The 72089-nt window shown below is 39.9% G+C and overlaps 1 protein-coding gene and 3 gene segments (V, D, J or C); 1 reads left to right on the top strand and 3 right to left on the bottom strand.

Annotated features, from left to right (window-relative positions):
- Window positions 1-21579: 21579 nt before the first annotated feature.
- Window positions 21580-24200, bottom strand: LOC308078964 (Ig kappa chain C region, A allele-like). The segment is given in 3 exons: window positions 24123-24200; window positions 23289-23361; window positions 21580-22130 (listed from the first exon to the last, which is right to left on the bottom strand).
- Window positions 24201-25249: 1049 nt separating this feature from the next.
- Window positions 25250-29374, bottom strand: LOC308078615 (Ig lambda-3 chain C region-like). The segment is given in 3 exons: window positions 29319-29374; window positions 26822-26905; window positions 25250-25696 (listed from the first exon to the last, which is right to left on the bottom strand).
- Window positions 29375-30347: 973 nt separating this feature from the next.
- Window positions 30348-33385, bottom strand: LOC308078963 (Ig lambda-3 chain C region-like). The segment is given in 3 exons: window positions 33341-33385; window positions 31645-31723; window positions 30348-30877 (listed from the first exon to the last, which is right to left on the bottom strand).
- A 10232-nt stretch (window positions 33386-43617) lies between these two features.
- LOC308078601 (uncharacterized protein) lies at window positions 43618-54056 on the top strand. 3 transcript variants are annotated; one of them, XM_080419839.1, is made up of 6 exons: window positions 43618-43758; window positions 47420-47547; window positions 48325-48377; window positions 48880-48977; window positions 49938-50136; window positions 51945-54056. In XM_080419839.1, the coding sequence occupies exons 2-6, from the start codon at window positions 47421-47423 to the stop codon at window positions 53331-53333; spliced, it is 1866 nt and encodes a 621-aa protein (XP_080275965.1). In that variant the 5' UTR covers window positions 43618-43758; window position 47420; the 3' UTR covers window positions 53334-54056. The 3 variants fall into 3 exon arrangements, with proteins under 3 accessions (XP_080275965.1, XP_080275964.1, XP_080275966.1); XM_080419838.1 differs by having other exon boundaries at window positions 47420-47565; XM_080419840.1 differs by lacking the exons at window positions 43618-43758; window positions 47420-47547; window positions 48325-48377 and adding an exon at window positions 48404-48611 and having other exon boundaries at window positions 48650-48977.
- The last annotated feature ends 18033 nt before the right edge of the window (window positions 54057-72089 follow it).

Here is a 72089-nt window from a genome sequence, read left to right as displayed (position 1 = left end):
CGTGGCTAACGGAGTTAGCATCTGAGTCTTCCATCACTCCTCCTGGCTTCACCGCGTATAGGAAAGACAGAGACCCTGTACTAAGCGGTAAGCAACGTGGGGGGGGGAGTTTGTGCCCTGATCAACAACAACTGGTGCAAAGATGTTAAAATCCTAGATAGTCACTGCTCACCAGACCTTGAACTTTTAATCATAGCCTGCCATCCTTTCTACCTACCACGCGACTTCAGCATTGTGATTGTAGCAGTTGTTTACATTCATCCTGGAGCTAATAAGGACACAGCTATGAGGGAATTACACCAGGCTATCAGTGCACAAGAAAATCGTCACCCGGACTGCGCAGCCATCTGCCTAGGCGACTTCAACCGGACAGACTTAAAAAAGGTCTTTCGAAAATTCCACCAGCATGTCACCTGCAGTACCCGTGGTGAAAATATTCTTGACCACTGCTACACGCCCTTCAAGGATGGATACAAAGCTCTCCGCCGCCCACCGCTAGGAAGCTCTGACCACTACGCCATCCAGCTGCCACCTGCCTACAAACAAAAGGGAGCCGGTCGTTGAGAAGGAAATCCGAATCTGGTCTGAGGACACAGACGCTATGCTACAATCCTGCTTCTACCAGACTGACTGGGGGATGTTTAAGAACGCCGCTGGGAATAACATCAACGAACTCCCAGACTCAGTCACTGGCTTTATCAGTAAGTGCACAGATGACATAGTCCCAAAAAAGACAGTTCGGATCTATCCCAATCAGAAACCATGGATGGACAGCGGAGTACGTGCACATCTGCATGAATGGGACGCTGGTTTCAAATCTGGCGACGTGGAAACGCGCAACACGCGCGGCCCTAAACAGCGCCATCAGGAAGGCGAAAAAGGCCTACACAAAAAAGATGCAAGACCAACTCATTAATGGCGACATCAGGAGCACATGGCAGGCGGTACACACCTTGACAGACTGCAAAACAAGAACCAGAAGCGAGGTGAACCCGCCTGCCTCCCTCCCCAACGAACTGAACACTTTCTACGGCCGGTTTGAGATCAGCCCCAACCGCGGCAGCTAACCGGGGCCATCAGCAGCACCAGCAGAGGAGAACCCTCTAACCATCTCGGAGAGAGAAGTGCGTACAGCCTTCGCACGGGTCAACATCCACAAGGCAGCCGGACCTGATGGGATTCCAGGCCGGGTCCTTAAGGCATGTGCAGACCAGCTGGCGGGTGTCTTCGCTGACATCTTTAACCTCTCCCTCTCCCAGGCTGTGGTCCCTGCAGGGTTCAAAATGTCAACCATTGTGCCCATTCCCAAAAAGGCCAAAGTGACATGCCTGAACGACTGGAGACCTGTCGCTCTCACCCCGATTGTCAGCAAGTGCTTTGAGAAACTGGTGAGGGAATACATCAGCTCCACGCTACCTGCCTCGCTGGATCCGTGGCAGTATGCATACCGCAAAAACAGATCTACCGACAACGCTATTGCCATGGCTCTCCACACCATCCTCTCGCACATGGACAACAAGCTGCTGAAGGACAAATATGTACGTATGCTGTTCGTGGACTACAGCTCAGCATTCAACACCATTGTTCCAGCAATACTTGACAAAAAGCTCAGAGACCTAGGGCTACACCCAAGCATGTGCGACTGGATACAGGACTTCTTGTCCAACCGACATCAGTTGGTGAGAATGGGCAGCATCACATCCGACCCCCTGACCCTCAACACCGGAGCACCCCAGGGATGCGTGCTGAGCCCTCTCCTCTACTCCCTGTACACGTATGACTGCATAGCCACACATGTCTCCAAACAATCATAAAGTACGCGGACGACACGACAGTGATAGGCCGAATCGTCAACAACGACGAGTCTGACTATAGAGAGGAGATCAACTCACTGGCACTCTGGTGCCGGGAGAACAACCTCGCTCTTAACGTCGACAAGACCAAAGAACTGATCGTGGACTTCAGGAGGCCGCGGAGAGACCATGCGCCCATCCTCATCAACGGTGCTGCAGTGGAAAGGGTCAGCGAGTTCAAGTTCCTCGGAGTACACATCGAGGAGGACCTCAAATGGGAGACGCACACCACACACGTGAGGAAAAAGGCTCAGCAGCGACTGTACTGGCTCCGCCGCCTGAAGAAGCTCGGAGTAGGACATCGCATCCTCAGGCTGTATTACAACAGTTCTGTTGAAGGCATCCTAACAGGCTGTGTCACGGCCTGGTACGGGAACTGCACTGCCCGAGAAAAGATCAGCCTACAGCGAGTAGTGCGATCGGCAGAGCGAATAATGGGAGGCAAGCTCCCAGCGCTCCAGGAACTGTACAAAAAGCGGTGCGTGGTCAAAGCCAAGCGCATCATCAAGGACAAGCACCACCCAGGTCACAAACTGTTCAAACCCCAACAACGACCACGACCGGGCAAGGGGCTCTACCGCAGTATCAAGAGTTCCACCACCAGGTTCTGGTGCAGTTTTAATCCGGCTGCTGTCAGAATGCTGAATGAGGCATAAGCCTTGTTCAGCAGCCTGACAACAGACGGTACTGTCCAGCTGGTCGCAGACTTTTCTGACTCTTCCTGAACACACCTGTGGATTATACCAGGGACAAATGACTTGGACTTAGCACCCCCTCGGACATACCTGTGGACTACACCAGGTACAAATGACTTTTTGTTGCACTCCCTCATGGAGCTACTTGCGGATTATACTAGGGTCAGTCCACCCTAGGTGGACACACACTGACCTTTTGCACCTTAATCCCATGTATAACGCACTGACTTTTTTGTCTTTTTTTATTGTGCTCTTTTTTCTCTAAGGACCTTAACGTCCATAAGTATATCATGCACAGTATAAGTATATCATGCACAGTATACATACATTGCTGCTATGCTCAGGCACGTTAGTTTTTTATTATCTCAGGTACTTTGTAAATATGTAGATACCTTGTCTGGCCTTCTGTTGTTCTCTTGTTTTGATCTCCTTCCCACCTGCCCCCCACCCCTCTTCTTCTCCCCCCCCCTCTTCTTTCTATGGAAATTAACGTTGCGATGGGAACGATGTACAAAAACGAATTTCACCCACTTTTTTACTTTGTAAACCTGTGATGTGACAATAAACCTGATTCTGATTATCCAAATAATTGTTCAGACATTGAAAACCACAGCGCACCCAAACATCACACAAAGGGTTAATTCATATTGTATGTTGAAACATACCTGTCAAGAACTTGGACACAGTCCTTAATGTCCTTCCCTCCAATACGGGAAAGTTGCAGCACCTGTTGGAATAAGTCCATGAAAATACCCCAGAGGAACATAAAAAGTGTACATCTTATAGTGGGTTATGCTGATCATTACTTCCAGACTCTTGTAAAGCCTACCAGGGTATTAAAAGCTTGGACATCACTGAGGAGTTGTTCCTCTCTCTGGAAGTCCTCCATGTTCTCCATTCTCTCAACATGACTGACCGCTGAAGAGGCAGGTAAAATGCTATCTGACATTATAGACACCACCCTACAATGATACAAAACACTGCTATAATTGAAGAGCAGTTTTTGTGTCCTGATAGGAGAGGAGACAAGGACAGAGAGAACAGTAAAGGAAGAAAGGAGAGAAAGGGCATTAGAGAGAAGGGTTGCAAATTAAAAGTGTCCCCCAGTTTTCTTGGCCAGTGTCCTGTCTTCATTGAAATAGCTCAGAACTTACCTGGTGTTGGCAATGGGAATGCCCATGTATACAAAGTGATATTTTTGCATTAAAACTTTCCAAGACAGATGACTATACATTAGATGAGAAATAATAAATCTGTCATATTGTAACAATTAGGGGTGCAAGATACTACTTTTTTTTTATCCCACGATTTTGTAACCCTATTTTTTACACCCAGTGCCAATTGTCTATGTAATCCTGGGCACTACCTTCCCTCTGCCAACCTAGGGAGGCCAGGGCCGAGCTCATGCCTCCTTCAATGCATGAGAGCCAACTGACTTTCTTGTCACCTGACAGGGAGAGTTTCCCTGGTTGGACGTAGCGCGTGGAAGGAACACGTTATTCCAACCAGTTCCTTTCCCCTCCATCAGGCGCCCCGGCTGGCCAGGGGGAGGCAGTATAGTGACCAGGATTACTGCATGTTTTTTGTGAGGGTACCTACCCTAGGAGACACGGGGAGAACATGCAAACTCCACACAGAAAGGCCCTTTCGCCAACCCCACCTAGGGTATGGGCACTGATGACGTGGAGGAGAGAACACGCCCCCAGCGCCCACAGCGTCCCCTGCGGGAATCGAACCCAGGACCTTCTAGCTGTGAGGCGACAGCGCTACCGACTGTGCCACCGTGCCCCCTAAGAGATACTACTTGTTGAATTATAAAGGTTTTGATTACTTGGGGCCTTTGGACAACTCACCGTGCCTGACGGTGTCCCTGGATCTGTCAACCTGACCGTGTCCCTCGACCCATCACTGTCCAGAGCCAGGAAAAGACAAAGAATGTGCTTAGATTCCAAATATCAATTTGTAAACAAAAAGGTAAATGTTTAAATGTGATGCATACTCACTGTGTGTAGCCATTTCCCGCAGCACGCTCTACCGGGCGAGGCAAGCCTGAAACACATTGAGCCTGTAACTACTTACTCACTGCTTGTGAATTAGGTATGGTAATAATTGCTTTAGTATACATAACATGTAACACCTTGTACTGAATGTACTTTAAATGTATTGGTGCAATGGAGAAAGTGAATACTCACAGGGTGTGGACATTTCTCTACTCCGAGGTGCTACACTTGCACGTCAGGAGCCTGGAAAAGACAAAGAATGTTCTTAGATACCAAATATTGATTTGTAAACAAAAGGTGACTGCTTAAATGTGATGCATACTCACTGTGTGTAGACATTTCCCTGTGCCGAGACCCCTCACCATGCTCCAACTCGACAGACATGGTGTCCACCACGACATCCACCAGGCCATCCAGGGCTTGATTTTCAGAGTCTGAAACGTAACAATCAGCTTGTAACCGATTTCATGTTGTGTGTACCCAATACATCATTATCATATTTCATAAATTGACATCAATACTCAATATTGTTGTCCTGGCTGGACTGCAACTTCCTTGGTGCGATAGGAAAGGAGGGCTTCTATACGGCTGCAATATAACATAAAAATAAACATATCCATATAAAAAATAGACAGCCCTATTAAAGCATTTGATTGTCATTTTTGCCATTGGACTTGATTATAGAAAAAAAGTTACCCATCATGCTCGCCTCCCCCGGATCATCATCACATTCTGTTAAAGTACAAAACGTGATATAAAACATGAATGGTCTACAATGTGAGGCCCAGTTTCTGTTAACACATTTCATATTTAGAAATGAGTTAATAGAAATTAATTAGAACTTACTTGAGAAACATATGAACTCTAAATCAGTCATCATCTTGTCTTTTAACATTCCTCTTCCTCCTCTGCTTGGCTGGTCAGGTTTTAGTTGTCACATTCACGAGCTTTAACTAGAAGTTATACAATTCAGCTGTAAACATTGAACTATTGTTACTTGAATTATTGAGTAAATAATCCAAAAACAAAACCTGCCTGAAGTCTTCATCTTTATCTTGACTAACTGGAACGTCAGCCAGTCCTCCTGGGGGTCCTTTCTCATCTTGTAAGCTTGTGTTTGTTTGGCATTTGGCCATCTAATGGTTCCCTTACCCCTGTCGATCCAATTATTAGGAATTGTACCCTCTGTCTCCTTTCCATCCTCCAACCACACATCCCTGGCATATATGACCTGAAAAAGACAGCACAAACATGTGCAATATAAGAAAAATAAATTACATGAACCAAAGTCAATAAATCACCGGATAAGTGGTCTTCTTAGTAGAGGGAAAATAACTGGAGGGGGCCACATTGAAAATGCTACGATTCTCATTAGAAGCGACATGGAGGGAGAAGAACAGAAATGACTACATTAGAGTATAAGCCCAAGTTAGAAGGTTAGACGATAAAGCAAGAGAGGTGGATAAAGCGAGAGGTGAGGTAGAGATGGTTTATCTGCGGCGGAGGGAGGTGACATTGGGAGAAGGATGCTGCAACTCAAGACAAATAGCAGATTTAGGGTGTGCCGAGAGAGACATGCAGGTGATGATCGAGAAAGGTGCAGCCGTGATGGGAACTAGCTGAAAGAAAAATTTAATGTAACCTTTAATATTGCTGTTCCAGTTCATGGCAAAGGGGTATGAGGACATAACCACCGGTTTCTTGTGGGAGCCAAGCCACCTTGCGAAAACAGATCCGTTTCACGCAGTAGCACATTTTTCATCCTACCCTGACCATTTCCTGTGCACACTATATTTAGAAATTTGGAGCTGCATGGCTGGTCAAATAATGGTGACGTGTGGCGCTGATGCAAAATCTCACAAGCTAAAGTCCCATCTGCATTCTTCTGTCTAACAAAAGCAAATATGTCATCTCTCAAGTGAAAACAACCGTCTTTTTCTTTAACAGTAACAAATACTCTAGGATTCTTTTTGCTAGTGTTCAATTCTGAATGCTCAATTTCTGACTAGCGCCTGGTGACTTGTTCCAGAGGACTTCTACCACTCCTCACATGTTTCTTGATCTGTTGCAGGTAATTTTCAAAAGGAAAACAGGAAACGTCATTTAACAAACAGTTGAAGTGGGCAAATGGCTCACATCTTCATGGAGATGAATTAGTCCATGTAAATTGTATATAGGAAAGGTCTTGCCATAGAGGTGAGCACTACACTTGACAAAGTGTTTAATTAGTTCATAGTGGAGGTAAGCATTCCGAGTCATCTCATCTGACTCCAGCATTATCGACATGGCTACTGTCAAGGACAAGAAATGTTTGTATCTTTCAGGGGACAGTGCTTTTCTTAATACCACAGGTCCTGTGTAGAGCAAAAATGCCTTAATTCAGTGGCCTTCCACCTATATAGATCGTGTAAACCCCGGGGTTGACGAGCAAACTCACTTGGCATCTTCCCTCTCAGTGCAATTAGTTGTTGGGATATTGCATCCTTTTGCCTCACAGATAAACGACAAATCTTTGGGCCACGGGTCAAGTACATTAACATGCGTCTAACTACGCCCAAGCCGACCACATGCATGTAATCCAACACAAGGAATGAAGCAATGAGGGGGCTGGCACCAGTTTGGTTGCTGTACTCTACTCTAGAAAAAGCTTCGTCTGTTCGAGAAGCGCAGTCCTGTTTACTGAAAACCATTCTTCTCTCAACATGAACACCTCTGACTATACATATTTGACAACTCTGATAGGAATTATGATTCTTAATACATTTTAGAACTTGCTGGCGCATCACTGAATATGGACTTTATAAACTATCCCATTGTCTTTGAGATGTTTGTACTCGTAATTGTACTGTAATCTCTCATCGTCTTCAGCACCTGGTCCATACGACCACACTGGAACAGTCTTCGGAAGTTTCAGGTGCCTACTCCTGTGTTGATCTCGGGAAGGAAGGAAGGAAGAAAAAAGAAAGAAATAAAGACATAAAAAGCTCATTAGATTGCTCATAAAATAATATGATCATAAGTACCACATTCTGATTTGACTGGAAGGAGGGTTAAATATCCAGTAATAGTTTTGTTTTTATAATGCACTTCCTGCTTGTCTGTCATTGTCAAGAGACACATATATTGTTATGCAATGAATACTGTAGGCTACTGATAGGCCTGCACTGGGATTATGTTGGCATGAACACAGAATAAACACATTTCATTTGATTAAGAAAACAGAACAAATCTAGTTCTCAAATCCAGCCCAAGAGTGAGTGTTCAAGCGTGCCACATTCCACCAATCTCTAGCGGTTCCATGTAGCACATGTCGTAATGTGGCAAGCAGTTCGTCATCCACTACAGGATTGAGAGCAAGGAAATCGCAACACCTCTCAAGGTAAAGGAGGGGATCAGAACTGTCATCCTTCTTCCCAAAAGTAGGAAATTCCCATTTAATTGGCCGTACAGGGCGTCTAAACCCATCTGTATGAGCAGACGTATGAGTAGGAGAGCCAGAAGGAATTGCAGAGGTGGTGGGTGAAGGACTAAGGAAGCCATGAGTTTTAGGACCAGGAAGCAAAGTGGACTGCATCCGGGAGGTCTGGGCTGTCTCCAGTTGTTTGGAGAAGACAGCCTGTTTCTCAGTAGTAGACACCACAGAAGCTGTGTGCAGTGACGTTTGCCTGAGTGTGGTCATGTCGACCGACATGTCCCTTATCATTTAACCGCATTGTGAAAGCTCCATCTGTAAATGGTCTACTGACTTAATCAAAAGGAGTAGTGGTTGCATTTACTTCCTGAAGAAGCGCTTGGTGGTGGTTCTGTAAGCGCCACTGAACGGCAGTGGTGAGTTGTGTTCTATGGTAATCAAACTGTTTGTCCATATTAGTTATTTCATCTTTTCCCTTCTCATTGAGTTGTGTTCATTTGTTAGACAGTGCATCCATGGCATTTTTAAGCTCCTTTATTTGTCCTTCCTGTTCAACTCTGAGCTGTTTGATTTCATCGAGGAGGAGTGTTTGAAGTGTTTGCTGACTTTCATGCAGACTGTTTACATCATCTTGAATTTGGAGTAATAGCCATGAAGGTGTGAAAGTAGGTGGAGGTTGCCTGTGTCCAGGTGGCGGATTGCGGTGTTCAGGTAAATGAATGAGGTCCATGTCAACTATGGTATGACTGGTTAGCGTTACTTCCTCCTGCACATCCACAGGGATCTGACCATCCCCAGATTGATTCAAAATAACCGGTTCCACATTGCTTTCATCCTCAGACTCAGTTTCACTTGGTGCATTGGTGACTGGGGTTTCCATGTTGGCTCCATTGATTGATTGACTGACTGGGTTTGGCTCTGGGTTATCCAGGTTGGCTCCATTGATTGATTGACTGGGTTTGGCTCTGGGTTTTCCGGTTTGGCTCTGGGTTTTCCAGGTTGGCTCCATAGATTGATTGATTGATTGATTGGGTTTGGCTCTGGTTTTTCCATGTTGGCTCCATTGATTGGTTGATTGACTGGGTTTGGCTCTGGGTTTTCCAGGTTGGCTCCATTGATTGATTGGGTTTGGCTCTGGGTTTTCCATGTTGGCTCCATTGATTGGTTGATTGACTGGGTTTGGCTCTGGGTTTTCCATGTTGGCTCCATTGATTGATTGGGTTTGGCTCTGGGTTTTCCATGTTGGCTCCATTGATTGATTGGGTTTGGCTCTGGGTTTTCCATGTTGGCTCCATTGATTGGTTGATTGCCTTGGCTTTGGTCTGAGCTTTCCATGTTTGGTTTTATTATTCTCAATGTTTTATTGGTCCGATCTGGGGTGCCACTTTTATATGTAAGTCCTTTGTGTGGTTTTCAAACAACCACACAAAAGGTGGTTGTGTGAATAGTTACGTACACATCATGACTGAAATGTGTGATTTACACACACAGACAGAAAAACAGAAAGAAAGAAAGGAAAATAAAATAAAAAAGATGATAGAGATCATTTGTGGTGCAGTTGAGTCACAAAATATCCCTAGGCAGATTTAACAGAACTGATGATTTACGTACACATCATGACTTGATTTACACATATATACTGTAGTGTGTGTGTGTGTGTGTGTGTGTGTGTGTGTGTGTGTGTGTGTGTGTGTGTGTGTGTGTGTGTGTGTACGCACTCAAGAGTCAGGCATCTTCTTCTTTCGTGTATCATCATCAGATGTCCAGCTCAATGACGTGCAGCCACGCCCTTGTCTCAGGTCCCACATCAAAGAGACCGGCCTCCGATGGTGGTCTGTACAGGACATAGAGGCTATTATGTGATCGGTAGTCTGCTTAAGAATACTGTGCAGTCTTTCAGGCCCAAACTCTAGGAGGAGGAGCGCGGCAAAATAAAGTTTATCTAGGAAGAAAGAATAATAAAAAAATCAGAAGATTATTATAGTCTACTATAGTCCACACTAATAAATACAGATCATTTTGTGGTGCAGTTGAATAGTTACAAACTATCCGTAGACAGATTTAACAGAACTGATGATTTACGTACACATCATAACTTACAGCATGGTGTACAGCCTTGCCGTTATGATGCGTTCGGTCATCGGCGTAGGGAACAGTTGCTCCATCCATCACAAGGTGCCCCTGCCCAGTCCAGCTCATCTCACTAACGCCTAGTATGTCGAGGCGATAATCTCTCATCGTCTTCAGCACCTGGTCCATACGACCACACTGGAACAGTGTTCAGACGTTTCAGGTGCCTACTCCTGTGTTGGCCTTGGTGTTGAAGATCTAGGGAAAGAAAGAAAGGAAGAAAGAATAAAAAGGAAAGAAAAGAAAATATGAAGAAAAAGATCATACAGATCATTTGTGGTGCAGTTGAGTTACTAAATATCCCTAGGCAGATTTAACAGAACTGATGATTCACGTACACATCATGACTTGATTTACACACAAATAGTGTCTAAATCTGTGTGTGTGTGTGTGTGTGTGTGTGTGTGTGTGTGTGTGTGTGTGTGTGTGTGTGTGTGTTAGCGCACACACACACACACACTTTGGTAGAGGTTTGGATTGTGTAGTTACCTTGCCATGATTTCACTCCAAAGGTCACTGCAGATCAACAGCGAGACAAAATAAAACATATATTACAAACATAAACAAACAGATATTACATATATTACAATATATTACAAACAGAAGTGAGACTCAGGCATCTTCTTCTTTTCATGTATCATCATCAGATGTCCACCTCAATGACGTGCAGCCAGGCCCTCGTCTCAGGTCCCACATCAAAGAGACCGGCCTCCGATGGTGGTCTGTATAGGACACAGAGGTGATTAAGTGATCGGCAGTCTGCTTAAGCATACTGTGCTGTCTGTCGGGCCCAAACTGTGGGAGGAGTAGCGTGGCAAAATAAAGTTTATCTAGAAAGAAAGAGTTAGAATAAAGTCGGAAGATTACTATAGTCTGGTTGCCCTGTTAGGGCAGCCACACTAATAAACACAGATCATTTGTGGTGCAGTTGATTAGTTACAACATATCCGTAGAAAGATTTAACAGAACTCATGATTTACGTACAAATCATAACTTACAGCCTAGTGTACAGCCATGCCGTGATGGTGCGTTCGCTCATCGGCGTAGGAAACAGTTGCTCCATCCATCACATCTCACTAACGCCTAGTATGTCGAGGCGATAATCTCTCATCGTCTTCAGCACCTGGTCCATACGACCACACTGTATGAGTCTTCGGAAGTTTCAGGTGCCTACTCCTGTGTTGGCCTTGGTGATGAAGATCTCAGGAAGGAAGGAAGGAAGGAAGAAAAAGAAAAAAGAAAAGACATTAAAAAAAAAAGCTCATTAGATTGCTCATAAAATAATATCCACATCCACCACATTCTGATTTGACTGGAAGGAGGGTTAAATATCCAGTAATAGTTTTGTTTTTATAATGCACTTTCTGCTTGTCTGTCATTGTCAAGAGACATATATTGTTATGCATTGAGTACTGTAGGCTACCGATAGGCCTGCGTTGGGATTATGTTGGCATGAACACAGAATAAACACAGATCATTTGATCAAGAAAACAGAACAAAACTAGTTCTCAAATCCAGCCCAAGAGTGAGTGTTCAAGCGTGCAGTAGACTGCATCCGGGAGGTCTGGGCTGTCTCCAGTTGTTTGGAGAAGACAGCCTGTTTCTCAGTAGTAGACACCACAGAAGCTGTGTGCAGTGACGTTTGCCTGAGTGTGGTCATGTCGACCGACATGTCCCTTAACATTTTACCGCATTGTGAAAGCTCCATCTGTAAATGGTCTACTGACTTAATCAAAGGAGTAGTGGTTACATTTACTTCCTGAAGAAGTGCATGGTGGTTCTGTAAGCGTCACTGAACGGCAGTGGTGAGTTGTGTTCTATGGTAATCAAACAGTTTGTCCATATAATTAGTTATTTCATCTTTTCCCTTCTCATTGAGTTGTGTTCATTTGTTATACAGTGCGTCCATGGCATTTTTAAGCTCCTTTGTTTGTCCTTCCTGTTCAACTCTGAGCTGTTTGATTTGATCGAGGAGTTTTTGAAGTGTTTGCTGACTTTTATGCAGACTGTTTACATCATCTTGAATTTGGAGTAATAGCCATGAAGGTGTGAAAGTAGGCGGAGGTTGCCTGTGTCCAGGTGGCGGATTGCGGTGTTCAGGTAAATTAATGAGGTCCATGTCAACTATGGTATGACTGGTTAGCGTTACTTCCTCCTGCACATCCACAGGGATCTGACAATCTCCAGATTGATTCAAAATAACCGGTTCCACATTGCTTTCATCCTCAGAATCAGTTTCAGTTTCACTTGGTGCATTGGTGACTGGGGTTTCCATGTTGGCTCCATTGATTGGTTGACTGGGTTTGGCTCTGGGTTTTCCATGTTGGCTCCATTGATTGATTGACTGGGTTTGGCTCTGGGTTTTCCATGTTAGCTCCATTGATTGGTTGATTGACTGGGTTTGGCTCTGGGTTTTCCAGGTTGGCTCCATTGATTGATTGATTGACTGGGTTTGGCTCTGGGTTTTCCAGGTTGGCTCCATTTATTGATTGATTGGGTTTGGCTTTGCTCTGAGCTTTCCATGTTTGGTTTTATTATTCTCAATATTTTATTGGTCCCATCTGGGGTGCCACTTTTATATGTAAGTCCTTTGTGTGGTTTTCACACAACCACACAAAAGGTGGTTGTGTGAATAGTTACGTACACATCATGACTTGATTTACACACATTTAGTGTGTAAATCTGTGTGTGTGTGTGTGTGTGTGTCACACACACACACACACACACACACACACACACACACACACACACACACACACACACACACACGTAGAGGTTTGGATTGTGTAGTTACGTACCCAAGATGTAACTGCAAAGGTCACAGCAGATCAACAGCGAGTCAAAATTAAAAATGTATTACAAACATAAACAGATATTACATATATTACAATATATTACAAACAGAAGTGAGACTCAGTCGTTTTCTTCTTTCGTGTATCATCATCAGATGTCCAGCTCAATGACATGCAGCCACGCCCTCGTTTCAGGTCCCACATCAAAGAGACCGGCCTCCGAAGGTGGTCTGTACAGGACACAGAGGTAATTATGTGATCGTCAGTCTGCTTAAGCATACGTTGCAGTCTGTCAGGCCCAAATTCTAGGAGGAGTAGCGCGGCAAAATAAAGTTTATCTAGAAAGAAAGAAGAATAATACAGTCGGAAGATTACTATAGTCTACTATAGTCCACACTAATAAACACAGATCATTTGTGGTGCAGTTGATTAGTTACAAAATATCCATAGACAGATTTAACAGAACTGATGATTTACATACACACACATCATAACTTACAGCCTGGTGTACATTCTTGTGATGATGTGTTCGCTCATCGGCGAAAGCAAAAATCTTCAGCCATACTTCTCCCTATACCAACACTCCTGGTCTGTCAAATCCACCTCATTCTCTCTACCCTAAATGACCTCCATCACGTCCACATGGACATCTTGGCAGCCTACCTTCGTAGGTAGAGGCAGGTCGTTCCAGAGCGTGGGACGGGGAGAGGCAGGTCGTTCCAGAGCATTGGGGGGGCAGCAGCAAAGGCGCGTTCACCCCTGGTCTTTTTGCTAGTCTTTGGAACGACCAGTAACGACTGATCGGCAAGATCTCAGATCCCTGGCTGGGGTTTAATGGTTCCAGGAGCTCAGCGAGGAGTGGAGTGGAGCTTTACTAGACCGTCTAAAGATTTAAAAGCCAATAAAAGTACCTTAAAATCTAGTGAAGTGAGGCAATACGTTTACTTTATACATATACTGTATCCTGTCACAACTAGGGATGGGAAGATAATCGTTATTAAAAACGCTCACAATGATCGTATCGCAAGCTTTTGTTGAGCTGCAAATTCAGTACCACTTAAACCCTCTATAGTAACGGACCTGTAAAGATAGCATTTGTTACGCTCTTATTTCACTTTACACAGATCGATTCGCCAAAAATAGCAGATCTAGAAGAATTGTGCGCTTGTAGATCGGCTATTTTGGGCTAACGTTCCCCCCAGATTAGGGATGCTGGGGGTTCAGGTGGTTTAACAAAAGTGGCATTAAGTCTTAAGCTTTTGATTATCTTGGAGAGCTGACAGATATTCAACCACAGTGCCACTAGGGGGCGTGAACAAAGTAACTCAACATTATTTGTCATTTGTATTTTCAATTGCTTCTAAAAACTGATGAAATATTGACTCTCAACAAATGCTATTGTGCAGCTATAGAGGCATTTACATTTATCATAAAATATTTTCACGAGGGAAGTCAGGATGGTCGAGGGAAGTATAGCAAAGCTAATAAAAAGGAGAGGAAAACAAGTTGGAGAAACATTTTCACAAAATAACATGTATTAGATGACTCTGTATCAACAGCATTCCTTCAATAGTTCACCTGTAAACATCATAGGAGCGTCATCAGAATCATCATTAAAAGCCTCAGGGGGGATGAAGGCTAGAGTGCCTTCTTTGTCACCTTTGCCCGCAGTCTCCAAAACACGTAGACACCGTAGAAAAGCCAAAATCTGCTATCTATTGAAAGGAAGAGACCAGTAATTTTAAGCATTTATGCTTTTATTTCAGCAGGACAGTGAAGAGACTCAGTCAGGGCAAAGATGTGGCAATTTGTAACACGGCCTGTTAATACTTGACTACATTAAGTGTGACAGTAATAGTGTTCATTTTCAATGAAAACAATTATAATATAAAAAGATTAAATTGTTTTTTTTTTTACGTGTTTTTTATTCAGTAGAATGGGACATCACCTTGGGATACCATCTTGGATTTGAATCAGTGGTTAATTCCACTGATTCAGTCCCATTCTTTGAGCCCTAAAACCTGGGGTTAGACACCGAAACCACATTTCTAGGTTGAATAGTAATTGATAGAGCAATTTTAAGCTCCCGGCAGCCATCTTGGACAGCATCTTGAAAATGTTCACATTTTGGTGGCAGTAGCATATAGAGAATTGCATTTGTACCGAATTTGTACCGTTTGGCTTTTGTGAGCCCCCCAGACAGTTTTTAAGTTGCTTGATTCAGTATTTAGATATTTGATATTCATTTTACCAGACACGCCCCCTTCCAATACAAACCCATTATAACTTCAAACTCCATTTTAAACATGTTAGATTCATCAAAAACAACCGTCCTTGGTTCTGGTGACTCATCCTGTCCTCCTAATACGCGAGGAGGCCGTGTTTTTTCATTTATTTTATTTAATGTCTTTTATTGTAATTATTTTTTTTTCATTTTCCTTGTTTTTTTTTTGAAAAAACACGGTCTCCTCACGTATTAGAAGGACAATATCAGTCACCAGAACCAAGTACAGGTGTTTCCGATTAATCTAACATGGTTATAATGGGTTCGTATAGGAAGGGGCTGTGTCTGATCAAATTAATATCAAATATCGAAATACTGAATCAAGCAACTTCGGGGTGCTCCCAAAAGCCTGAGTATACGATACATAAAAAACTAGAAAAAGTGCTCCTCGGAGCACAGGTCTCCGCCAGGTCAGGTAGGTTATTGTGGCCTCCTGGTGGCGCTATAATAGGCCAATGTTTAAAGGGTACCATTTGTTCTTAGGCCTTGCACGGCAATCGGACACTGCATTCATGGTTTGAGGCATTTTGTGCAACATTTTTTTTGCTAAATTAGACCTGCTGGTGGCGCTATAACAGGCCAATCTTAAAAGGGTGGCATTTTTTCCTCAACATAGAGTGAATGTGCGTGTTGTTGTGTGTTGAATGTGCATTTTGTTCAAAACAAGCCACTACTGCAAACTTTAGATGTCAATCTTAGCCAATGAGGATGGAATATGAAAAATCAAACACATCCGTCTTGATCACATGACTATGGAGATCATGTGTACCGATTTGCGTGAAATTTGGATAAAATCGGAAGGAGTAATATAAAGAAATGTGTTTGACATAAGTCGGCCTCCTGGTGGCGCTATAAAAGGCAGATGGGAAAAATGCAGGGCAAAGGTTTTTCCTTGACCTCTAGGGAGTGCGCATACAAAGTTTTACACAGATCGGTGCAGTTATAGGTAAAAACATGAATCGGCCTGTTATAGCGCCACCATGAGGCTGATTTGAAAATTTTCAAGTGGCATTTCTTCCCCGGCATAGTGGAAATATGCGTGCAAAATTTCACCGAAATTGCATGCTGTGTTCATGATTTGAGGCATTTTGTTGAAAATGGAGCACTCCTGCAAACTTTGGAAGCCATTTTTAGCCAATCAGGATGGAATATGAAAAATCTGAAAGACAGGTTTTGTTTAATGACTATAGAGATACTGTGTACCGATTTGCGAGATTTTTGGACAAAATCTGTAGGAGTACTGTCAAAAAATATGTTTTGCACAAATCGGCCTCCTGGTGGCGCTATAAAAGGCCCATGTGAAAAATTTGGGGCAGAAGTTCGGAATTGGCATCCAGGGAGTGTGTGTGCACAGTTTCGCTGCGATCAAGCCAACGTGGCGGAGATTAGCTGGTGACGGACGGACGGACGGACGGAAGGACGGACACACGGACACACGGACGGAGGGTAAAACATACTCTCTCGCCATGCCTTTCGGCCTGGCAGAGACAAAAAGAAAGTGAGATATCCCTTTAAATGTCTCCAAAGAGTAAACTTTCCCAAAAGTAATCCAAAAGTATTGTAAGCTCTTCTATTTTCCAAGAATCCAATAATCCGCAAAGTCAGCAAATAAAAAGGCAATGCATTGCATAAAAAGGAAAAATATATTCCTCACCCAACCTTCAAGTCAGGAGGCCACATGGGTTCCTTTGTCCAAAAGCTCTGACTGGCTTCAGAGATAAACCCTCAGAAATGTTCCTCCACCAAACTCCTCTCCTTCCAGATCCATAAGTTCTCCGGCCACACTACTCAGTGGTTTAGTTTAGGCTTACAAGAGTCTCTTTCTCAAACACCAACAAACACTCTTTTTCAAAACCTAAAATGGAACCCCCGGCCGCCTCACTTCCTGTTCTTTTATAGCCGTTCCTGATACCTCACTTCCTGTGGAATTCTTTCTGCTTTTTCCCCACAGCGCCCCCTATGAGTGAACCATGTCAACAGAAAATGAATCATAATGGCCATAATCACCTTACACAAAACAAAACATTTTTTTCCATACACTACATTTAGGTGTTAAATATTAAACCATTTTTTAACCAATGTATTCCCCTGTTATCACCAAGTATGTTATGTTTCTTGTGTATCTTTTTCTTTCAATACTCATCATACCTGGACAGGAAATACATTATTTCACATTTTATAAACCATTGTACCCAGTCACATTTATGCAATTACGACACATTGTGAGCTTGTAGATCTGCTATTTTTGTAAGGATTTTAAACTTTTGAAAAGTTGTGAAAAGGGACACTCTGCATAATGACCACTTTCTACTTTTGATACATTTCGATAATACTTCTGTACTTTTATTCACGTAAATTTTGAATTCCCGACTTTTACTTGTAACAGAGTATTTCTACATGATGGTATTGATACTTTTACTTAAGTAAAACATTTTGGTACTTTTTCCACCACTGCTGTTAAGGTAAAAACATCAGTAATCAGTAGTGTAGTGCCCCTGTATTTACGTATTGAGCGAGGTGGTAGATGCAGAAACATAACAAACAAACAAAAACACAGTGGGCCACGCATGCTAGCTGGGAGAGAATAGAATCACAAACACATAAGGAACAGGGGGATATAAATACACAAGAACTAATTACACACAGGTGAACTCAACTGGACAATCACCAACTGGGATAGGGTGGAGGACTAAGAGCACACAGGTGGAAAAACTGCCCAATCACAGGCCTGGTGAGACAAGACAGGTACAGATCAGCAACAAAGGAAACCAGGAGACACTAGATACTACAAAATAAAAGCTACACAAGTGTAAAGTAAAACTAACTGCAACTAAAGCCAAATTCCAATACCGAAAATCTCGGCGACTCGCTCACTCCTCGGTCACTCCGACTTCGAACCGGAAGTAGTCAGGTTCCAATTGTTCATTTGCTTCTTGGAGGAGGCGAGTGGAGTCGAGTGGAAGAGGCGAGGAGGCTCTCCGCTTCCGCATTGAGCGAGTGTACATGAAGTGTATGTTACTGGGCGGTGCCAAAAAAATAGGGGTCAGACTAGAGAGATTGCTTCATAGGCCTGGATACAGGCTAACATTTGGCAAAAATAGCAGATTTACAAGTTCACAATGCATTACACATTGTGAGATTGTGGATCAGCTATTTCCGGCAAAGAGATTTGTGGTAGAGGGAAAAACAAAGATGAGACCAAGTACAGATCCCTGGGGACCAGAGATCATAGAAGTATAAAGGATTTGAATTGGTTAATGGAGGTCATACGTGGCCAAATTATAGTTAAAGTATTCGCAGAGGTATTGTTGGCTTGCAGTGAAACATAAGAATGAAGTTATCCCTCTCAAGTATCCATATACAGATTTTCAAAAATTATGGACACATATTGTATCTTTGTGAATGTGAGAAAACAAGGAACGTGCTAAATCCCCAGTGAATTTTAAAATTCATACATGCCACAAATAATATTATATCCCTTTTCCTGATAATACTTTCATTAAACTACTTGTAGACTGTATGTATAGTCCAATTAAGATTTCCATTTTCACAGAAATCTTGACTGCTGTTACAATTGTGTCAATATGTTCACTGTTTCTATGAGCTAACACACTTAGCCTATATGAAGGATTTAATTCCTGCCAAATATGATACACTAGTATAGTACAGTACATTATATCGTAGCTGTCCCTGGAAACCATATGTCAAAAACTGTTACTTTTCAGTAAATGGACAAAAGAACCTGTGTTCCAATGGATCCAATATAGTCATTTAGTCACAAGGTCTTAATACTTTTCATTGGTTCAATATTAATAAAACCCAGATAGACTTAATTACTTTCACTTATACATCCGATCCTACGAGCTTGTAGAGACGCTATTTTCGCTACTTTTGTGACCCTTTTGTACAACAAAGTAGAGCATTTGTCTATGGGATTTTTCTTTTAAGGTTAAATATGGATATACAAGGTTTCTGCTTGACATGGTGGTTGACTCACCTATGTCACGTTTCTTTCCACAGCTCCGGAGATCAGTGTCTATGGTTTTAGCAACATCCTCCTCTATGTAGTTGACAAACTGTTCTTACAGTACATAATACATATCGTACTAATGCACAAGCACAACGGTCATCTAATGTGTGCTTTCAATCACAATTGCCAAGCCAACTTACTGGTGTCTTTCCCACAGATGGAAATGGAAATGCAGAGGTCACTTTAGTAGCCTGTCACAATTATAACACAATGCCCTAGTCGCAATACAAGCTCTGAGCTATTTATCTATATATATCTATAGTATTTTTAATACATTTATTAAATGTCTATTGTGGCAATAGCACATTATTTATTTGTAATACGGTTTGTATATTTCACAATTTCAGTAATAGGCTTTGTATTTTAAGTTATTTGTCATACCTGTACCAGGGTCCCCAGACCTTTATCTTTTATTTTGTATATAGCATCAACTTCAGCTATGCATGGGTTCACAAAGAAAGAACACCAGTGCTCTTTTTTATGTTGCCAGGCAATTTATCCCAACAGTCCTGATGCATCAAATTCAAGTTACTGTATCTGGTACCCTACATAGGTCAAGACAAGAATCCCTCAGATATACAATTTGATTAAGTTTTCACTATAGCTCATATTAGCCATATACATGGTGTATCCATATAGAGTTTTGAAGAACCCACCCCAGGTCATGGAGTGGAATATTACACTATAAAGTGACATACGATTCCAACCCAGAGCGCATATTCCAGTTAGGTTACTGTATGTTTTAAATAATAAAACCAAGGACTCATACTCAAAGCCTTGTGAAATCACAGCCTGTAAGTTATTATCAAAGATGAACTTGAAATGGACTCCATATCTACAGGTATGTATTTATGGAAAAGGTTTTCATTGCTGTAATGTACACTTTTTGGACACCAGATGGCACTATTGATCTGATACACAATTCTAAAAAAAAATACTGGATACAGGAGGCAGGAAACAGCCTGTCAGAAACTGTCTGAAACCTATGACTTCCCTCTAATTTGTGATCTAATCTAATCACTGTTCTGTTCTGGTGGCAGAATTTCTGGACCGAACGTTATTCCTTTGAAAGATTAATTCAGTGTTACATTTCAACACGAAATCTCTTGTCACTTAGTGATTGTTGCATATACATTACGTGTTTTTACAATCAATAGGGGACATTCTAATTAGGTTCGTCCAGTTGAAAAGACCATGGGGGAAATGTCCTTAGCTCTTGAGTTCCTGAAAAAGTGTCTGCATTGGAAAAGAGGAAGTTGATTCTTCAATGTGCCATAATAAGACCCCACCTCATAAGTGTGTGCAGTGGGCTATATATAAGTGACTTTGGGGCTATTGGCCCCAGGGCCCATCAACAAAAGAACTGAAAATGATGAGTCATTTCAACTTGCACATTCATACAGTACACATCCCGTCTCGGTGGTCAGTGAATACAGGTGTGTGTTTGCCTACAGAGGATGTCATTTGAATGGCTGTTATGCTTCACTGCACCATACACAGTTCCTATTTTTTTTTACTGAGTCTGTTAAGTCTTCCTTGATTTCCAAAAGCCAAGATGATGTCACTGTCACAATCCAGCGCAGACCACACTGATATTCCCAGTTTCAGGTAAAACACACACACACACACACACACGCGCACACACACACACACACACACACACACACACACACACACACACACACACACACACACACACACACACACACACACACACACACACACACACACACACACACACACACACACACACACACACACACACACACCCTGTGTCTCAGTTAGAATTACTGTATACAACCCCTTTATCCAGTCACAAGAGGAAGTGAAACACAGATTTGAATAAACATGATACCGAATTCCTCTCCCTCTAACAATAGAACAGTACCGGGCCCAGATGTTGACCTGAACTTCCCCAATTCCCCACTTATTTTCCCCAAAGACTCAGCGATGTGAAAGACCAAGTTATATGTCCAATCAATCAAGACATGCTCCAGGAAGTCTTGATGTCTCATTTTAGCCATCTGGATCCTCCATTTTGAAAATAGTTTGAAATGTTGATTAATGCAAATTCAAAGTACGGTATAAGGCTAATTCTGTTTCAGATTGGATTTTCCCTTCAAAGTTTTAACCATTCACTTTCCTTTCCTACTGAAACATGTAGTGAAACAAAGATTTGCATCATTATTGATATGCCTATTATTAGTCATCCTCGGACCGGAAAAACTGGGCATTAAAAGGCATAAAACACAATCTATAATGGCAACACACCTTTTCATTCATTTCATTCTGAATGTTTTCCACAAAGGCAATATATGAACTCTTTCATAATGGTATTTATCAATGCAAGCTTTATTAGCAAAACATCCACCAACATTATCAGTTTACCAGCACACTCAGGTTACCAGCACACCTTTCACATCAAAGTTTTTCTCTACACACTTTGGTCCTCAAGTTGTTGCTATCACTGAAGCACCAGCTAATATACAACAAAAAAAGCTGCAACACACAAACATTAACATGTAGGCGAAAACAAGCTGCGTTCCCAGTACTGTTCCACCATCCCAGAAGGGAGCTCCTGTCCTGGGCTTCCTCCAGCAGACCTCTAGCCCCTGCACTGGCTCCTGCGGAAGGACTGGGTGTGGTTGTAGTCCTGATGATGGAGGACCCTGCAGGTGTAGAGCTCTCCCTGCTCCCAGCGGACCTGGCTCAGGGTCAGGGTGCTGCCGCTGCTGTAGCGTCCGTTCTTCTCCTCCTCCTCCTCTGAACTGGTCAGGACGCCCTCCGTCACCTCTGTACCATCCACCTCCCAGCTCACCACAGCTCCTTGAGGAGAGTAGCCAGTCAACAGGCAGGCGAGCGTGGCTGAACCCCCAGAGAGCTGCTCAGGGGACGGGGGAAGCAGAGAGACTGATGGCCTGACCACGGAGCCAGCTGGAGGGCACCGAAACACAGACACAAGGATGAGATTACACTTTTGTAGAAGGGAACATTTTACGAGAAGTTATCAGTGATGATAATACCAACATACATTGTATATCTATAACGAGGATCAGAAGGAGGTCCACATACCATTTAAAGGCAGGTGCTGAACCCCAAAGAACATGGATCAAAGGCAAAAAAAAAGATGAGTTTGCACACTTCTACAACTTTAGTGTGGCATCTAAACAAAGTGAGCACACTGCTCTTCTTCAGAGCAGTGTGCTCGAAACGTCATCTTTTTTGCCTTGCATAGGCTATCTAAAGTTAAACAAATTAGTTTAATATTACAGAAGAGACATGCAGTTGCACAAGCACAATTATATCATCACTACTGTAATAATTTAATCCAGTGTATTACTTTCCTTTACTTTTGGAATACACACCCTTCAATCTATGCACAACTTGAAAATAAACAAAATTTATCCATTTTAGTATTAGTATTAAAACTATAAATATTTGGAACTTGATTGACTAAAACAATAAAACCCACACAATAAGTTTAAGCATTCTGTGTACTGGGTCCTTTTCCCCCCAGCTAATCAAATTATTATTGTATTGTCCTGGAATGTTATTTATATTAACAGTGTCAACCCTATTCACAACTTCTTTATTGTTTTCTAAAAATCTTTGACCAAAATGTATTGTTTCATTGAGAAATACAAGATACAGTATAACTGTAAATGAACCTGGAATTAATCTTCACTAGAATCTACAGTATAATATAAATATTCCCCAAACAATTATCTGTTTTAGATAACAGGATTTACTTCGTTTTTCTTATCAGTAAGATTTGAATGAGATCAAATACTGTTGAATCCTACTTATATGGAATTCTATTTTTAAATACAGAAAATAATATACTCTCAATGTAATGTTATGAACCCAGATGGTGCTTTACATATACCCATAATATTCACTCTCCAACATCATTTATACTGGAATTTGTGTATACTTGCTTTAAAAGAATACAGAATGTTACATTTTATGATATGTTTAAGTATTACATACATCATTTTTCTGCTGGATAAATAGTTATCAGGTTTGAGTTGGGAAACAATTATTATATATTACATCGAATTAATAAAGGAGAGTAAATAAATTCTTACTTACTTGTGAGTTTTGTCCCTCCACCAAACGTGTACCGCAGTGATTCAAACTGGTTGAGACGCTGTACAAAAACCTCCTTCACAAAACAGTGAACACGCAATACCCATCTGTGACAAACCCATCTAATGCAATGCTAATACACATAATACAATACTGAATTTAGAATTACAATACAATCTTATACAATTCAACAATGACATAAATTACACATAAATGACATGACATATAATGTAAGACATCTTATCTATAAAGAACATCTGTGTGAAACCTTTATGACAGTTTGAAAGGACAAGAGCATGAGTTCATGAACTCATGCAGGACATAAAGAATGGCTTTATTAATATGATTAAGATATAATATATTCCATCTGGTATTATTGAAGAAAATTGCAATAATTTATATTCTCATTAAAATTGAAATAAGGGGCAAGTCAAAAGTCAAGGCACCTTGCAAGTAACCGCGTTATCACGTTATATATTTTTTTACCAATGCCAAATAAAGTTGAACCAATTAGGGTACGGACACACAGAGTTTGATTCTGCCTATGCTTTTCAATTGGAACGGAGCGAAAAGCCACGAAATGGCAACAAAACGCTCCGTTCCCATTGAAAAGCAATGCAAAAAGACGGTCGCAAAGGCAGAATCAAACTCTGGTGCGTGTGTCCGTACCACTAACCCATATTTCATCCTTATACAAATTTGAAAATAGCGGGAGGAAAAAATAAGATATACAATTTGCCTCTGTACTGGGAAATGAGTGCACACAAAGTACTGATATAGTAAATTAAAAGATAATTCATACATTTTTGTATAGTTGTATTGCAAAAATAATCACACCTGGACTTGTCTCACGGTACACCAGTGTGTCTCGGCACAGCGTTTGAGAAGCACTCCTTTGATGAGGGGGATTTCCATACTTAGACTTTGCATTGTCAGCTGATTCTGAGAAGGTTTATAGTCTTCAGAGCTGTCACTCAACACAACAGAAACCACGACAACCATGACTCTCTCTCACCATCCTCATCTGGACACTGGTCTGCTGCTGTTTCACAGGTCAATACATGTAAACAATGTTAATCAATGTTAAATAGCTTTTTAAATAATATAGTTTATCGATCCATATTGATTTCTGAGACTGAATTAATATTTGGTTTATTTCTGCAGGATCCAGCAGTCAAGTGACTGTGTCTCAGCCTCCATTCATGACAGTTACTCCAGGATCTGATGTTACTCTGACTTGTAAAACTAACAAAGCGGTTCATGGTGGAACTTATCTGCATTGGTATCAACAGAAATCTGGAGAGCCACCTAAGCTTCTAATTAAACTTACAAATCAACGTGAATCACAAACACCAGCTCGGTTTAGTGGCAGTGGAAGCAGCACTGACTTCACTTCAGTGTGAGTGGAGTTCAGACTGAAGACCTTGCAGCAGTTTACTACTGTAAGAGTTTCCATGTGATAAACAATGCCTATGTGTTCACACAGTGATTTAGAGTCGTACAAAAACCTCCCTCAGTCAGACTGCATAGACACTAACCTGTTACAGCAGGAACCTGCTGCTGCAGCTGTTGAAGGAGAAGAGACTCTGACACAGACCACTGAACACAAAACTATGGTTTCAAAGCACAAAATCCCCAAATAATCAATCAGTCACAATTCTTTGCCGCTAAAAGTCAATTCACGATTGTAAAACTCTGATTTGAACAAACGGGACAGTAATGAATTTCTGTCACTTCAAGACAATCAAATATATGTCCCAACCTCCCCCATTCAAGTTTAATAATTTCCCCCATCACTGCTGACAAGTACATACAACAAAAAGATGCTACACCTGAAATAATTGCACAAAATATTTAATTTTTCTTAAAATATCACAGTTTATCAGCAAATTGATACTGCAAATTCATCCAAGCAAAGAAACAGAAACAAGCTAACACAAAAATCAGGTATACTTGAATTGCATGATATGGGGATTATTTTAGTTCAATTCAAGTTGAAAAAATGGTTGGTAAATAGAAAGAAAAACAGACTTATATCAGCGTTTATACCAAAAACATCAACTCCATAATATCACTTCAGTATTTTCTCTACTCGGAACACTGTCCAGGGTCCAGGGTTTGAGTGACAGAGGTGTGTCCACTCAGACTGGCCTCACAGCTCACTGAGCCCGCCTTCCTCCACTCATCTGCAGTGAGGGTCAGGGTGTTGCTCCAGATGTAGTGGCCGTCCCTCCCCAGGTCCTCCTGGCTGCTTGACACCCCCAGGGACCTGCTGCTGCCCCCCACCTTCCAGCCCAGAGTCCAGGCTGAGGGGAAGCCCCCGTTGGCCAGACACACCAGTGTGGCACTGCCCTGCTCCATCTCCACTCTGGAGGGAGACAGGACGGTCAGGGTGGGCCGCACCAAACCCACTGGAGGAGAGAGGAATGGACAGGAGCAGGGAGAAGAGAGATGTGGAACAACATGAGAGAGGCAGATGTGTAAAGTAACTAAGTACATGTACTCAAGTATTGTACTTAAGCACACATTTGAAGAATCTTTACTTTACTGGAGTATTTTAAATGTTCTGTACTTTTACTACATTACATCTTAGGGGCAAATATTGTATTTTCACTCCACTTTAATTACTTGAAAACTTTAGTTACTAGTTACTTTGTATATTTTGATTATATTACAAAATATACATTAACCACTTCAGTCCTATACATTTCGGACATTTGAATATTTTTTTATTTTTTTTTACATTTCAAAACTTGTGAAATCCTACATTCTGCATAATGACTACTTTCTACTTTAATTAAATGTTGGCACCAATACTTTTGTTCTTTTACTCAAGTAAATTTAGAATAGTAACAAATATGAGTACTTTTTCCACCTCTGGTACTCATTGTAAATTATTTTGGATAAGAGCATCAACTAAATGATTTCAAATGTAAGATTAGTTCATGGTAATAAAAGAGGTGACTGAACGTTGACAAAGTTGTCATAGTGGAAGACTTCAGTTAATACGTTCATCTATGTCTCTTTCACTTCCCTTTCAATATATCCAAACTACTGAACCATGAAAACACATTACACACTGTTCCACATTTTTTAAACACATGTTCAAATTAATTATAACATTAAATCTGGAAATCAATTGTGTGTTAATTTTGTTCTTTATACAAAACCTTAAAAGGAGATTTGAGTAATAATATCAATCAACCTATTATCAAGATATTGCCATAAAAATGTACAAAAAGGGAAGAAATAGATCTTGGTCTGAGTAGACGGTGTTATCTTCACCACAAAAAAAAACTAAAACAATATTAATAATAATAATGATAAATACATTGAAAGTGAATGATGATGTAGTGTAAACATAACTACATTGTTGATGAAAAGGCTCAAAATATCGTCCTAAATGACAGGAAATTATACAAAAATATATAGTATATAAATGAAAATATTTACTTAAACACAAGCAAACAAATATACAACAATTTAATTAAAATCTAGGGTTTGTTTGTAATAATTAAATAATCAGTTGTACTTACAGTCAACGGTGAGTTTGGTGCCTCCACCAAAAGTCCACCACAGTGATACAGACTCATTGAGCGGCCGTACAAAAACCTCCTGCACTTAAAACACACCTCTTTACAACTCAAGCTACTCAGCTAATCCAATATCAAATATGTTATTCAATTTGATTAAATCAAAAACTATTTATTCGTGTAATGCTGCATTCAGATTTTGTTTTTCTTAAACTTTCTTTAGATCCACACTGCATAAATAAATTCATTATCATTATTTAATTTGTTTAATGAATAGGAAACATTAGTCATAGATAGATTCTATAATAATTATTGTGTTTTACGTTCTGAAAGCTACGATAAGAAAAATCAGCTTTCACATGAAAATGCAACTAATCCATTAAATGGTAAAATGGTAAATGGTGCATTTATATAGCGCTTTTATCCAAAGCGCTTTACATAGATTGTGCATTACATTCACCCATTCACACACACATTCTAGATTGTGCATTACATTCACCCATTCACACACACATTCATACACCGATGGCGGAGGAAACCATGCAAGGCACCAACCTGCTCATTGGGAGCAATTAGGGGTTCAGCGTCTTGCTCAAGGACACTTTGACACTAACTCTGGGGGAGCCCCCCTGTCCGGGATCGAACTGGGAACCTTGCAGTTCCCATTTCACTCTATCCGGCCACTCTACCCCTGAGCCACTGCCGCCCCACACATTACTGTGATTAGTTTGATCAAACATTGATATTATTAAATCAAATACAATTAATGTATTATGCCATTTATTTTGTTAAGTCTTATTACAATTTCTATTGTCTTTTGTGGATTATCGTTAAATAATCTCAAAATTCAAAACTAAGTATAAAATAAGGTCGCAATGCAATACTTGTAGTCAACTGACAGCTTTTTCATACAAACCACACAATAAACCCTTGTTATCCGAACATGATGTTGACGTTTCTAATTCTATTAAAGTATTTTTATTCCAATAAATGTATCTTATTACAGTATTTCCATTCATTGTATTCCTCATAATCTTCAGTCTATTCAGAGCAGAGAGATCATGTCCATAGAGATGAGGTTTTGCATTGTCAGCTGATTCTGAGAAGGTTTATAGTCCTCAGAGCTGTCATTCAACACAACAGAAACCACGACAACCATGACTCTCATGACCCTCCTCATCTGGACACTGGCCTGCTGCTGTTTCACAGGTCAATACATGTAAACAGAGTGTTCGTTTTTCTATATTTCTTATTTTATCCATCCATATTTTTTTCTTAGATTGAATTAATATTTGGTTTCTTTCTGCAGGATCCAGCAGTCAGGTGACTGTGACTCAACCTCCATTCATGACAGTTACGCCAGGATCTGATGTTACTCTGACCTGTAAAACTAACAAAGCTGTTTACAGTAATTCTGATGGAACAAAGGATATGTTCTGGTATCGACAGAAATCTGGAGAACCACCTAAGCTTCTAATTAAATTTGTAAATCAACGTGAATCACAAACACCAGCTCGGTTTAGTGGCAGAAGCAGCACTGACTTCACTTTGGCCATCAGTGGAGTTCAGACTGAAGACCTTGCAGCAGTTTACTACTGTCTGAGTTGCCATGACATAAACAGTGCCGATGTGTTCACTCAGTGAATTAGAGTCGTACAAAAACCTCCCTCAGTCAGACTGCATAGACACTGACCTGTTACAACAGGAACCTGCTGCAGCTGTTGAAAGGGAAGAGACTCTGACAGAGACCACTGAACACAAAACTATGGTTTCAAAGCACAAAAAACTCTGATTTGAACAAACATAGATATAGGAGTAATTATTTTCTGTCACTCCAAGATAATAACATCTCTGTCCCAAAATGTTCAACCTCCACCAGTCAAGTTTTATAATTTGCCCTGTCACTGCTGACAGGTACATACCACAAAAAAGATGCTACATCTGAAATAATTGCAAAAAACGTTTATTTTTCATAAAATATTATAGTTTATCAGCAAATTGATTATGCAAATTCATCCACGCAAAGAAACAGAAACAGGCTAACAAAAAAGCAGGTATAGTTGAATTGCATGATATGATATAGTATTTTAGATGAATTCTAAAGTTGAAAACATGGTTGGTAAATGTATAAGAGCATCAACAAAATGATTCCAATTGTAAGATTAGTTCATGGTAATAAAACACCTGCTCCATGTTTCTGCTTTACAGTATCTGGTCAGTATAAAACATCTCAGAGGTGACTGAAGGTTGATAAAGTTTGTCATAGTGGAAGACTTCAGTTAATACATTCATCTCTGTCTCTTTCACTTCCCTTTCAGTATATCCAAACTATTGAACCATGAAAACACATTACACACGTGACATGGTTCCAGATGTAATTCTTAACACATCTGTTTAATTAAATTATAACATTGCATCTCAAAATCTACTTGTAATCCGAACGTGATGTTAACGTTTCTAATTCTATTAAAGCATTTTTATTCTAGTAAATGTATCTTACTACAGTATTTCCATTTATTTTGTTCTTCATAATCTTCAGTCTGTTCAGAGCAGAGAGATCATTTCCATAGAGAGGCGGTTTTGCATTGTCAGCTGATTCTAAGAAGGTTTATAGTCCTTAGAGCTGTCATTCAACACAACAAAAACCACGACAACCATGACTCTCATCACCATCCTCATCTGGACACTGGTCTGCTGCTGTTTCACAGGTCAGTACATGTAAAACAGAATGTTAGAAAATCCATTCATATTGATTTCTGAGATTGAATTAATATTTGGTTTCTTTTGCAGGATCCAGCAGTCAAGTGACTGTGACTCAGCCTCCATTCATGACAGTTACTCTAGGATCTGCTGTTAGTCTGACCTGTAAAACTAACAAAGGTGTTCATAATGGAAATTATCTGCATTGGTATCAACAGAAATCTGGAGAGCCACCTAAGCTTCTAATTAAACTTGTAAATCAACGTGAATCACAAACTCCAGCTCGGTTTAGTGGCAGTGGAAGCAGCACTGACTTCACTTTGGCCATCAGTGGAGTTCAGACTGAAGACCTTGCAGTTTACTACTGTCAGAGTTTACATAGTGGCAATGTGTTCACACAGTGAATTAGAGTCGTACAAAAACCTCCCTCAGTCAGACTGCATAGACACTGACCTGTTACAGCATGGAACCCGCTGCAGCTGTTGAAGGGGATGAGACTCTGACACAGACCACTGAACACAAAACTATGGTTTCAAAGCACAAAATCCCCAAATAATCAACCGGTCACAATCCTTTTCCACTAAAAGTCAATGTGCAATTGTAAAACTCTGGTTTGAAAAAGCTAACACATAAAAACAGAATAGAGTAGTGAATTTCTGTCACTCCAAGATTAGCACATATCTGTCCTAAGATGTTCAACATCCACCTGTGAAGTTTTATAATTGACCCCATCACTGCTGACAGCTCGGTATACCTTAAAAAGATGACACATCTGAAATAATTGCACAAAATATTTATTTTTCTTAAAATATGACAGTTTATCAGCAAATGTATCCAGGCAAAGAAACAGAAACAGGCTAACAAAAAAGAAGGTAGTTGAATTGCATGATATTGGGATATAGTATTTTAGATCAATGCTGAAGTTGAGGAAAACAAGGTTGGTAAATAGAAAGAAGAACATGCAGACTTTATATGATATTGGAATTAATACCTAAAACATCAACAACAACTCGATAATATCACTTCAGTATTTTCTCTACTCGAAACACTGTCCAGGGTCCAGGGTTTGAGTGACAGAGGTGTGTCCACTCAGACTGGCCTCACAGCTCACTGAGCCCGCCTTCCTCCACTCATCTGCAGTGAGGGTCAGGGTGTTGCTCCAGATGTAGTGGCCGTCCCTCCCCAGGTCCTCCTGGCTGCTTGACAACCCCAGGGACCTGCTGCTGCCCCCCACCTTCCAGCCCAGGGTCCAGGCTGAGGGGAAGCCCCCGTTGGCCAGACACACCAGTGTGGCACTGCCCTGCTCCATCTCCACTCTGGAGGGAGGCAGGACGGTCAGGGTGGGCCGCACCAAACCCACTGGAGGAGAGAGGAATGGACAGGAGCAGGGAGAAGAGAGATGTGGAACAACATGAGAGAGAGACCATGGTACACACTGTAAATTATTCTGTATAAGAGCATCAACAAAATTATTCCAATTGTAAGATTAGTTCATGGTATTAAGACACCGGCTCCATGTTTCTGCTTTACAGTGTCTGGTCAGTATAAAACATCTCAGAGGTAACTGAAGGTTGACAAAGTTGTCATAGTGGATGACTTCAGTTAATAAGTTCATCTCTGTCTCTTTCACTTCCCTTTCAGTATATCCGAACTACTGAACCATTAAAACACATTACACAGGGTTTCAGATGTAATTCTTAACACATCTGTTTAATTAAATTATAATATCAAATCTGGAAATCTACAATACTGTGTATTCATTTTGTCCTTTAGAAAATCAGATTATTAAAAAAATACAGAGATTTTAGTATTATCAAACTAATACCACAGAAATTGACAAAACAGTGATTTTTTTTTTATATTGGTCTGAGTAGATGGTGTCATCTTCCACACAAAAATTAAAAAAATAAAGACATTGAAAGTGAATGATGCTGTAGTGTAAACATTATAACAATCTACAGTGTTGATGAAAAGGCTCAGAATTGTGTCCTATGAAGGGAAAAGATACATGAATATATTGTATATAAATTAAAACACTTACTTTTAACACACACAACACAAATATACAACAACGTAATTAAAATCTAGGGTTTGTTTGTAATAATTAAATAATCAGTTGTACTTACAGTCAACGGTGAGTTTGGTGCCGCCACCACAAGTCCACCACAGTGATACAGACTCATTGAGCGCCCGTACAAAAACCTCCTGCACTTAAAACACACCTCTTTACAACTCAAGCTACTCAGCTAATCCAATATATGATTCATTTGATCAAATATGTTATTCAATATTATTAAATCAAATACAATTCAGTTATGTAATGCTTGCATTCAGATTGGCTTTGTTTGCTGTTTTTACATTTTCTGTACTCTTTAAAAACGTGCTATAAATACATTAATTCATCATCATCATCATTATTGAAGTCATAGATAGTCATAGATGGATATAATAATTATTGTTTTATTTTCCTAAAGCTACAATCCAAGGAACAAAAAAAAAGGTTTTGGCATGAGATGCAGATATCAAATACTGTGATTAGTTTGATCAAATATTATATATTTGATATTAAATCAAATAAAATGTATGTATTAATTCATTTATTTTGTTTGTCATATAGTCACAAATTATAATAACTATTGTGTTTTCTGGATTATTGTTAAACAATCTCAAGATTCAAAATGAAGATAAATAATATAAGTTTGCAATGCAATACTTACTGACAGATAAGTTTAAAGCTTTTTCATGCAAATCACAAAATAAACCCCATATAATGCAAACATGATGTTAACGTTTAATTCTGATAAAGTATTTTTATTCCAGTAAATGTATCTTACTACAGTTTTTCCCATCCATTCATTGTGTTCTTCATAACCTGTGAGCAGAGACATAATTTCCATAGAGAGGCGGTTTTGCATTGTCAGCTGATTCTAAAAAGGTTTATAGTCCTCAGAGCTGTCACTCAACACAACAGAAACCACGACAACCATGACTCATCACCATCCTCATCTGGACACTGGTCTGCTGCCGTTTCACAGGTCAGTACATGTAAACAGAATGTTAATTGTTCTATATTTCTTATTTAATCCATTCATATTGATTTATTGGATTGCATTTTTGTTTATGTCTGCAGGATCCAGCAGTCAGGTGACTGTGACTCAGCCTCCATTCATGACAGTTACTCCAGGATCTGATGTTACTCTGACCTGTAAAACTAACCAAGCTGTTCACAGATGGGATGATGGAGATGAGGGTATGTTCTGGTATCAACAGAAAACTGGAGAGCCACCTAAGCTGCAAATTAAATATGTAAAAAAACTTGAATCACAAACACCAGCTCGGTTTAGTGGCAGTGGAAGCAGCACTGACTTCACTTTGACCATCAGTGGAGTTCAGACAGAAGACCTTACAGCAGTTTACTACTGTCAGAGTTACCATAGTGGCAATGTGTTCACACAGTGATTTAGAGTCGTACAAAAACCTCCCTCAGTCAGACTGCATAGACACTGACCTGTTACAGCAGGAACCTGATGCAGCTGTTTAAGGGGAAGAGACTCTGACACTGACCACTGAGCATGGTTTCTAAAAGTGGCGTCTTGATTCAGTGATATGGACACGAGTGGTAATGAAACTCAGTTTTACAGTGATTACACTCTTCTCAGAAGAAACTATGTGTTCTTCTGCTGATAAATTACTCATCTGTGCAAGTTCTTAAAATGCAGATTTTTTATTTTTTTTGATGGCCCGTCGGCCCAGCGGGCATATGCCCGGTATGCCAAATGGCCAGTCCGCCCCTGGTTTCAGATGGCACAGTGAAAGGATTACCTGGTTCCTGGTGTCAGTGTGACTCACACTGACACCATGAACCATAATCCTTTCATTGTGTGTGATTTATAACATTGAATCGGAAGTACATATTGTCACACGTTCAGTAGGCCTACAGTAAGTGTGTGATACAAATCTATTTTATCTAAACTGCGTCCAAAGTAGTGAAATGGTACAAAATTAAGCTAATCTCTTTTGATACGAGCGAGAAAAAAAGGACTGAGACTAGAGGGGTGAAATAATGACCTTTCACTGTAGATCCCAACTAATTCCCACTTTATGATTCCCAGTCAGCTCCCCGTTATCTGGGAACCAACCAAAGTCCTTCAAACTTTCCCATTTAGTTCTAAGCCACTGGCCACACAAGCTGGGAGGTTGTGGAAAGTTGGCCGCTTAGTGGTGAGTTAAGGTTATTCTACACTTCCTATCATTACTGTCGTTTTCATCACCTGTCCTGAACATTAAAGCCAGCATTGTTGTGGTAATTCATTTCAGACTTGGGCCACATGAGGTCAGCATTTAACAGCACATGCAGTGGATGGTGGTTGCCTTTTTCAACTGGTCCATGAGATCCTTAGCAGCAATCATCCAGGTCAGGTGTACAGGCTGTAGGCTGACAGAGCCTTGTATATTGGGGAAAGGACCAGTGGAGTCCACGTAGTAAGCAGATGCATATCATAGCTGGCCCTTTCATATAGCTGATGAAAAAGAAAATAGACGGTGTGGACCTACAGTATAAGACTATATTTTTGTCATGACTCATGATAATGTTGCATCTGAGGTCTATGGGCTTCAGACAAAAACTCAGGAACTTGTTCAAAGAGGTGCAACGCACGCCTATCCCATTGAAGATCAAAGTAGCCGCACACTCATAGAATAAAAACAAACAGCCAACGTCCCGGCAGGCACGCTGCCTTCCTCGTGGTATATGTTTGTTTTTATTCTCTGTCAAACGCTAATAAAGTACGACTTTGGCACTGACTCTTTGGGAGCGCCACCAGAATGCCATTGTTCATTCTACTCAACCATTTGTGGGTCGCGGACCCAGTTCTTTTTATGGGTTACGAGTAAATATAATTTTTTTTTACCCTAGTTTCCTACAAAGAATTTTCAATAATTATTTCAAAAGATCTATCTTTTTAAAATCTAAAACTTTCAGGAAAAAATAAAATAAAAAAAGGAAACAAATCCAGAAAAAAACCCATAAATAGTATAGCAGATTTACAAGCTCACAACGTGTCACATTGCCACGCGTTGTGTTCTTTTACTTGTGCTATTTTCACTATCACTATTAATTGAACATTTATAATACATCGTCTCTGTCAGGTGGAAGCCCGAGAGAGACCCAAACTGTTACTTTTCAGGATTCAAATTCAAAAACAGTAAAAGTAGCAGATCTGCTATGTTTGATGCTTTTGAGTGACGCTGTAGTATGATCTAGTTAATGTAGGCTACGAATAAACACAAAAAGTTAGAATATGGATATAAGAGGTTTCTGCTTCATCACTTTGACACTATACATACATCGGCTATTTGAAAATATTTGAAAAAAAATCTCGAGACATTGTGACATTTGGAATATCTTTCAAACATTTGAACAACACAAATCTTACATGTAGCGGTCCCTCCCACCCACATGTTGTTTACATGTATTTCAAATTGCTCCCTTTGTATTGTGCTGCATCGCATACCTTCTTCAGAGGACAAGACAAGGATGACAGGGCTGGACAAAGGTAAGGCTTATCGTGGAGGTTTGAGACGCAGTCACACCCAAGCCAGCAATGACTGACGGGAGATGCTGAGACAACGAACCTTTCCTCAGTGGAGGAAATAAGTAACCAAGTACTTTTACTCATGCACTAGTACTTAAAGGGCAAGACCAATAGAGGTTTGGGTTGTGTTGGTTACCTTGCCATGATGTAACTCCAAAGGTGGACAAGAAATCAAAAATAATTGCTCTAGTGATTAGAAATTGATAATTCAAAATATGCTCCTCATTGACTTACAATGTATGCTGAAACAGCTCTAAAGTCACTCTTTTAGCACATCAACGAACGCAAACAAAGTTGATTCAGGAAATATGGAACATCTACAATTTTTTTTTAATAAAAACGTCAACTTCCTGTTGATTTTACTATTTGAAGATCCGGATCCAGGGATCCAGTCCGGGTTTTCTTCCTATAAAAATGGCAAAATCAGTTTTATATAAAAAAAAAAACAGTACTGGGTTTGGTGATGTTCTATATTTTGAGTGATCAATTTCTAATCAATGGAGCAATTATTTTTGATTTCTTGTCCACCTTTGGAGTTACATCATGGCAAGGTAAATACACAACCCAAACCTCTACCAAAGTTGTCTTGCCCTTTAAACCACAGTTGAGCGGATTCCCTCAGGGTTCTATACTAGTGTATACTCTGTTTTCTGTTATTGTGGGGAAAGCTTTAGCTGAAAATAGCAGATCGACAAGCTCACACGGATGAGAACCCGGGTCTCGGTGTGCAGCTGCTGAAGTTTTTAACACTGAGTGCTTATTAGGGGTTAGGGTTAGCCTGGCACTAGCCAGACCGACAACGCGGATCCACCCACACATGGCAGTTTGTGAGTGAATCCACGCAATCAGTCCGGCCAATGCCAGGCCAGGTTAGGTGAGATGTTGCAGCTGGTGTTGGCAACAATAGGAGGCTCTATAGGCTCTGTGGGTTGCCTCCGGGCCTAGCTCCTCCTTCGTCTGACCAGAAGTAGGGGTTTTATGTGCGTTGCGTCGTTGTCGGTGCTGCTGGGTACAAACATCTCACTCTGCCTTATATGGATTAAACCCTCCTGCAGGTTTCAGCGCAGCCTGTAGCTTTTGGTTCTTCCTCAAGGAAGAAGTGGTTTGACATTCATAATCATGAATGTCTTGGCAGACTTTCACATGTCATCTGGCCAAATGTGATCATAATTTATCTTGCTCCATGTGGCAATTTGATTGATTGACTACTTTATTAGTCAGAAATGTAAACAGCACATGGTACAGTAAGACATTGAAGCTAAAAGGATAACACAAAAAAGTCCTGAATGGGGACTTGTTTCCATTGTGGTCCTATGTATTCAATTCATCAACATGGCATACAAAATGAACACAATAATACATGTCATCAACAAATACAAACACAAAAGAGATGGGAAAATAACATTTACCTCCCCTTTTGGTCTCCATATAGATGTTTTTTCAGGCCAATTAAAAAAAAAGTGTCACACATCCTTTAATGCTGTGGTTCTCAACCTTTTTCATGTCAAGGACCCCCAAAATGATTGTATTTGGCCGCAGACCCCCTTCTCAAAATATTTTTTTCCAGGGACCCCAGAAGCAAAGATTTGAGTTGCAAATGTTCGCTTCAAAAAAATATGTATTCAAAGATTTGCAAACATTTAAAAAAAAATAGCAGATCTACAAGCTCATAGCGCGGCACTGTTATTTTTCAATAGCCAAAGCATAAAATGTGGATAAAGGGGTTAACACTTTATTAACTAATTTTGAGAAACAATGCTTTAATGGATGGTGTCGTGCACATTTTGGTGGCAGAGCAGTAGAATGAGAACAGTTTGTTCTAAATTTAGGTGGTACCAGTTCGTGGTCGTTCCCTCTAGTGTTGTGGCTGTCACTCACTTTGGAGAAGTAGTTCAACAGGTACCGTATGACGGTATTGAGGGCACTGAGGGCACTGTCTCTTTGACTATCTTAAATACCAATCCCAGTGCTATTTGCTTAAACCTGTCTTCTACCCTGAGCCATCCCAAACTATAGCAAAGTGTGTTGAAATAAGTAGTCAGATTTATCTTCTTACCTGGGTAACTGTGATAGATAATCCTTTTGTTCAATATTGAGTGCATAATGTTGAGAGCTGGTGTCATGCCATTATCGAAACAAGACATTCTGATGTCTTAAAGCTTAAATATGTTTCATTGCAGTAGCTGCATTAGTATGAGAAAGATAGACATCAAACATGTAGATAGATAGATAGGTAGATAGATAGATAGATAGCATGCATATAGATACTATATAGATAATAGATGTATAGATGGTGGATAGATGGATGGATATAAATATAGGTGGATATATGGATAGGCAGACAGACATATTACAGATGTGTAATTAAGAAATAAATATAAAAAAACATAATCTTACCTTTTAACTCCCTAGTTAGGTTAGTAAGAGAGCATATTGAGAAACCAGTTTGCACAAAAACATGTGATGCCAGGTGGAATGTATAAATCTATCTATTCAAATGTTGCACATGCATGTTATAGTATACAATCAATATGAAATCAAAGTCTAAATCAGTTCACAAACAACATAACGTGAAAGGGGACAATATCACTCATCATCACTGAAAGGTAAAGTTGCATTGTCATTCAGCATTGGCTTAGGCCAATATAAGGAAGTGTTTATTCAGAGCTGTCAAAGAGACATAGCTAATCGCTCCAATCGTAACACAGTCACTATGAGGAAATGTCCTCATTGTCCCAGACCAGCTCTGTTGCTCTGAAATGTGATATCATGCAGGAAATATTTTGTGTACGTATTTGGATCACACCAGTCCATTCACCATTGTATTTCAATCACAGACCCCAAAAGGAATTGATTTTGTATGTTGTTTAATTTTGGAAATGAATTATTACTAAGACTAAAAGACTAAAGTTAAACAAAAAAAAATCCTAAAAACAATTGTATTTTTTATTTTTTACCCTCTAACCCCGATGTCCCTATTTTGGGAATATGCAGAAAACAGAAAATAACTTACATGATCACTAATCAATAGACCTACAAACTTCCTCTTTCTACAGCTCAAACTATAACAGAGCAAAATACACAGTACTGTATAATACTGCATTATATCATTTGTCAGATCATTGATTCGTCACACTATAGTAATAAAAGTGATTTGAGACAAAACAGTATTATCGGACAGTAGTCTCGCGTAGCCAGACAACTATTCCACAATCTCCGAATGCTAGTAGAGTCTGGAACTATACCTCCCGAAATCCGAGGCAGGAAGCTGGCATCCGTTCGTCATATCCGTTCACGGAAATATATTTTGAAATATTGTTACATTTTATTTTTTTAATTCAATTTCTGCTAAGCAGCAAGCTATATCTTAGATGATTTTGATTTATATTAGGATAGGTTTGCGCGACTGTAAAGACGAAACAGAAGTGGGGAGGAGACTTCACATCCACTTTATCCTCTGATCATTTTCAGAGCTTCCGTTGCTCCATGTATGACCGGGAGCATTTGAACATTGAGGGAGGCAACAGTCTCGCCGCGGGAGACTAATCGGACAGTGGCAAATGACCTTAAAGACTACCGAAGGTATCCAGTACTCTCCATGCCATAACGGAAAGAACAATAATCATCTCACTTGCCAAAAATGCTTCTAAACATCAGCATTGACATTATTTTGACAACATTCAGGCAGCCAAGAAAAATATTGGAATCTGCTTTGAAGCGAGGCAGTGAATGAACACCGACTGACACACTAACAATTCCACAATGTAGAAAAGGCCTGTATTCAAAATATGACTTGAGTGAAAAGGAACCCACTGACCTGGTTACACTGACCTGTTCCTGTAAAATTTTATAGAAACATTGGCTAATGTATACATTCAAGCACACATCAATTGTGGCATGGAATGGGTTACCTACAGACCTTAAGAGTAACAGTTCCTATATGATTCTTTTAAAATCTGCCCTAAAGGGATGGTTAAGGCGGAGGAGAGTCTGGGTCTAGATGTATTGAAATGCATGGTTTCTTTGTCTAGCCTGATGCCTTAGTTATTTGTAGTTGTAAAATTGTTTAGCTATTTATATTTATAGTTTTTTGTATTGTTTTGTTATTTGTATCGTTTTGCATGTAGTGGGGTATGAACAAATGGAAATAATCAAATGAAATAAATGTACCTCAAATTTGTACTCAAGTACTTGAGTAAATGTAAGCTACTTACTTAAAGGGGTAGTTCACCCCCAAAATAACTTTTTTTCTATTGATTCCTCACCACCTGGAGCCTTGAATTCATAGATATTTTTTAGTTTTTGTCACATTCCTAAGCCAATAATTTGATTTTAATAAATTTGTCCCCATTGATTCCGGTAGGAGACACAAATGCATTTGTGTCACCGGAATCAATGGGGACAAATTTATTATAATCAAATAATAAAGGAAGGAATGCGACAAAAACTAAAAAATATCCATGAATTCAAGGCTCCATGGGGTGAGTAATCAATAGAAAAAAAGTTATTTTGGGGGTGAACTACCCCTTTAACACCACTGCAAACTAGAGTTAGCTTAAGATGTACCTCTTCTATTATGAATGGCGATGCTGTGAATGTTAATTTGAGAATCTTTTCACCCCATCTATAGATTTTGTGATTAGCCGAAACAGCTAACATCCTCATTGCTCTAAGCCTGTTTTGCATTCCTTACACTGTAAAATCCTGAGTACAGTTTTTTTTTAATACGTTTTCTTTAGCAATGTTAATACAAAAACAATCACATTAACATGCAACAACAACAGGTGGAAACAAAGTACAACCTACGGTTCAAGAGCTATAGGCCAAAAAATGAAGTGGGCTGTTGCAGAGGTTCTTCCTTGGCCCACTGTTAGTGTGCATGCAAAGTTTCACGCCGATCGGTCCAGTGGTGCACAAGATTAGCTGGTGACCAGCGGACGGACAGATGGACGGACACAGGGACGGACAGGAGCAAAAACATAGTCTCCGGCCTTCAGCCATCCAAGCCATGGCGTCCGGCCTAGTGGAGAAATATAAAAGTCTAAGCTCTTAATTTGTGTTAATTTAACTCTGACAAATGTAACCGAATGGACCCATTTGTACTGTGTAGCCTACTTGTTAAACCAGTCTTTCAAAGCTATTTAAATAGACACAAACTCTCCATCTTCCTTAATGGCAAAGTTCACCCTATTTTAATAGCATGTGGGAAATATTTGAGGAGATTGTTTTCTTTTTAAACAGACTCGCCCTGTACGTCACGGAGCTGACCTCGTCTCCCTGGACCTGCTATGCAGCAGAAGATGACACACCACAGATACCAACTGAAATATAGACAAACAATCTATCTGAAGACAGGTGTTGTAATAGAGGGCGTTGACTTGTCAGCCACCAAATAATTTGTTTACTTAAGACCAGGGATGCGCTCCGGGGTGTGCTGGTAGGTGACCAGGCAGTGTATCGTCAAGTGTTTGATTAGATTGCTACCAGAGACCTGTGTTGTGTGTCCTTTCCTCTCATGTTTCATTTATAGTATGTCGTAAGATGATATTGAGCGCAGGAGATAGCCGCTATATATACAAGCTCTATTTGTTTTTTCCCAATTTTTCTCCCCAATTTTGTCATTATGCCAATTATTTCCTCCCCATACATATGTCTGTGTTGTCACTGCTGTTTTATCTGCTGTTGAGCCTTCGTCATACTCCTCCAGCCCAACACTTCCCGCTGACAGGCTCCGCCCCTAGCCAGTAGGAGTACATGCAGTGACAATTGTCACCCTCCCCGCCCGGCTTCCCTCCCTCAAACACAGGCCAGTTGTGTTCATGTAAACGTGCCACAAAGCCGGACGCACCACGGTGGATTTGAACCCACAACCTCTGCGCAACGGGTGGGCAGGCACTTCGCCACCCGAGCGCCCTGTCATTTAGCCTTTCTGAGGCTAATACTGTAGGTTAAACCAATCATTTTTATGGAAAATAAACCAGGCTCATGGGCGCCGGCACGGCGGCACCTAATAATTGATTAAGCACTGGGCATATCCCTGTTAGATTAGCGCCTATTTTTTAACCCAGTTTCCTTTCCTTGAATTGAATCTTGACCATCAGGTCAGAATTCGTGTCAGGATCAACATCGCACGCAAAAGTCTGGCATTGGTCTGGCTGTAATCCCTTTTGTGTAAATCATGTCTTGAAAAATGTGTCATTGCTGAATTGATTGATGAACTGTTCATTATAAGTGTGCATAATCTAGTTCTTGAGGGGGTTCCAGGGGGTCCCCAGCAAAAGGAGTTGATAGTACCATAATCAGCATCAATTCTGTATGGGGGTCCTGGGCACAAAATATTATCTGATGGGGGTCTGCAGACAAATGCATTAATTTGAGGGTCCTTGGCATGAAAGAAGTTTTAGAACCACTGGCTTTACAATATTGTCTATTCATCAAATGGGGGGAAAGAAAACTGTTGGCAACTGGTTATAAGCAACCATCTTGCCAACCTAAATATCCAGCATGGAAATAACCTTCCCCTGACTGTCAAAATGATGTTGGAACAATGTCAACCCACGTCAAGCCAATGTTTGACAGGCCATTGGTCCAACGCTGGTCCCACGTATGTTTAGCTGATCTGGCTTGTTTTGGTAAATTGTCTTCAATTGCGTAAGAAATTAAATGCTGCAATTAGAACACACACACACACACACACACACACACACACACACACACACACACACACACACACACACACACACACACACACACACACACACACACACACACACACACACACACACACACACACACACACACACACACACACACACACACACACACACACACACACACACACACGGGTTGTCAGTCTGGCTAGTGCCAGGCTAACCCTAACCCCTATTAGCACTGTCTCTAACCCCCAAGAGACAGTGGGGACAGTAACATGCCACTTGGACACAGGCCCGGGTCTGATGATCAGCCTCAGTCGGGTCGCCTGGAGGAGGGTGTCTGTTGCAAGACCCGAAACACCCAGTGACTCCAGGTCTGATGATGTGTCCAAGTGTGTTCATCAGTTGATGTCTTATTAACATACTGTATATTGAACAGAATCAGTAGTTTGGCCATTTTCCAATAGCCAAAGTATAACAGAGGGTATACATGGTTAATTACTATGCTTTGTTTGTCTAAATCTACAAGGAACTATTGTTATAGTTAATAACTGAAATAAGTAAAAAACTAAAAGTACAGTACAGTTTTGCCTCTGAGATGTAGTGGAGTAGAAGCATAAAATATAAAAAAAGGAAGTACTCAAGTATAGTAAACAAGTACTTTTTCTTGCCTTTATTGATAGTTACGGCATAGAGACACAGGAAACGGGGAGAGTTGTTGGGAGAGTCGGGGCATGCAGCAAAGGTCCCCCCAGCCCTAGAATCAAACCGGGGACAACGCACCTTAACAACTCGGCTATCGGCGCCCCCAAGATCAGCTACACGAAAGAGGCAAAATAAAGAGGGGACCAAGTATAGACCCCTGGGGGACCCCGGGCAATGAAGAATAATGGAAGTGGTTGAAATTGCTTTACTTTAAAGAGCAAGACCACTTTGGTAGAGGTTTGGGTTATGTAGTTACCTTGCCATGATGTAACTCCAAAGGTGGACAAGAAATCAAAAATAATTGCTCCATTGATTAGAAATTGATAATAAAAAATATGCTCCTCATTGAATTACATTGTATGGTAAAACAGCTCTCAAAGTCACTCTTTTAGCATGTAAAAGAACACAAACAAGGTTGATTCAGATAATATAGAACATCACCAAACCCAGTACTGTTTATTTTTTAAATAAAAATGTCAACTTCCTGCTGATTTTACTATTTGAAGATCCGGATCTGCGGATCCAGTCCAGGTTTTCTTCTTAGTAAAAATAGCAAAATTAACAGGAAGTTTATTTTTTTTTATAAAAAAAAAACGGTACTGGGTTTTGTGATGTTCTATATTGTCTGAATCAACTTTGTTTGCGTTCGTTTATGTGCTAAGACAGTGACTTTGAGAGCTGTTTTACCGTACAATGTAAATCAATGAGGAGCATATTTTGAATTATCAATTTCTAATCAATGGAGCAATTATTTTTGATTTCTTGTCCACCTTTGGAGTTACATCGTGGCAAGGTAAGTACACAACCCAAACCTCGACCAAAGTGGTCTTGCCCTTTAAAAGGTCTACTGCAAACTTAGCATACATGTGTCAATCTCAATTCAAGCCAATATTGTGTCTTTTAGTGACATCTGTAAACAATTAGAAACAATTAGGTGACAATTAGAACAAGCCATTATCAAAAATGAATAAATAAAAGTATTACAATACAAATTGGCCTTTGCTCTATGTGGAATATTCCGATACAAAGGTTTTGGCACAGATTCATAGACAGGTTGAACTGGTCTGACTTTAGACTGGTAGGAAGGAAGAATTTGGAGTATATACACCCCCGCTGGCAGTGGCCCACGATGTCACTGCGGCTTGTCACCGGGACGAGAGCGTGTGACTGTCACTGTGTGTTTGCGCGGTGCTGGAGTTTACATGTAAACCCACTGGTTCATTTCAACACTAATCTTCAACGCTTTGACACTTTCATATCGACTGTCACCCTGTCACTGGTGAAACAGGTGAGTAGCATCACTGGTGGATGAAGTACTCTTTTATTTAAAATGTTTAAAGTGGCACTATGTCACTTTTTTGATGTGACAATTTTGTCCAGTCTGTATGGTAGAATATGTTAATACAATATTATATAACTTATACAATTGGGGCGGTTGTATTTTGTCCCCCTGCTCTTTGAGACGTTTAGATCGTGTCAAAAGGTCATGTCTAACCTATAGACACAGGATCTGACATGAATTTTGACCTGATAGTCAATATTAAATTTATCCCCATGAGCAAGCAGGCAGGCTCTATTAGCTCTGTGGTAAAAAATGTCAGCACTTGTGCAGGAAACCGGGTTCGAATCCGGGCTAGAAGAGGACAGTTACATAGTGCAGCTTTAAAAGCAGCAATGCAAAAAGACCCCGAATGTCCCATTGAACAAGCTTTTTCAAAAGGTTTTGAAGTTTGTTTAAACTAAATCAATTAAAAAAGTTCTACAAGTGATCGGCTATTTACGAGTATAGACCACGTTTAAAATAGGGCTCAATTGGGGCTCAATTGGACTATAGTCTATATATAACTATAGTGGAGTGACAAGTACAATATTTGCCTCTGAGGTGTTGTGGAGTAGAATAAAGCATTGAAAAATTAATGAACATACCCAAGTAAAGTTAAACTAAAAACTAAAACTAAAACCCTGAGCAAATGTATTTAGTTACTTTCCATCACTGAGTAACATTGATGCCACATAGAACATATTTCTCCTTCAATTTCATTTGATGTGATCAGAAGTTTCCATTAATAACAACTAATACTGTTAGCCACAGAGATGCCATATAAAGGTATTGAGAATTAAAATCTGACGTGGGTTGCAATTCAGGAAAGGATTCATGGAAAACGTACTCAGCTACAATATGTCCACCACACATTGATCACTGTATTGTTTTTACATTTGATTTATTAGTATTTAAATACATTTGCACATTTAAATGGTAAATGGCACATTTATTTAAATAGCACCTTTATCCAAAGTGCATTACAGCGTACTCATCAGGAGCAGTTAAGGGTTCAGTGTCTTGCTCAAGGACACTTCAACACCCACACATGGGGAACCAGGGATCAAACCGAACCACTGGAGCCGAAGCGGCCGCTCTATCCCCTGACCACTGTCTGCCACCCCCTAGAATTCCTCCTTTGCATTTAACCCATCCTATGAGGAGCAGTAGGCAGCCACGGCCTCGGTCAAAGGCCCTGACAGCTTGTAGATTTCCACACCTACTTTCTGTGGACTGGTGGCTATCGGTAATCATTGCTATATAGAGCAGGGGTCTTCAATAGGGGTCCGGGACCCCTAGGGGGTCCTCAGGGTTACTACAGGGGGGCCACCAAATCTTTGTGTGATAGGATTTTTATTGTTTTCCCTTTTTTTTTTACTTTAACCACTTGAACCTAATAGCATCCCTATTCTGAGGAGAACTTTAGCCAAAAATAGCAGATCTACAAGCTCACAACGCCTCGCGCTGCGTTGTTCTTGTTTGTAGATCGGCTATTTTCGGCATAGAGGTTTGGTGTAGAGGGGAAAGAAGAGCAGACCAAGAACAGCGCCAACGTTAAAGTTGACTAAGTATTGAGGGTTTAAGTTGTTAAAATCTCTGAAGAATGAACATGAATCCAATACAACGCCACACAATGATAGTGTTGTCAAACAAGTCTATGAAACTATCTATGAATTCCCTGAAAAAGTTTAATCTGCAACACAATTTTATACAATATGTATGAGTTCTCTCTCCTGATTGGATGAAATTGCTATCCCGATCAGAAAATGTATATTTTCTGTTTACTAAAGAGCTGGGGAGACTGAACAAACATTCTATACAGCAATGATTACTATCACAATATAAAGCTTTACTATTACTTAAACACTATCACTTGCTGCACCTTTAATGTCATCTGATGTTGAATTAATTAAACATATGAGAACTATACTAGATTCAGTACATTTAACCCATTAAAACCAGGAAAGCATCTGTGTAATTTTAGATTTTATGTATGTATGTATAACATTTATTTAACATTTTAGACTCTCAGGATCTAGAACAGTGGTTCTCAAAAATAGCAGATCTACAAGCTCACAGCGCAGCTATTTTTGAAAAAAAAAGATATCTTGACAGTGTTTGAAAAAAAATAATGAAAATAAATTATCTTCTGGGGGTCCCTGGCACAAAACATTATCAGATGGGGGAGGAGGGGGGGGGGGGGTCGCAGCCAAATACATTTAATTTTGGGGCGTCCTTGGCACACATTTGTAGAATCAGCCTCAGGTCTTAAGGGTTAAATGCAGCGTGAACATTAAGTCTCCAGAGTTTTGCATATTTGCCGTGCAGTACATTTCTCCTATACAAGTATTAATGTTGTAGACGGTCAACATTCCTAGAGGTGTACGAATGGAAGCGTAACAGTGGCTGCATTGATATGTGCTGTTCACTGTTCAGCATTGCATCAATGGCATGCTTTATACCGCGACAAGGCTGACATCACTGAGGAATGAGCTTATGTGTAATATATTGTTAAAAGCTTGTTTTTGTTTGACAACCGTCGTTCAACAATGGACTGAGTCATCGTTACAGGATTGTCTGTTTGATCTAGAGTTTGTGTTGGGTCAAATGGAACTGCACATTTTGTCTATCCTGCATTCTTTATGAGTTCTCTCTCCTGATAGATTAACACTGGTATCCCCACCTGAAAATGCATTTCTTTGTTTACTAAAGAGCTGGAGAGACAGGGAGACCACTGTTACTGAACAAATGCTCCATAGCAATGATTCGAATATAAAGCTATTAACACTTATTTTAACAAATACAATTTCATTTCACTTTCAAACATGTTTGCGGTAATTTTAAAGTAGGTATACTCAGGCTTTTGTGACTGAGCACCCTGCAGAGTTTTTAAGTTGCTTGATTCAGTATATATAGATATTTGATATTCATTTTATCAGACAGGCCCCTTCCTATACTCCATTTGAACCATGATATATTCGTCAAAAACACCTGTCCTTGGTTATGGTGACTCATACTGGCCTACTAATATGTGAGGGGGCCATGTTTGTTCGATAACTTTTTTCATCATTATTATTATTAATTATTTATTTTTTATGTAAAAAGTAATAAAAACACGTCCCCCTCACGCATTAGAAGGACAATATCGGTCACCAAAACCAAGTACGGGTGTTTTCGATGAATCTAACCTGGTTAAGTTTAAAGTTACAACGGGTTTGTATAGAATGCGGCGTGTCTGATTAAATTAATATAAAATATTTAAATACTGAATCAAGCAACTTAAAAACTGTCTGTGGTGCTCACAAAAGCCTGAGCAGACGTTAAAATGACCCCAAACAAGTTTGAAAGTGAAATATCCCTTTAACCACTTTCACTTTCAACATTTTTCAGAAATAGCGAAAAATATCAGACCTACGAGTTCGGAACGGGTCGCAACTCAACACTTTGTGAGCTTGTAGATCTGCTATTTTGGCTACTTTTGCATGACACTATTGTATACAACAAAGTAGGGCATTAATTTACGACAAAATATAAAAAATTAAAAATACAGAGTTACAAGCTTTTCTGTCCAACAGCGACAATATGCATCATTCAATAAAGACATCAATCAATCTTGTGTGTGTGACAGCATGGCCCATGGGGAGGTGCAGGAGCGTGAGGACCTGAGTGAGGACACCTTCCTGAAGAGCCTCTACCTCTACATGAAGAACAGAGACACGCCCATAGAGAGGATCCCTCACCTAGGATTCAAACAAAGTACGCACACACACACACGTACGTACAGGGTACGCGCACGCTCGCAGATTTCACATCTGTATTTGCGTTCACATTTAACAAGAAATTCTTGAACAATAGTAGTTGCACAAGCTTGGGGAACTCAACAACAAGGATACAGATCACGTATACAGGAAGCATCGTCTCCTCTATATGTGGCGACTGCCAATTATCACAGACACTCAACATTTTGTTCGCTTGGGCATTCCTGCAATCTGCAGGCCTCTCAACTCATTTATGGACGTTACTGAGGCTTCCAAATATGAACACAGGCAGTTTACATTTGTAACCAAGCTGTATAATAGCATCCTTAAGACGTTGGCACGTTGGTAAGGAATGCCTCTTCCAGACTGTGGTCGAATGTACATCCCAAATGGGCCCCCCAAATAATTGGCAAAACACTCAGATTTAGATAATATAACATTAATATTTTAATGAAAGTATTTTTTTCCTGTTCTTTAAAACATGTGTGTTCATTGTGATTAATAGGAACTGGTTCCATTGACCCAAGCCAGAACACAATCAATCGATTGATCATTAAAATAAACATGCTCTCAAAATGCACGCTGCCCACCCACCCATCTGCCACTGAGTGGGCACACCTGTGCATGTTGGCAAACACTGGTCTAGATCTTGAAACATTAATGAACACGTGAAAAGAGGAGTTTGTACAGATTTCCAATGAATGTACACTGATAAAATACGAATATATTGTCCTCTTAATGGAATGTTTTTTAATAGACTGTTTTATGTTTTCAGTTGATTTGTATGTGATGTACAAGACCGTCAAAGACTTGGGTGGATATCATCAGGTAAAACTCTCTACATATAAGCCACATAACTGTTATTTGTTAAGGTGCAGTAGGTGATCTTTTTCTCTTCTTTTTTTCTTCTTAAATACTTGTACTATTCTGTAATTATTGCTATATAGCATGGGAGATAGTAATTATGCAAGGGATAATCAATGGGGAGCGGGTCATTAGGGTGATTAGTCCCCTTACTTAACAATAGGTGTAAAGTAACTAAGTACAACTCTCCACTACCAGGTGTAAAGTAACTAAGTACATGTACTCTCCACTACCAGGTGTAAAGTAACTAAGTACATGTACTCTCCCACTACCAGGTGTAAAGTAACTAAGTACATTTACTCTCCACTACCCGGTGTAAAGTAACAAATACATGTACTCTCCACTACCAGGTGTAAAGTAACTAAGTACATTTACTCTCCCACTCCCAGGTGTAAAGTAACTAAGTACATGTACTCTCCCACTCCCAGGTGTAAAGTAACTAAGTACATGTACTCTCCACTCCCAGGTGACGGCTCAACAGATGTGGAAGCAGGTGTACAACACGTTGGGGGGGAACCCTCGCAGCACCAGCGCAGCAACATGCACCCGCAGACACTATGAGAAGTACGTCTGAACTCGGGGCTCATTTATTCACCCGTTTCCTAGGCTGTGTGTTTTCCACTTCCTGTGGGATTTCATTGGATATCATTAGTCATCTGACCAGTTTCATTGGATTTCATTGGATCAAATCGACAGGAAGTGGAACACACACAGGAAGTGAAAAGCCTAGGAAACAGGTGGATAGGCCTCTATTCTGCCCTACAATGGCGGTGGACGCCAACAAATAGCTGATCTACAAGCTCACAACACATCACATGAGCCAGTTCTTCTCAAGAGTGGGGTCCGGGGACCCCCAGGGGTCCTTCAGGGGATACCGGGGGTCCCCAGCAAAATGAAGTATACACTTTCAACATTGTAACCTTATTTTATGTATTAAGACAGTATTCAAAATGTATCACTATAAAATGCAAAATGTCATTGTTACAGTTATGTATGTTTGTTAGATTGATTGAATAAATACATAAAACAGAGTATTATCTTGTCGAGGAGCCCTAAAACAAATGTATGCTTTGTTTATTGGGTGGGGGCATTTATTGCATGTGGCATGCATGTTGCTGTGAATATGTAATTATAAGACATGCTTCCATTTTGCAATGTATCATCCAATTTGCATAGGGCTATTGATTAATAATCGCATAATTGAGAAGCATGTTTTTAGTTTTTATGTATACTTTGCAGAGAAAATATGTACGCATCCACTTCGTTCAGATGCAGGTGCGTTGGACAGTGACAAATGAAGCAATCGTGAACAAATATTCATGAACAAAAATCCCACACTCTGCTCGTGCTCAGCGGCATCAGTTTTATTCAAATTAAATTGAAACGATGTTTCGGGTCCCCCTGGAGTGTCTAAAGAGTGTCTATCAGGTTTTATATATAAAGAATATAATATACTTATCATTGATTACATTGATTAGTTTGATTAACTGTAATTATAATTTTCTTCTTCTTCCCCGCATGCAGGCTGCTGTTGCCATATGAATGTCACGTGAAAGGAGGAGAGTTGATGAACGCGTTGCCACAGCATCATCATCATCATCTTCATCCTCATCATCCTCCTCCTCATCATCATCCTCATCAGTCTAAAGCCTTCTATGTAGGTGGATGCCATGAGGAGGACGGCCAGAGACCAGCCAAACGCAGGCCTTTCCTCCCTTACCGGGTAATACTAGGATGCTTTTAATCAGACAACATACACACTGTATAACACGTCTCTGTCGGGTGGAAACCTCATTATCGTTAGCCACATAGCATAATTGCCTAAGTAATTTTTTGGCCAAATAGTAATTTAGGCATTTTCTGACTCTACTCTCCTAACAATGCTACTTCATTATGCCTTATTGCCTATGTCCTCTGTCAGCCTATCAGAATGCTTGTTACATTCTAAAATCACTTACTGCTGATGTAATTTTATGTCAACCTTTTTGACTTGGGCAGAAATTATTTTTGAATCTAACAAGCGTTCTGATAGGCTGAGGACATAGGCAGCAAGACAGGGTGACTCAGCTGTGTTATGAGAGTAGAGGTAGGCAGAAATAAATAAAGGCAAAATGTGTCTTTTTTCCCCTCATGAAGTCAACTAGAATCTAGTTGACTCACAAAGTCATCTACTATAGATGACTTAGTTATAGGCAAATAGTGATTTTTAATTTCTCATTTTCTGAAAACCTTAAAAATATGACTAAATGCATATTTCATCATATGATGGTGTTGCTAACTGAAAGTTTTTAGATTAAATATCTGTTATTTTCGTCGAGCGATATGGCGTCATATGAAGTATACATTCAGGCTTTAATGAACAATGAATGAACATATATATATATATATATATATATATATATATATATATACACACACACACACACACACACACACACACACACACACACACACACACACACACACACACACACACACACACACACACACACACACACACACACACACCTCTTTTCTCCTATGTAAATGTATGATGCCGGTAGTTACATAAGGACACGTGTTTTTACATGAATTGCTCTTAGTCATTCTAAAAGAGCTCTTCTAATGTGAACAACAACAACAATGAGAAGTAATGCATATAATAATAGAGGTCTGAGCAGTAACCTGTAATCATTCACGTCTCCCAATGTTTGACTGATCTAAATGTTTTAGCTTCTTGAACCCTTCTGCCTTTTGCCTGAAGGCTTTGGATGTAATGGTAGGCTATAATTCATAAGGCAAGGCGAGGCAAGTTTAGTCGTACATTGCACGGTTCAAAAAGTCTTTACATAAAGCATTATAAGCTAAATAAATGCATTATAGAAGGACATTTTAATTCAGTAAAAAAAATAATGAAAAGTTAAAATGAAACCTAAAATATGTGTTAAATAGCTCTATATTCTGATAGTAGGCCTACTCATTGCTATAGAGTGTTTGTTCAGTAAAAGGAGTCTCCCATGTCTCTCCAGCTCTTTATTAAACAGAAAATGCATTTTCAGTGCTCTCTCCTGATTGGCTTAAATATTGTCACCTACCTGAAAATTTACTATATTATATATATTATTAAAAAAGAAATAGCACAAGATCAGAGATGCATTTCGTCCCTAAACTATTCAATGCTTTATAAACCAATAGTAGTATTTTTAAATCAATGATTTGACAGACAGGGAGCCAGTGTAAAGATCTAAGAAGTGATCCACTTTCTTGGTATTTAAAGGACTCGAGTAGCAGCGTTCTGAAGTCGTCGGATCGATTCTTTTTAGGTAGACCTGTAAGGCCACCGTTACTGTAGTCTACTTAAGATGACGTTTTTCTAACTATTTGATGTAGCATTAAAGATTGAAGATTCAAGAAACGTTTTATCCCAGCTAACCACAGCATTTATTTGTTTACTGAAAGTTTTCCCTCATACAAAGTAATTTATAAGCATTAAAAGCGGCAAATAGATCTGCTTCTGTTCTGAATGTCCACTTTGTTTTTTATTTTTGCCAGAACCCTCGCTTCCCGTCAGACTCTCATATGAGAGCGATTCCTCTGCCGGGCCACTACCCTCACTACTTCCATCCGGGCCAGCCAGTCCTGCCTCCTTATGTCCCCTTGTCTCCCTCAGTCCCCTTATCTCCCTCAGTGAGGCCGTCACATGGTTCCCCGGTCCCTCGCCCTGAGCTCCCGTACGACGCCTCCCCTCCAATCCCGACAGAGAGAGTGAAGCATCCGCTGGAACAGCTGCGCTACCTGGCGGAGCAGTACAAGTCTTCATCCGGTTTGGCTGAGCCCCTGAACCTAAGTGTGAAGGGATCGTACCCCGACGCCAACCTCAACCCTGCGTCATCCTTCATGTCTCCTCCGTCCAGCAAGACCCCCAAGTTTTTGAACAAACCCTCTCCTCTGTACCCTCCGAAAGGGATAACGAAAAACAACGCGCTATGTGAGACACAGGACAAAGAAGCTGATCTAGGGAAGTGTTCCTCCTTCACAGCGCAATCCTTCCCCCCGAATGGCAATACGGGCGATGTCATCAACCTCACATCGCTCTCCTCAGCCCCCTCCAGCATCTCTGCATCTCCATCGGCGCCAAACGCTCCGACACCTCCGATGAGCTGCAAGGGACGAGACGCCGCGATGGCCCACACCCCGTGCTCGCCAAAGACACAATTTAAAGTCTGGCCAGGTAAAGAGACAGAGCAGAGTCCCAAAGCGAGCTCAAGGCCACACGGTGACAGCCACGTACTGCCCAGCCCCCCGAGAGACAATGACGGGAAGATGGAAATTCAAATACCGCTGTCTCTCCTGCAAGACTTCTTTAGGCACTGCAGGCCCTCTGCCACCATGCATGGGGCTTCTCAGCTTCCTACTTCTACTCCTGTTCAAGAGGCAGACAGCAGAGGTAGGACATGGCACAACAGCTCTGTCAGCTCAGATCCATTTCCCACCAATATGAACATTCACAGTCATTCTAACAACAAGGACAGCAGCTCAGCGATTGAAGATCTGAGCCGGAAGCAGAGGAGTGCGCCGAACCCCGCACCAACCAGTCATCCTTACACTAGAGTCCCTAACCATTTTTCCAGCTACAGACCATCACCGTTGGGGGCATTTCCCAAAGACCCTTGGGATCAGCAGGATGTTAGCAAGCCTTACAACTTCAAAGCTGCTAACGGCTGGCACCCGCACAACAGAGAGAGCCACCAGGCTCACCCTGTTCAAATGAAAATCCACTCTAGTCCCCTCATCACTGAGCATGACTTTGGGGGCCCCAGATCCCCAGCCTACAATGAAAGCACGCAACAAGAGAGATCAGAGAATGGCCCTTCAGCGGTGCTACACCTCACCAATGAAGAGTTAATGAAGCTGAAGAGAATCATCTCTACCTCACCATGAGTTTCACACCTGAGACGTTTTACATACTGTACATGATAAACTGACATTCCAAAAGAACACAATTGTACTGTACATGTTCTACCGTTTGTTTTCTTTTTTCTTCTTTTGAAACACTAGGCCGATGCCTGTTGGGATCATTATCATAGTACTTACGGTTTAATACCATTATTATCTAGTTTTTTTTTTATCGCATCCGGCAGGGGAACTTAAGTTTTTTAAGAGGATTCGCGGATTTATCAATATTTCTGTACAGCCACTGATCTGACAGACTTCACACCGGGCATTGCACTACCTTGGCTCTTCCGCGACACACACGCCATGTTTGAAGTCGACTGGTCTGACAGTTCTCGAGATGCGCAGAGGACAGATATGCAGACACAGCTTTCACACATTTATAGAAGGATGTGTGATATTTGCAGGTGTATAAGTTGCAGCTGTTTCTGTAGTGAATAATACAATCGTCACTATGAATCTCAGGATTTTTTACTGTCGTTTTTTAAGTCATTATTATGTATTTATGATTAATATTTGTATATAGTCAAGAACAAAATAAATAGTGTGCCCAATGTTGATGTTGATTAAAGTGATATTGTTTATAATGCCAGTTGAAATCAGGCTATAATAGTATATGAAGCATTCTGAAAACGATCATAAAATAAATACATTGCAACAACAATATTTTATGTTGAATAGTGGTTCCAAATGTTACTCAAGTGATGTTTTACAACAATGTATGAAAGAAGTTATGTAATAATGCTCTTTTCCTGTCTATTTTTTCAACTATTTGGGGTCTTCAACATTTTTCAGGCCAAGAACCCCTGTGAGTGAGTGAGTGAGTGAGTGAGTGAGTGAGTGAGTGAGTGGGTGAGTGGAAGCAGGGACATATTATTGTATAAAATGGTGTTGCCTGTTATACTTTTTACTTTTGAGAAAGACTTCCCTGTAACTTGATAAGAGGCTTTCAAAGCTAGCTCACTATATTTAGCTCATTGTCTCATTAATGTCTGTTGACAGATTTGAAACTGGGAATTATTCCACAGGTTTTTCTTTTCAGCGACAATGGGTTTAGAGATGTGAGGCTAGCTTGGAATTATTCCACAGGCTTTTCTTTTAAGCGACTATATGTGTTGAGAGATTTAAGGCTCTCTTTGAATTATTTCACAGGCTTTTCTTTTAAGCGACTATGTGTTGAGAGATTTAAGGCTATCTTTGAATTGTTCCACAGGCTTTTCTTTCAAGTGGCTATGGGTTGAATCCAAGTGCTTCTGCAGATTTGACGACTTCATAGAGCAGTGGTTCTCAACTTCATGATTTTGGGCGGTCCCCAGATGATAGTAAAGTGACAATTTAAGGACTTTTAAGATCTAAAATAAAACAATAAGAAAATAAAAGAAAGCAAATAAAAAGACCATTACTGCGTCAAAAGTAATCAACATACTATACTATACAAACTGGTCAAACATTGGCCAAATTGTCAAAAACAATAAGAAAGAGGCAAACATTGTGAAAAAAGCTTGTAGATCGGCTATTTTCACAAATGTATGTGTGGAACTGAGTCAAACTAAATGTAATGCCTTGACTCCTACAATTCCAAGTGCTTGTCAGGGTTGGGGGGTCCCCAGTTCAAATAATATTATTGATGGGGGTCGCGGCCTGAAAGGTTGAGAACCATTGTCATAGAGCACTACCATCAGTGTTCTGTAAACTAATGCATTTCTTTTGTTAGCTTGTTTTTGTTTACGCATTAGCTCTGCAAATAATATGTTGGATAACCAAGTATAAATCAGGCATAACATGACATTAACTTGAAGACGAGCCAGAGGTGATGATTGGGTATGTGTGTTGGAATGCCTACGTGGAGACGAGGAACTCTCAGCAGAGAGTCAGATGGCATCAGGTGATGTTTGATATGAATGCCAGATTACCAGATATTACCATGCCAGGTGTTACTGCCATGTGTTGAAATATGACAGGAATGAGGATATGATGATCACTGAAACCAGCAGGCTATTGCTATTCCAGTACATTAGAAGACATAAATGTCCAATGTGGACGGGTGCTCAAATGTCTCCCATACAATCAAAGTTGTTGACAGCTCAGGTATACTGTAGTAGTGGCTTGTTGACTCACATTGTATCTATAATTAGTTGTCACTCTCTCAAATACTGGATCACAAACAAACATTTTGTATGTTTTTTTTGCTTTCAAGTGAACATTTCACGTCTAGTAAATACAGCAAATCTGCAATCTGATTTGATTAAAGTTTGTATTTGAATATGTTTGAAAATGTTCACCTATATGCCCCAAATGGAGATTTACAATTTTGGCATTTAGCAGCCACTCTTAATCCAGAGTGATTTACAGTAAGCACGGTAAACACAAGGTAATGCATCAAATGCATAGACATATAAGGATCATAGGTAAACCAAGAACCTATCATCAGTCTAAACAGTACAATATCCAAAAAATAAATAATCTGTACATTGAAACTATACAAACTATAGGATGCCAGGTCAACAAATGAACCTGGCATCCGTCTACATATCATGCTATCTAAATTACATTTTAGCCTTTGCATAAACCTGCAAGGTCGTCATGGCTAGGTCAAGCGCTACGGGCTAAACTGGAGTCTGAAGAGTTGAGTCTTCAGATTACGGCGGAAGATTGGGAGATGCCAGGAGGTATAAAAGTCGTTCAAATCAGGACCAACTGCATAATTGCTATAATACCGATTTAATCAACAAAGTCTAATAATGGCCATTAAATGGACCAAACCGATATATATCGATCAGGCTCTAGTCTTCCATTTCCAAAATACTCACACCTTCCAACAGTCTTTTCTTAATTACATGTTTGTGTCACCAATGTGTCAAACAATACTGTGTGATCTCATCTAGTCTGTGGTTTCAGGCTGACGTAGTGACGTTACACATTATACAGTGGCTGGCTAGACGGTTTGAATGACAAGAAATCTTATATTTAATACCACAGAATCAATTAGTATGATGGAGAGAATGATGTAGGTTATTTTAGGACAAACACTGATGATGCTGAAGTGGAAAGCGTGACTGAAAGCAGGGAATGACAGTATGTCAGGTATGTGTGGGGAAGTGTGCCTTTGCAGACGGTGGAAGTCTTTATATAGCCATTTTTGAAGCACCAACGAGTGCTTTGTGTGTGTTTTAGCAGTGGTGGAAAGTAAATAATTACATTTAATCAAGTACTGCACTTAAGTGCAAGTTTGAGGCACAGTAGTTGCACACTTTCCTTGCATATTTTCATTTTTCAATACTACTTCACTACATCTCCAGGGCAAATATTGTACTTTTTAGTCCACTTGAATTATTTGAGGGCTTTAGTTATTAGTTACTTTAAAGATTTCGATTATTACTAAAGCTTGTCCTGTATTGAGCTTATCCATGCAATGGTCACTGAGTTATGGTCATGTGAAGTGTTAAACACTGTTGTAACCCTTCTGTAGCACCCCATATGTGTGCAATTTAGGTTTGGTGTGGCTATATGCTCTCCACTTCCCGTCAAGGTCTAATCACAAGCTCGCCACATCGCAATGCGTTGTGAGGTTGTTGATCGGATATTTGCAAAGGATTTTTGACAAATTTGGAAAAATATGAGAACTTTTACTTTGGTACTGTACGTACATTTGTACTAAATCTGATTTTAAATACAGAACTTTTAGTTGTAACAGAGTCTTTTTATATTGTGGTATTGCCACTTAAAGCGGCACAATGTAACCTTTTTAATTAATCAAATGTAATTTTGTCCAATCTATATGGTAGAGTATGTTAATACAATATAACTTATACAATCTGGGTGGTTGTATTTTGTCTCCCTGCTCTTCTAATGAGACATTTAGGTCGTGTCAAAGGTCATGTCTCACCTATAGACACAGGATCCAACACGAAATTTGACCTGATGGTCAAGATTCAATTTATCCCCTGAGCAGGCAGGTTCTATTAGCTCAATGGTAAAAAGAGGAAAGTTACATAGTGCAATTAAGTAATACTTCTTTTACCATACGTAACGTATATCAGGTAACAACAGCATTTCTCATACAGCCTGTTACTCCACAACATTCCAACACATCAGTCGGCTCACCTCTAACCTTCCTCTGTACACAAACCAGCAGCCTCGCCAACAATAACTCTTACGTATGGATTATACTTGTAACTTCACATGTTTACAATGCTTTAGTCAGATAATGTGCACAATAGTGACTGTGTGATTCCATACGTTGTAGGACAAAGAACAAGTGTTTCTTTGAGTCAAGGAGTGATCCATCATTCTGACCTGCAATAGGACATTATATGTGAACTGTGTCAGTATTATTCATAGACCCATTGGCCTTCAACTACAGTATACAGCTTCTGTAGTGCTGGTGACAATTGTTTGCCCTGTTTTAAGACACACTTCAGACAGGATCTAATCACTGGAGCCTCTATTGACAACACACATCTGTCATCGTACAGCCACACTTGTGCCTTCTGCACGGCTACTCATTACAGCGGTTCTCAAGGTCGGGGTCCGGGTGCTCCAGGCGTCCTTTTTTAAATTGTTCATTATTTAAATATTTACCCACTATTTTACCCAGTAACTGAGCACTGGTGCTCATTTTCAGCACCGCCCCCCATGCGCGCGCACACACACACACACACACAGTTGGCTACTGAGCAGCTACAGTGGGCAGTTGATGGTTCAGTGCCTTGCTCAAGGACACATCAGCGGTGTTGAGGAGGTGTGAGTGGTGGCCTTCCACTTCCCCATACAGGCGTTCTAACCTTTAGGCCGCTGCCCCTTGAGGGGATTCCAGTTCTAAATGAGTCAGTAAAATTGAGAAACACTGACTTATTACAACTTGCTGAACTATCGGTATGAGGGGTGTTTATCTTGGGTGTAGCTGGCCTGGGCGTAACACCCATTACTCCTAATAGTTGAGATGGGTAAATGTATTAATAGCATCCACTGTTCCTAATAGTTGGGATGGGTAATGTATTATAGCACCCACTGCTCCTAATAGTTGGGATGGGTAATTGTGTTAATAGCACCCACTGTTCCTAATAGTTGGGATGGGTAAATGTATTAATAGCACCCACTGCTCCTAATAGTTGGGACGGGTAATTGTATTAATTGCACCCACTGGTTAACTAAGTCTGTAGAGCCCTGTGGTCGTGTTTTGAGCATCTTCCGCACCAAGCAGTGAGCCAGCCAGCTACCAGTCAGCGTGCTCTGTGCGGTTCCCCTGTAGAGCCGTTGCCCTCAGGGCACAAGGTGCTACGTGACATCCAGGCAGAGAACTTTGTTTTAACATTTTCCTGGTTGGCTTTGACATACAGGTTTTTCAAGGGGATTTTTTGTTTTTTTGTTTCCTTGAATCCTATCCTCATCTGCTCTATCATCCCATTTCTAATCTTATTTCAAATCACTTTCATTCTGTTTTTTTTTTTAGACTGGCTCTATTATTCTGGTATTGCATTGCTATAGTGTCATGTAGTAACATTCAATCTAGTCATATTAAATCTAATTAAATGTACCGTATCTAAAAAATATCATTGGTCATGCACCATGAACTGCTGATGCTGTGAGTACCATCTCAAACCCACACGGGTAGGCTATTAATATGCTTATATAAACTGATGAGCACAACTCTAAAGAACCCCAATCATGCTTTACACTGTTGCAGCTAGGGCAGGTGGTTGAGATGACACAGCTATGGAGAACAACTGACTTGTGTCAGTTTACCCCATGAGGAAATAGGTGATAAAGTCAGTCAACCTGGGCTTGTCCCAGGTCAGCGGTGGACATCATTATTTATCTCTTTGGGATCCTTTCCATTTACCTTGAAACTGGTTTGTCCGCCTTTAAACCAGGCTTCAGTCCAACTTCCTTCACAAGAAGACAAAGCCAGCAACAAATGAAGCATTACATTTTTTCACGCCTCACTCTGTCAAAAATGTTTGCCGTGATAGATCACCTAATTTATGTTACATGAATGGATTATTGTTGTCACTTAAGTCACTTATTTATTGGATTCTCCACTGACTACGTTACACCCAGTACTTGATTAAACATCAGCATTCCTTAATAACTGAATTACAGTAGCAGTTTGTGGAAAGTAACTTTACACATGCATTTACTCGTGCATTGCACTTTACTTGAGTATATACATTTTTCAATACTTTTACTCTACTTACTAGTAGACTTCTACTCTACTACTTCTCAGAGACAAATGCACTTTTTACTTCACTACAATTAAAAAAAAACCTTTAGTTTCAAGTTATCGGTTAAGCCCTATTCCTATTGTATACTTCATCTATTAAAAAATAGCAAATCTACAAGCTCTACATTGTGATATTGGTACTTAATACAAGAAGAAATAATCTAAGTACTTCTTCCACCATTGTACAGTAGGAGTGTGACGGTGAAATAACTTTTGTTTCATTAGTGATTTCATGGTGGAGTCAGTGAACGCTGCTTATTGTGATGGGTTTCCTGGGGAGTGAGTGACGACACTTCAGTCTTCATGAGGCAATCACAACACTGCCTCCACTGGACAATGGAGTGTAGAGCAGATTGCTATTCGATGCATTGTCGTAATCAGTAAACGGTGTGCCTATACTCACTTATTCAAACGTGTTTGTATCATTCCCTATGAGTGAGCAAAACTATGATAACATTTCACAACCACAACACTGTCAGAAATACACCTACTGCATTGTGGTGGGCCATAATAATATACAGATTGACTGTATTTTTGGTTTACATACCAAAAGCAGAGTTTGGTGGAAAAAAAGGCCTATACAGTATACTTTATCATATGAAAAAAATATGTATGTAACGCTTGTAAATTTGCTCAATATAGGGAGGAAAGAGTTGCTGTGATGTGATTAGCATACATTTTAATGAATTTTTTGTATTGTGATAGTATCAAACATAAATATCAAACATATCAGACAATCTACAATTCAGAGGGTGTATATGAAAAGCACCCCCCAGCAAATCCAAATCTTCCCACAAGTATTATGTGCATGTAAGAGACTAAAGGCCACCATCTGAATATGGTCACATAAGCTTTCAATGCATTATGATTCAAAGCTGTCAGTGATACCTCAACCTCAAACCCTCAGGCTAAATATAAATTGCTATACCTATTGCCAGTAGACTGTTGACATGCACACTAATTAGTGTGCATGTCAACAGTCTACTGGCTCCTCGCCATGACAAAATGAAACACCTGATCTTCAAACTAATTATGATTTTGGTATTGAGGTTTCAGTAATGACGTGTATGTCTGGGCATGCACAAACTCATGTTGTAGTATGATATTTGACACATTGCCGTTGCAAAAATGTCCCCACATGCATTAAAGCATCGAGGCTAGAACATCCTGTCTTTCATAGACATGCGTAATCTCTGGCGTCAGACTCACACATATACTGTAGAAACAATGTAGACATATAGAACAGTAATGCAGAGGCAGATAAAGACTTCCAAATCCACCAGGAAATATAGCCGCATTAAGAATGATGCATTTCCATAATGGAAGACAGTCTCCTTGTGACCTCTTGTCATGTTTACTAAAGGTGTCTCTAAGGTATCATGCATTCTCATCATCTAAAAGCAAGTGCTTCAGTGCCAGTCGTAAAGTTCCAGCGAAGGCAAACACACCCACTATACTAGGGAGTGGCACAGCATTGTCACCACACATGCATACATCTGTTCATACAAATTACTGAGAGTCCAATTGGCAAACATTGTTCAGTTTCAGCGCCAACCTCTTTTACCATTTTTAATAGTTTAAATGTGCTGCAAGTTATTTTGTGAGTAACAAAATAAGTGCTAAATTGATATACTGATAGTAATCATTGCTAATCATTGAGTGTTTGTTCAGTACCGGGGTCTCCCCATCTCTCCAGCTCTTCAGTAAACAGAAAACACAATTTCAGCTCAGGACACCCGATTTCATCCAATCAGGAGAGTATGCAGGATAAACAAGTGAAATTGGAAGTGATGGCACAAGTAAATGAGCAGACAAAATTGGAACCGAAACAAAAGCTGCTAAATTATCTTTGTGTCTCTATCTATCTAAGTATCCATATACAGATTTTCAAAAATGATGGACACATATGTATCTAATTGTAAATGTGAGAAAACAAGGAATGTGCCAATGCCCCAGTGAATTATAGAATTCATACATGCCACAAATACTCTTTTCCTGATGATAATACTTTCATTAAACTACATGTTACTGTATAGTCCCATTAATATTTCCATTTTCACTGCTGTTATAATTATGTTAATATGTTCATTGTTCCTATGGGCTTAAACACATTTGCCTATATAAAGGATTTAATTCATGCCAAATATGATTCACTAGTAAGTACAGTATATATCGTCGATATTTGTCCAAAACTGTTACTTTTCAGTAAATGGACAAAACTGTGTTCCAATGGATCCAATATAGTTATAGAGTGGATGTAGAGCAGTAGAGTAGACGCGTGTTGTGAGCATGTACATCGGCTATTGTTGCTGCTTTTGTGTGTCACTGTAGTATGACGGAGTAGGGCATTCATTGAAAAAAACAAATATGAAAAGTTGAGAAATTGAGATACAATGTTTCTGCCCGACAGCGACGACATATGGGTTTTAATTGTTGTAGATTTGAACATCCACATCTGCTGTCCCACTAAGCCACTAACTAAAGACTTTGAATCTTATGCTGTAAGTCCCACACATGGCACCCGCTTGTACCATCATGTGTTCCTCCTGTCTTTAATGTCCAAGTAGGCCCTATGTGATGCAATCAGCTCAGATCACATGCCTGTTTTATTTTCTTGAAAAACTTGAAAAAGACTGGAAGGGTCAAAACGTCGTAGTTCTGCTGTTTCATTCAACAAGTGAGTGAGTTGCTTTTGTTCTTATGATTCTGTTCCAACAATTTGGCTCAGCACCAAGGAACAGAGGATGTGCGTTATTTGTTTTTTTAATGTTCTATTTTCTCTCCCATGTCTCATCTCTAAACCATGCACTGCAGCTGGTACAGTACGTGCACATTTTCAATGTCACCTGTTTGACGAGTGCACTGTGCAATTAAAACAAGAGCCACTGCATGGATTTGAATAGCGACACCACTGTAAACATGTTGATGGATTACCTGTAATACCAGAATACATTAGAGAGTACCATGTTGAGTGAATACCTGTAATACAAGACAACAGGTTTGTTTTTAAACTTTTTGAAATGCTTGTATGCAAAACACCACACACACACACACACACACACACACACACTAAGACACACACACACACACTATCTGAAAGTTGTACATTTACACCACCATCTCTTTCATATGTTCTTCAGCTAAGCACTTTGTGATAGGTTTTGTCAAAAGTAGCCTACTTGAATGAATACATTTTACTTTGCTTGACCTAAATAAAAACATTTCAACCGATACAGGGTGGAAAGCTGAGCACCATTTTTTGGGAAGACTGGGCACCAGGAAGAGTGGGCACCGCAGGCTCGGGAAGACTGGCCACTAGGGAAATGTGAGCACCAATACAGAGTGGGCACCAGACTTCGGAAGACTGGGCACCTTTATGCTTAACCCTATAACCTTAATCCTATCCTCAGTGAAATTATGCCTAATCTGAACTCTCAGTAAAACTATGCCTAAACTTAACCTCAAACTATATATAACATTTGACTATGTATTATATGTCCAGTAATGTGCATGCTAGACTTCAAAGTATTCCCGTTTTGGTGCCTGGATTTCCCCTAGTGCCCACTCTTCAGAGCTCTGGTGCCCACTCCATTTTGGTGCCCACATTTCCTATAGTGCCCACTTTTCCAAGGTGTCCAGTTGTTTTCCCTATTGCCCAGAATGTGTTGTTGCACACCCTTCCTGTTAGCATTTCAACTGAAAAATCGGTTATGTTAGACAAGCAACACCGTCATGTTATGATGACAATGTATAATTTGGGCTTTAGAAACTGATTTACTGTGTATCTCTTGCAGTAGACTAGAGGTTAGTACAGTGGCTATTTTGTAACATTCATACAGCTACAGTTGAACCGTTTCATGTGTAACTTGGGTGTGCAGACATGAAATAAAAACTGTCATTTGAACAATATGATGTTTCAAACTCATGTTGTTTTTTCTACCAGCAAAAAAACAAATCAAAGGAAAAGACACGGTGACATTATTATTCATGCTGAGCTACATTCCAGATGAGCTCCTTTCTCCAAAGCAACACCCGCCACACAGAATCACACAGCATATCAGACTTCAAGCTATTGTTGTCTGAGAGGAATGGTTCCTTGGTGGCATTCTTTCCATAAAGGCTTCTTTCACTGATGTCACACGTGATAGTTTGGTATGAATCAGTCACTCATCTCTTGTCACCTTGCTGGTATTAAGAGCTCCATTCAGTAGCACAACATCATTGGGCCCTGGGAAGATACACTACAGCTACCCACCACCACCACTAATACTACTACTACTAATTCCACTACTAATACCACCACTAATACTACCAATACCACTACTAATACCGCACCAGATGCAATTTTAACCTCACCTTATTGCTGCACCTTATCTAACCTCATGTTCATAGCTGAACATGAACACCCCAAAATAATCATATCATAACTGGGGACCCCGCACCCTGACAAGCACTTGGAATTGTAGGCGTTACATTTAGTTTGACTCGGTTCCACAGATAAATATTGTGAAAATAGCCAAATTACAACACCTCGCACTGCCATGCGTTGTGCAATTGTAGATCGGCTATTTTCACAATGTTTTCCTCTTTCTTTTGTATTATTGTGTACAATTTGGCCATTTTGGTATAAAAAAGGTTTTTAAAGTCATTCAATTAAAACTTTAGAAATGTGCGGATACCCTGTATACACTTATCCTGTATGTTGGTTTGTTTACTGTTGATTGAGAAAATAATGTTGCACATTAAGCCAAATATCTGGGGACCCCCCAAAATAATTTGGGGACCCCTCTGGGGATCCAGACCCCCAGTTTGGGAACCAGGTACCACTGCTCTAGAACATGTTTTATTATCACTCTCATCTATAAACCTTTATTTCATTGCTGTCGGGCAGAAACCTTGTATGTCCAAAACCGTTCCTTTTCATCATCATTTCAAACCCCATTTAAAAATAGTGAAAACAGCCAATCGCCATGTGTTGTGATCTTGTAGATCTGCTATTTTCACTACTTTTGTGCAACACTCTTGAATGATAGAGATGGGCATTATTTTACGTAAAAACTAAAAGTTGAAATATGGAGATACAAGGTTTCTGCCTAGAATATGTGCCTCTGTATTGGGAAATGAGTGCACATAAAGTACTGATAGTCAATAAGAAAGCAATAACTCATAACTTTGTGTAGTTGTATATATTGTATTGTGTGCTTGTCACACCTGGTCTTGTCTCACAGCACAGCAGTGTGCCTCCAGACACACGTTACTGCTCTACAGCAGGTAGAGCAGCGGTGGCCTCTAGTGGGCTAAGATGGCATTGCTTATTAGATGTCCCTGATGTTATTTCCTGCAAGTGCTGGAAAGTATTTGTGAAAGGCTATTTGTCCTCCTTCCTACAATAAACCACAAAAAACAAGAAATGGTTACCCATCAACAGTGACTCATCCCAGACATTACAACATATATAACAAAAAAACAACAAAATAACACAACATACCCAGTCAACATATAGGCTATGCTTAAGGCTCCCACAGATAAATACCCACAGCATTTTAGAATGGAGACAACCATTGAAAAGGACCTGGAGGCCCTGGAAACAGAAAATACTTGCCGCAAGCAACTTAGATGCTATGAATGCTATCTGCAACCAAGTTGCAATACTCTCCATTGACAGCCCATTCATGAAAAGAAAAGTATTATCTGATTGTATTAAATGAGGATATACTTTCCAATACTTTCCAACCTTGATGAATTTATTGGTGCTTAATATAATCAAATAGGGCTTTTCGGTTTCATGAATGGACTGTCAAGGGAGGGTATTGCAACTTAGATGCAGAGAGCATTATATTATTGAAGTTGCTTGCTGCTAAGCAAATACATTAGCCTAAGCAGGCCTAACAAAGATATTGAAAACCCATCTCCCCTACCCTTTACTGATTCTCGCAGTGTCCCAGCTCCCCCTCATAAACTGCCACGCTTGCCGAATCCTGTAAAGGGATATAGAACGCCACGTGTTAAAACAAGTCACCCTATGGCCAAAAGGAATTACAAAAGCAATAAGATTGGTTCACAAGTTTCTTTACCCAGTATTAGGCTGAATAACCCCAAGCCTCCAAGTCTTTCCCCAAACACTCAAATGCAGGCTTTGGACCAAAAGTAAGGCCTCTTCTTCTTCTTCTTCTTCTTCTTCTTCTCTTATTTACTGGCGGTTCGCAACCAACTTAAAGGTGCATATCGCCACCTACTGTACACGAATGTGTAACATCATGCCAAATATCCCATCACTGACATTTAATATATATATATATATATATATATATATATATATATATATATATATATATATATATATATATATATATATATATACAGTTGCCTGTAAATATATTTACAGGCAACTTTACAGGAAAAACAAGCCCAAAGTCGCTTATAATAAGCGGACATGGCAACCCACAGATCAGTTGCGCACTACAGCGTTTTCAATCAGTGGTGCATCACTGTCTAAAGGCAAAATAAAAAGTGAGAACGCAACGACACTTTGACGTTTTCACTAGAGAGAACGTTGTACACAGATGCGTAAATGAAAGTCCTCTAAGTTTAACTGTGTGTGTGCGCTTGAGGCAGGCGAGGCAGCAACAGCCAGCCTGCCTGACCTGTGTCTCTGTGTCTGTGTCTGTGCTTGAAATGCAGTTCTCTCTCTCTCTCTGTCTTTGACGTTGAATTGTGGGCGTGCACTTCCAAAAGGTCTTATAGGGGGGCGGACAAAGGCCAAATTCCTCAAAGCCGTGTATAGAGACGGCTAAAAAGAAGGAATAAAAAAAGACATCAAGCTGTCCAAACATTATGTAAATGAGGTTTAGAAGTAAGGTGTAATAGCATAGCAGCCAGTATATACGGTTTGTGAATAAACATTATGGTGCAAGAAGAATATTAGTGTGTTGTAGGCCTACATGAGATTAAGGTGCAGAGTATCAGCGAGTGTCAAGTTCAACCACATAGTCCACAAAAGGTTACTTTACTGCTATAATCTACAGGTAGGTCCATAAGGAACGCAAAAGTCCAAGGCCATCCTGATGACAGGTGGTGGTTATGCCTTGTTCAACAAGGCACCTACTGTAGATACGAATGAACGTATCAGCAGGGTTCATCTTTGAAATAAGATTATATGAGAACTTTTTTAACCTGTAAGTGACACTGTTGATCCGTGGCTGTATTGATGCATTTCTTTCTTTCTTTCTTTTTTTTTTTTGTGCCATCTGCCAACTAATTCAAACCTACTGTAGATGTAGGAGGAGGTTTTTTTTGTTGTTGCAATTTGTGCTAAAACTCAAGCTTCCTTGGGAATAGCATAGAAACACATTATATAGCTAAAACAAGCATATGTGTTGTTTTTTTCCACCTACAGTAGTGACTTGCTTTCTGCCATTGTTGAATAAATGTATTTACGGTAACAGTGCTCATGGAAACGCAATTATTTCACCAACTTATTTACATCTGCAAACCTGTGATGTGACAATAATGATGATTCTGATTCACCCAGAGTGAAATGTCTTGGTCATGGTTTAAAAAGTCCACTTGTTACATGGTTTATAACATGAAAACAATTAATACATGTTGATTATGACTACTGCAGATTTCTCTGCTCTACTCTTGTGTCTCATACTGCTTTGAACTAAGAAATAAGCATGTAGTATAAGAGCATTTTGATAAAAGCAAAAGTCCTAATGAAGATCACACATTGATCGAAACGTTAACAGTAATAAATAAGCGGAGCTTTTTCAGTACTGTAAAACGGATGCCCCCACACATACACTTCCGTTTCACATTTGCAGTCACATAAATAAGTCCTACTATAAATCAGATACGTCAAAGCATATCTAGCTTGCTGCTTAGCAGAAATTGAAGGTCTTTAAAAATATAATTTCTTGAACAGATATAGATTTGTTTGTGACTTTTAGGAGGCGTAGTTACACAGACACACTTGGTGTCTTTTTAATCGCGATGAATCACAAAACCTTTTCTGCTCAAACTTCCAATGATGAAGTGGGGAAAAAAGTGTATTGTGTTGTAGCCAATAAAATGGAACATTTTAGCAGCATCTAAAGGCCTTTATTTAACAGAAAGTGCATCAATATTTGATGCCACTACAAGGGCAATAACATTTTGTCTGGTTTAGGCAAACAGTCGGAAGATAGACACACACGACCGTAAGCGGAAGGCCTACAAATTCACGCCCACTTTTGACACAGCGCCGCTACTCGGAACTGCAGCTGTCAATGCATTCCCTATGAGAGAATATGAGAATTAGCCTACTTTTAAAATATTCCTACATTAACTGGAGACGATATTGATTTAAATAAAAATATGTTTCCAAATGTATGGAGTGTCTTTGTCAACATATCTTCTTGTTGTCTTAATAGGCTAGTTGATGTGTTTCACATTTAATTTGCCACTTTAACGAGTTACCCATAATGTTAACACAGCAGAGGGTAGACAGCAGACAGACAAGTTGTCGCATTTCAGTGACATCACTGTCTTTACGAGCGCCGAGCGGCGACCAGTGGCGTACCCACTGTAGAGGCAGGACAGGTGGTCGCCTGCCCAACTAAGATCTCGCCTCCCCTAAAAGAAAACAAATAACCCGAAAATGTGTCAATGCATGCTTACTGTCCTCAAAGTCACGCACCCAACAAGCTTTGAACTGAGCAGTTTGGACCTTCTCTTCCAGAGATAATGACCAAAACATCTTGAAAACGGTCACTTTCGCCAGTTTTTGAAAACCTCAAGGGATGCGTCCGTGACGTATATACCATGTGACCATTTAAACTCTAGATCTCCGATGCTAGCGGTTTTGACATACTGATGGAGTATATTATAGTATATTGTGGGTAGTATATCGAGATGACAGATATGGGACATTAAAAAGGACAAATTAAACAAATGGGACAGTTTATTAGAACACAAAAAAAATCGCTACAACCTCAGTAGTTAACCAGTGAAATTACGGTATTTTACAATGCCTCTCATAGAGATTGCATTGAGAGCTGCAGTTCATCGTTCTAACGGACCCCGAGTAGCGGCGCTGTGTCAAAAGTGGGCGTGGATTTGTAGGCCTTCCGCACCAAGAAACAGTCAAGTCAATTGTCCCAGCTAGACTGAGGTGAAGTTACTCTTTCTTCAACACAAAGAAAACCCCCAAAAAAATAACAGCACTTGATCTGCAGCAGGTTCTTAAGACTGTAGTCCATGTTTTATGTATTGCATTTTTCTTGGCAAACCTATTCATTTGCACCAAGCCAGTCACTAAGACATACAAGCTGATTACATGTTGAGATGATAAATAAAATATTTTCTCACACACAGCACTGCTGAGACAGGTATTTTTGTGCAATGCAGGCCAGCCTGCTGTGTGAGCCTGCATGTGGTGTCCACCACTCTAATGTACAGGCCTCCATAGTGATGGTGGGCTCTTCTTTATATCAGCTCACACTTAAAAAAAATTAAAAATATATGAATCAATGAAAAAAATAAATTAAACTAGAAAAAGTGCTCACATTGATCTTAATACAATGGATTACAGGGATGATTACAGCACACTGGACATGGAGCAGGATATTGACCCGGACACCAACTTCTTTTCCAACACTAATAACACTTGCAAATATTACACTACTGAACAATATAACCACAACGTCAAATCAGACGGAAAGCTATCAATAATCCATATTAACAGTAGAAGTCTATATGCAAACTTCAATTCCATTAAGGACTATTTGCACTCATTTTCACATCCATTCAATGTCATAGCAATCTCCGAAACTTGGATCGATAAAGAAAGGGGAATAGATTTTGAGATGGAGGGTTATGAACTCACTTACAGTAACAGAATGAATAAGGGTGGAGGAGGGGTAGCAATTTACGTAGAAACAAACTTTAATTTTAAGATTGTAGATACTATGACACAGGTGGTTAATAACCTTCTTGAATGTATCACAATTGAGTTATCTATGGAAAATAAGAGTAATGTCTTGATCACCTGTGTATATAGAGCACCGGATTCAAATATTGATAATTTTAGGGTTTGGATGGAAGAAACGTTTTCAAAAATAGGTAACAAAAATATTTTTATATTTGGGGATACAAATGTTGATTTATTAAAATATAATAACCATAAAATAACTGAGGATTTTATAAATACTATACATAGCATGAGCCTACTCCCATCAATCACTAGACCCAGTAGGATTACATCTCATAGCGCCACTCTTATTGATAACATATTCACCAATGTAATTGAAAACAAAATAAGTGGGTTACTAATCAGCGATATTTCCGATCACCTACCAGTATTTACAGTATTTGATAGTAATTATAAAAACAAGGCAGATAAACAAAAACTATACAGACGAGTAAGGACAGTTGAATCAATTATTTTGTTAAAACAAGAATTAATGACTTTGAACTGGGATAAGCTTTACAATGAAGCAGATGTGGACAGTGCTTATAACACATTTTTATCAATATTTAGTTCAATATATGATAAACACTGTCCAATCAAGGAATATAACAGAAAACGATCATATAATAATTGTCCATGGTTAACAAAAGGTTTACAAAATGCCTGTAAAAAGAAAAATGCATTGTACAGGGAGTTAATTAGACAGAGAACCAAAGAAGCAGAAGCTAAATATAAGAAATATAAAAATAAGTTAACTAGCATTACAAGAATATGTAAGAAAGAATATTATATGAATAAACTAGACAGTAATAAAAATAATATTAAAGGAATTTGGAATATATTAAACAGCATTATAAGAGATGGTGCTAAACAGAACAGCTTACCTAAATATTTAATTGAAAATGATATTGAAAACTATAATATGGAGGAGGTGGCGGATCGCTTCAATCATTTTTTTGTTAATGTAGGCCCTGACCTAGGGAGTAGAATTCCAGATCATGGGTCAGATGGGGAGCATATGGGGGAATTGGTTGACATAAATCCCTGCTCAATGTTCCTTAATATGGTGGAGGAAAATGACATTTTGGACATAGTCAAAAATTGCAAAAACAAAACATCTACAGATTTTAGTGATATTGATATGTCACTGGTCAAACAGGTCATTGAGGGGATTTCTAAACCACTTACATACATATGCAATTTATCATTTCAAACCGGTTCATTTCCAAACCAAATGAAAATAGCAAAGGTCATACCACTATATAAAAATGGGAGCAAACACCACTTCACAAACTACAGACCTGTCTCATTACTGCCACAATTTTCAAAGATATTGGAGAAACTTTTTAACAGCAGATTGGATTATTTTTTAGAAAGATTTAATATACTCTCAGAGAGTCAATATGGTTTCAGAAAAAACAGATCAACTTCTCAGGCATTAATGGAATCCATAGAAAAAATCACAGACGCAATTGATAATCAACAACATGCAATAGGAATATTCATTGACCTCAAAAAAGCTTTCGAAACTATCAATCACAATATATTATTAAACAAACTGGAAAAAATGGGTATTCGTGGCATTGCAATAGACTGGATAAAAAGTTATTTGGACAGACGTCAACAGTTTGTGAAGTTGGGGAATTACAGCTCCAATAGTTTGGACATTGCTTGTGGCGTCCCCCAGGGGTCAGTATTGGGCCCCAAACTTTTAATTCTGTACATCAATGATATTTGTAAAGTATCTTACTTTTTGCTGATGACACAAATGTTTTTTGCTCTGGTGATAATTTGGACAAATTACAGGATGAAATCAATGAAGAATGAAATAAACTGAAATTATGGTTTGATTGGAATAGGTTATCTTTAAATGTAAGCAAGACAAAGTTTATGTTATTTGGTAAGAACAAGATTAACACACAGGTACAGATAGAAATAGATGGGGTTGCTATTGATAGGGTGCACGAAAACAAATTCCTGGGTGTGACAATAGATGACAGGCTTAGCTGGAAACCACATATTACACATGTAAAGTACAAAGTAGCTAGAAGTATAGCTGTCATAAATAAAGCAAAGCAGGTTCATGCCTTACTTGCATTATTGCGCTGAAGTTTGGGGTAATAACTATAAAAATTCAATACAGTCACTAATCATTCTCCAAAAGAGAGCAATAAGGACCATTCACAAGGTCGGCTACCTGGAGCATACTAATTCACTATTGTTACAGTCAAATGTATTAAAATTTACCGACATAGTAGCATATCAAACAGCAATAATAATGTACAAGGCTAAGAACCATCATCTACCAATAAACATCCAAAATTTGTTTCAGGATCGTGAGGGGGTTATAACTTGAGGGGAGAATTACATTTTAAAACATTAAACAGACATACCACCATGAAAAGTTGTTGCGTATCAATTACAGGTGTAAATATATGGAACAGTTTGAGTGAGGTACTAAAGCAATGTCCAAACATCAATAATTTTAAAGCAATGTACAAGGGTTTGGTTTTCACAAGTTACAGGGAGGACGGGAATGGATAGTAGGGTTATTTGCTGGATTTGTATATTA

This window comes from Gymnoscopelus braueri (assembly GCF_963280865.1).
Source record: "Gymnoscopelus braueri genome assembly, chromosome: 22".
Lineage (NCBI taxonomy): Eukaryota > Metazoa > Chordata > Actinopteri > Myctophiformes > Myctophidae > Gymnoscopelus > Gymnoscopelus braueri.
This window is presented reverse-complemented; position numbering and strand designations above follow the sequence as displayed.

Excerpts from the sequence above, each read along its gene's own strand:
- LOC308078601 (XM_080419838.1), top strand. The coding sequence starts at position 47,421 with ATGGCCCATGGGGAGGTGCAGGAGCGTGAGGACCTGAGTGAGGACACC. Across the intron at positions 47,566-48,324 it reads AAGTACGCACACACACACAC|TTGATTTGTATGTGATGTAC; the intron begins GTACGTACAGGG and ends TTATGTTTTCAG. Across the intron at positions 48,978-49,937 it reads ACCCGCAGACACTATGAGAA|GCTGCTGTTGCCATATGAAT; the intron begins GTACGTCTGAAC and ends CCCCGCATGCAG.